Genomic DNA, 72,089 nt, shown 5'->3' on the forward strand with positions numbered 1-72,089 from the left:
CTATGTTTTCTAGGTAATGTACCTGTACACAAGCCTCGTCCATCGATTTGGGATTGAACAATGTTATCTCCATCTCGCCCAAAAGTTCCTTCTGAGGATAAAGATAATATGGAAGACCTATAAGGTGGTGAAAGAAACATGTTCCCCAATGCTTAATCTCAAAATACTATATATCGGATCCAGAGGAAAGGAGGCTTTGCAATGAAATTAAAATATTTAAAACTATTTTGGCTAAGGTTCGAAAGGTTCGATTCATGCTTATAAACTGTGCATTGAAATGTCAGTGCTCATCCAACAAACGCGATCCATTCTGGATCCTAACGAAGAGTGCGTTTGATCCACAGTGTAGCTTGCCATAATGGGGCGGGGACCACTTGATAGGCAGTCTCCTCCCATTGGCTCGGCGATGCTGAAGGTATCAGGTAAAAGGTAAAAGGTGATTGGTAAGGTCATGGATATCTCTTCCCTCTGCTGAGCCCATCCTCTGTCACCCCAGACAAATCCCCGATCGTCACGTGTCTCCCCTCGCCTGAGTTCATCCTCTGCCACTTGGGAAATTATCCTTGTCCTTTGCATAAATCCCCTAAACCCTAAAACTACTGCCAGACAACGATCTTTCAGTCCAGTCAAAGAACCTCTTGCCTCAACCGCAACGTAGGATTCATCTCTCTGCACACTCCCAAAGGTCAAGGACACCTTCCAAAGTCATTTTCAGTCCTCCCTGCGGGATCTAGGTAACCCAACACCCTAACCTCGTTGTTTGTTACTTTTTTTTTATTCAAAGGAATGAAGCATGCAACACCTACAACTCCCAACACTCATGTGGTCAAAAGCACTAGTGCCAGGCATTTAACGGACACTGAGACCCAAATAGCGGACCCTATTTGTCCCTTCCCACTCGCAGACCTCCGCTATGAATTTTTTTCCGACCATGTAAGGAATGAGGACCCTTTTAGGGTTGTTAATTCTGGACTGTATTACCAAATTTCTCCTCCAGTTCATCACCTCCCTGAGTTTGTAACTTGGCTAGCTGACTCCTATCAAAAGGATAAGAACCGCTTTGTTTCTACTTCAAGGGTTGTAATCCTCGAGATAACTCCTCTCTTAATCCAAAGAGATCTGAATTTCCCAGAATCCTCTGCCATGTATACATTCACTGATGCTTCCCTAGCCGGCCATTTCACAGTGCTCCCAGCCAGAGAGCAGTAATCATTCTTGGGGAAAATCCTCACTCCAAAGGTCAAAACCATGCCCTCAGATATCTGATTTCCATTGACTCTCTTTTGGGCATCGGTCCAACCTATTTTACCCACAATTTCTTGTCTAATGGGCGAAGACACCGCCCTGAAAATAAACAGGGCCGCTTTGGGATGTTTACATAAAATGAAGCAATCTGGGTGTCGACTTAACATCCAAGGATATCTTTCAGCTACCATTTGCTTCCAATTCATCTATTTCAGGGTCTCCTCTTATTTCCACTACTACTCGTTGTTGTTCTACTTGTTCCTATATGCTCACATTGAAGAGTTTCAATGCCTTCACCTGGATGTGTTTGCCCCTAACAAAGAGCGAAATTCAGTCTTTGACTAGAATATCTCAGTGAGAAAGAGACTTGGTTTGGGTAGGTACTCTCATTTCATTTCGTCTTTCATGACCATTGCTTACCAAATCATCCATGGGGTCCCACCTCCTAGAATCTTCTCAGAGCGAAAAAGAGAAGGAGGCCTTAATGCAGGCGCTGACCGAGAGCAGGAACAGAGTTACTTCCTTGGAGCTGAGAGTGATTGATTTACAAAATAGAATCGCTTCTCATGTCTACACGATAGTAGTGCTTGAAGACCCTCAAAACCCCACCAATCGCCTCATTCAGGCATTGACTGAGCTGCGACTATATGAAGGGGATTTATTGAAGGCTCAAAGTGATTTAGATGCTGCTAGAGTTCAAGTAGCTCAGAAAGAGAAGATGCTCCAAGCTTCGATTGCAAATACAAACAAGCTCACTAGAGATCTACAAAATACCACTCAAGAAAACAAAGAACTAAGGACTCGGCTCAAAGGAAACCTAACTTTCATTGAGACTAGGCAGTTGATCTCGGACAAGATCATTTACGAGATCAACCAAAGTTGGGAACAAATAGCCTTGATACAAGACCAAAAGAATCTTAGTGCAGAATATGCCCCTTCTCTCCTCAATGGAAAATAGGCAAGAATTACCAACTCTTAGTATGCTAAGAAATACATTCATTTCCTAACTGAGAGGTTAATTGAGGAGCTAAGGCCACTAGATATAGCTAATAGAATGGATGCGGTGGCAAATATTTCAAAAGAAGAAGCCAGAGCTAGAGTGGAACAGAGCCTTACAAGGCTACAAACAGAGGTGGCATTTTTCGATGACAATTTCAACAAGCTTCTTCAAGTTGGGTTACCTAATTTGTGGGGGCCAACTGGAGAGCTATTCACACAAGAGCTATATAACCAAAAAATGATCGAGACAAAAGTAGGACTGGAGTAGCCCCCAAGAAGACGTCGATCCTCAAAGGAATAACCATAATGAATTTCCTTGAGAAATAATTCCATATTCTTGAGCTGGTTAAAAGTACCTTTCAGCTTAAATTGGACTATTTAATGGTGATCCATCTCCGACTCCAGTATAGACAGTTCAAGTCTATCCCTCCGCCTCCTCCATCAATGTAGCAATGATGTGAACAATTTTCCAATCCCCCACTACTTCAGATGGTTCATCCTTGTGTTCCTACTACTTCTCACCAAGCATCAACATCATCTCATCGTTCCTGAAATATTACTCTTATTGTGCCAGCTATGGCCTTTTATTTCACTTTTCAGTTACTTTTACTCTATGCTTTACTATGTTTTTGTCAAAGCATTTTACTATGGTTGGAATGGCTGTGCTCTCGCGCATGCTATAATTTTGATGTGTGATTTTTGCAATGATGGCAAAGATCAAGAAATAATATTTCTTTAACGACCTATGTTTAAAAGGTCTTGTATATATATGATCTCCGTGAATGAAGACAAGTTCAAAATTTTGGAAAGAAAACTCTAAGTTATTTTTGGGAACGTTTTTGCTTCTTTGAAGGATGATTGCCCAGATTATTAATGAAAAATCGATGGTGATTCCTTCGTTCCAGGATTACATTATGTCTTATCTCTATTCTAATTTCATAATGTTCATGTTCCTCTCAAATTCCACGTTATGAAGCTACCATATATGTTCCTTGCTTTCTTACAGATTCATTTGAGTTAAGATGTTGGCACAAATGCCTGTATAATTACTTGGAAACTAAATCTTTAATTGCGCTCCGTGAATCTTTTCATCCATTCCTTTTGCATATTCATCATGTCTTTCTGAACCAAATAAGTGTGGAATTCTTGACACTTCGAGCTCTACATGATGGGTTACTTCCTCTCTCTCCTTCCGCTTTCATATTCATACTAAAGTAATTGATATGTAATTCCTTGACCGGTTTGGCCTCCTTTGATTTATCATTTATGCTTTTGTGTATCCTTTATATATGAATGTATAAAGAAATATGGATTATGTCTTTCTTTGTTGATTGAACCAACTAAATTCTCTTGGTAAGAAAAGTTATAAGTGATGTCTCTATTCTTTGAAGAATTATGAGAGACACACCAAATCTATATGTTCTAAGCACTGGTCTCTCAACAATTAGAGACTGTCTCTACAATTGACAACAAACAACATGGCGACGCAGACCCCCCAAATACTTGAGGAGCACATCTGGGTTCTTTGTAGAGATACCCAACATTATAACCATCTTTCTAAATTCTGTGGTGTACTCTTGCACACTTTGACCCGACTTTTTCCTGAAGTAATGCCACCGGATCCACTGGTCCTCCATGTACCCAATGGGATAAAACTATGACTTAATGAGAGTTTTTAAATCTTCCCACTTAGTCACTAGAGGTTCTCCCTCAAACCTTAGGGTTTCCATGTGGCTTTCCCACCAAGTTAGTGCGTGGCTCTCTAATTTCAGCCACGTGAATGAGATATCCTGTCCTTACTTAATTTGATGGATGTTGAAATAAAAGTGCAGTTGCTGCAACCAATGATTCAGCTTCAGAGTGTCGATCTTGCTGTGATATGGCTTGATATCGATTTTTTCTTCCATTTTAAACTGATATTGATTCACGACACTCGATCCGGGTTGATCTTTTCTAAATTCTTTCTTTGACTGGTTCTCCATTTCTCCCTGATCTTCTGATCTCTGTTCAAATTTTTCCTCTGCATTCGAACCCCCATCTTCTCCAAATATCCCCAGCTTTCTATTCAAGGCCTCCATGAGGAGTCTTACATTGTGGTTTATATCTGCGACTTGTTGTTCCATCTCCGTAAACCTCACCTCTGCAGGATCATAAGGCTCGTTTACAAATTCATCAGCCATTATTAGGGTTTTACGATTTTCGACCCCATCGATCTAGATCCCTGCAATATCCACAAATACCCAAAGAAGCCCACTTTGATACCAAATGATCTATAAACTTCCATGGATATTCCACTGGAGAGTTTGTCACAACAGAGATGATAATAGAATATTAAAATGCAGAATTTCTACACTATTACAGTTTTATTAAACTTTAAGATTTGTAGAATTAACTGTAATTAGTGCATGCATGTGAATGGAAATTATGCATAAAAGCAGAGAACAAAAAAATAAGCTCACACACATACATAAGACAAAAAATATGTTATGGGAAACCCTTTTAGGAGAAAACCCAACTAGAAGGTGAGGCTGCATCGCTCTCTTTCTTGTTTGGAAAATAAGGTTGCAGGTACAAAGAAGTAATGTCTGTGGCCCATGGGATACTACAATACATAGATCCTTTCTGTGTTCTCTACCTCCTATATATCCTATATATATATTTGCTTAACTATAGAGCAAAATGCTCTCGAAAGAATGGAATGCCTCTTCCTCCTAGTGGTTCGGTTATAACACAACCCGATAGCTTACTAGTGGTTAAGTTTGACTACATCAAGTTTTAACTAGAGTTACAATATAGACTCTTCTAGAGTATTTTACATCAAAAACACGTGGCTAACCCATTTTCCATGAATAATGGGGGCTGATGCGACATCCTCCCAAACTATAGGTGTGAAAACAGGAAGGTCAACTTTTGAGTGGCATAAATTTTTCATATGGACTCCCATTGACATGCTTCTTGCATCGTTGGAAATATATCTATATTTAAAAAAACATGAAAAGGTTATGCACTAAAGCAACAAAGTTTTACCCCAAATTTTTTTTATTTGATGCCTCAAAATGCTCTTATAAGGTTTCAGATCCCATTTTGCCAAAAAGGGTCCCGCCGGTAAAAACGGTCCCATGAGCCAATTCCTCCACCTTTTCCACTCCGAATGAATCGATATGGATGAAAAACAATATAATGATCCAAACTGGATCATCCCATGTGGCCTCATATTCTCCAAAGTGCTTCCACTGCACCTTGAATTTCACAATGAATTGGTTCTGAGTAGTGTCTCCCTCTTGTCTTGTATGCATTGAGGTTCTGGTCGAAGTTCTCTTTTAGGTTCCACCTAAAACAAAACCCAATCAATGATATGATTAGATTCATACACATGTTTTTTAAGCAAAGATGGATAAAATGCATTATGCACTTTCACAATAGGAGGTAAGGCAAGCCCATATGCCATAGGTCCCACTCTCTCTAAGATCTCAAAAGGTACATAATAGTGGGGTTCTAGCTTGGAATAGGTTCCCATTCTTAGGTAACTACTTTTTGGCTTACTCCTAAGATATATATTGTATCATTTTAACTCCTCGTGGGTTCTAATCTTGTTAGCATAGGTATTTTGTTGATCTCATACCACTATCAGGTTTTGTTTGATATTTGCCACTTTTTAATTTAATTATTGCAACATAGTTTTTCCAAGTTTAATATGATCCACTAGATTATCCAAACTAATTGGAATGTTACATTTCTTTCCATATAGAGACTCAAAGTGGATCTTTTTTAGTGATTCTTGATAACTATTATTATAGGCAAATTCTACCAAGAGTAAGAAATTTTCCCATTTATTGTGTTGATGCATAACATACATTCTTAACATATTTTCCAATTCTCTATTTACTCTCTCCATTCATCCATCTGTTTGAGGATGGTAGGTAGTATTGAAATAAAATTGTGTTCCCAAGCCTACGGATAAAACTTTCCAAATATTTGAAGTAACTTCACATTCTAAGATATGGTCATCTTGGGTAGGTTATGCAATCTAAAAATTTCTTTCATGAAAATATTTGCAATGTCAATGGATTTGTAGGTGGATTTCACAAGAACTAAGCGAGTTTTCTTGCCCAAATTATCCACCATAGCCATGATTGCCTCATGCTTCTTGGTTATACTTTACAATCTAGTGATGAAGTCCATAGGTACGACTTCCCACTCCCATTACAAATTACTTTCTAGTCGCTACAACAACCCTGTTGAGTGCCTATACTCAATTTTAACTTGTTGACATTCTAGAAATTTAGCAATGTATTAAAAAATTTCCCTCTTCATCCTAGGATAATAATATAACCTTCTTGCTATTGTTATCATATTCTAATAACCTAGGTGGGTTGATTAAGGTTTCTTATGGAGTTCATCCATTATGAGCCTCTTCATTTCTACTGAATTTAACATGTACAATATGCTTTTATATATCAATAAGCCATCTTTGATTAACTGATACCCTTCACACTTTGGCCCCTTGGGATCTTGTTCCAATAATTCCTTTACATGGTTGAAGTGTTCATCACTTTGTAAGGCATATTTCTTTCTTTATTTTATATTTAACTTATACACTAACTACTGCCATATGTATTATTCACACACTTTAACTAAGTGCATTTTCCACTCAATTTTCTTTCCCTTTAATATGACATTTCAAAATAAAACTCACTAATGAGATCCATCCATTTATTTTTCCCAACATTCAAATAGGTCAGATCAAATAAGTATCTAAACCCACTATGATCTATCATCAATACAAATCCTTTTCCAAGTGTCTCCACATCTTCATTGCTAGTGCACAATAGATGTAAGCCCTAAATCATGATTGACATAATGTTTTACATGTTCATTTAATTTTCTATATTTGTAATTTATTACATACCCATATTGCAATAAAACTTCATTGAGTCCTCCTTTGAAAGGATTTGTCTAAGCCAAGAAACCATTATCTAGATTCACAATCTTTAAGATGGGTGCATTAGTCAAAATATGTTTCAACAGTTGAAAGCTTGCTTCACATTTTGTCAACCATACAAACCTTACTTCCTTTTATTGTAGTGATTGGATGGCCAATATTCAAGAATATTTGAATGAACCTATTGTAGTATCCCCCCAATCACATGAATGACTTTATTTCTGATACATTTCGAGGTGCATGCCAATCCATTATTGCTTTGATCTTCTGAGGGTCCATTGTAACTCCTTCCTCTAAAATCACATGGTCAAATTAATGAATTTTTCTATGGAAGGATTCATACTTAGAATACTATTGGTGCTCTCTTAAAATTTGTAATACTATCCTAAGGTTCTCTTGATGTTCTTCCTTAGTATTAGAATAAATTAAGATATCATAAATGAAAACCAACACAAATTTATCCAGGTACTTTTTGAGAATATTTTTCATTAGGTGCATAAATGTAGTTGGTGCATTGGTTAGCCTAAATGAAACTACCACAAAAATCATAGTGCCCATACATTTTCTTGAATGTAGTTTTATGGATATCTTCATCCTTTATCTTGACTTGATGATAATAGGACCTCAAATCTATCTTTCAAATCACTATGGCCCCTCTCAATTGATCAAAGAGCTAATTGATCTTGGGAAGTGGATACTTATTCTTGATGGTCATATTTTTCAATAGTCTATAATAAATGCATAACCTATGGGTACCATATTTTTATTTGATGAACAATGCAAGTACTCCCAATAGAAACACACTAGGCTTTAAGCACCCTTTGTACAACATTTCCTTCAATTGTATTTTAAGCTCCACCAACATTAGTGTGCTCTTGTAAAGTACTTAGACATATATACTATTCTTGACATAATATTTATTGAGAAATCAATATTCATTTTAGGAGGATAGGGTATTATTTAAGGATTCAAGTATTATGCATACAAATAGTATTACAGACAACTATTTTGGTTAGAAAAATCATACATATAGCATGTAGGAAAATATTCAATAAAAAAACATGTAATTTACTATTTAAAATTGGCGTTTTTTTTATTTTTTATTTTTTTATTATTTTTATTTTTAATTTTTTAATTAATTAATTTGTTTGTTTTTTTTACGAATACTAGCAATTTAATCATATATATGTAAAAAATAGGTGAACTTTTAACCAAATGGACAAATATTTTTTTAAAGAAAATGTCAGAAAAATAACCAATTGGTGAAATTTCTCCTTTAAAGAATTCCATGTTCGAGGCAATCTTGGTATTCCCTTTGGAAACATGTAACATCCCTAGTTTTGACCCCTGGATTTTTTTGTAATGTTAAATGTAGTTGCAACACCAGTGTGGAGAACCATCACAGGCTAAAGCTAAACCTTTGATTAAACAATTGCTAATTATTATCTAAAATTAAATAAAAACAACTGAATAAGGGACAACCTTATGGATCCTTAGGTTGAGGGAAACTACATGCTTGCTTACATATTTTGAAAACCATGCTTAACCAAATTTAATGCCTGAAGCCGATTACTTTCTCTTCTATTTTGAAAATCCATGACCCATACCCAATCAAATTAAATGTTGAAGTTATTTATAGTTGAGGGAAGTCATTTTCTGACAGAATTTTAATATGATGCGATTGGAGCCAAATTGGAGTTGGATGAGTTCACAGAAAATTAATTTATGATAGCAAATATTGGATGAGGGTGGTGGAAGGGAATGTAGTGCCCATTCCATGTTCCCCTTCACAATAGAAAACCAAGGAATGAACTTCCAAAAGTAGAGGAAACACATTTTGAAGTGACAACTAGAGGACCCCTTGAGGAAAAAGGAACCAAAGAGCTAAGGCGGTGCTCTCTCAGCTGTACCATCGGATGCGGGAGAAATTGTACTTATACACAATATAACTGGATTTGGGTTTGATTATTTGATTGGAATTTAGTTGCTCAACATTTCACTGTTTAAGTTTTTAGCGGAACTGAACCTTCTTTCTCCTTCTGAGTTTTGGTGCGTGGGAATTCGTATCTCCTCGACGATTAAAGAATTCAAGGCTGGTTTGAGACAATGTGGATTAATGAAGTGTGATAGAGATGTCCTAGCAATGTTGGAGCTGACTTAGAGACTAGTGCTTTGTGACCTTGAACCTGTACCTTGTGACTCTTGGTGTCAACTACTTTGACTGTGTTTGAGACCACTTAAATCCTTGTGTGAACCTGTGTTGCCAATGTGTAGTTCAGTGATTTAATTCAACCACTAAGTGCTTTCCTTTGGATAATGAACCACTTAGAGATTATAGTTTGGATGATGAAACACTTAGTGCTTGCTAGTTGGCTTATGAATCAATAAGTGTTTGCAGAATAATTAATTATACTAATGGGTGCTTACTGTTGGCTGATGAACCACTTAATGCTTTCCTGCTGGCTCATGAATCATTAAGTGCTTTCCAATTGGCTATCAAACCACTTACACAGTGGATTCAATCCTTAGTGGATTCAATCCTTAGTAACTGAACAACACACCCCCCCACCCCCCCACCCCCCCCTGGAATTTAGGTGAATCCCCATGTTTTTAAACTTTGAAAGTAAGCATGTCAGTGGTGTGCTTACTGCCAGAGACTAGTTGATGAACCACCTAGACAATGGACTCCATCCCTTGAGTGTTTGAACAAAACCTTTGTGTGAAATTTCCCCTATGCAATAATTCCCTTAGATTATGGATCCATCCTGGGGGTGGTCAACTGCAAGAGAGATTTCAGTGTAGCTAGCCTAAGTTTGGGTAGAGAGTGGATGCCCCTCCAATTGCAAACTAATATAACTCATATAAATACAATGATCTATGCATATTTGATTTATGAATGATTTCTATGCTTGTTATGCTATCGGTTGATATATGATTCTACATGATTCATGAAAGAATGCCTGATTAATTGTATCTTCATGGTTGATAAACTATCTTAATTTTGCCATGCTGGTAAGGAATGCTTGAATGAGGTGATTGTTTCCATATTCATGAATTGCAGGCACTACTAAATATTGACAAAATTTTCACTGACACTTTGTAGCTCTTGCGACGATGATTTGTAACTATAATGATAAAAGCCTAGATTTAACGAAACACCATTTCCAGTGCAATCATACTTTTGGTGTCTTTCTGTTTGTCGAAATTCTGATAATAGGTGTTGTCTAAGCACTGACACTTATTCGTCGCAAACACTTGCCGAAATTTCCCACAATTGTGATGTTTATTCCATCGTAAGTCGCTTCACTATACCGACGAGATTGACATTTTTTTTAAAGAGATATTGCGAAAAACCCGTCATAATTGCGACGTTGCAGCCATCGGAAGAGGCATCACAAGCCCAACATGATCTATAATTTTTTAAAATATGTTTCGATGAAATCACCATGGTTGCAACATTGTAAGATGTGTCATAAGACCGATGAGAACATCAAATCGTCTGATCAATTAAGAAGTAAGACAACCACTTTTTCCCTCAAGAAAGATATCAAGTCCACGCCCTAAATAGAATAAGTATTACTAGACATGTCATCCAAAAATTGATCATTCAAGGTAGGTAAAAAACCAAGACAACCCCATGGTCGTGACATTTCTACCATAAGAAGAGGATTCACAAACCTGGCAGTCCCGCCAATTTTGTTAAAAATATTGCGACGAACTTTCCATGGTTGTGACATTGCTGCTATGGGAAGAGGTGTCGCCAAACCGACGAGATTGCAATTTTTTTTGGAAGATATTGCGAAGAACTCACCATGGTTGTGAAGAGGTGTCGCCAGACTAACAAGCTCACAATTTTTAGAATATATTGCGACGAACCCACCAAGATTCCGACATTGCTGTTGTTGGAAGAGGTGTCACAAGACTCAGACAAACTCGCTCTTTTTTTAAAAATTGTGAAAAACCAACCATAGTTACAACAACATTTAGATTAATGAGTGTGCATGTCTGGATCAGATCGTGGTTCATTTCACAAGGCAATTGATCTGTTGGTTTTTTGATGGGTCAATATGATTAGATGATAAATGATGGGGACCTGTTGGAATGAGATAGATTACGAAACAAACCATTTTCAGATATATGATCCTCATATGTTCCAATGGGTCCTATCAATTTTTATAAACCAATAAAGGAACATGTCAAAAGTGGTAAACGGTTTTGGAAAAACCGGGTTCTTAAAAATGGTGCGATGGAAATATAAATACTGTGAAAGCGAATCGAGAAAGAAAGCATGACAAGCGATCATGTACTTCATGTCATCACTCCCTTACACCTCATCCCTCCAAGTCACCTCCTTCCATGTTTAAAGTTTGTTTGTTTGTTTATCTATTACTATAATAGAGTGTTACATGAGATATTTCACTGTACTATTGGTATGCCCGCTAGAAAACCAACCAAAGAGTATAGGTAGAGAGTCTTAAGGTTACATATATCCCTTTTCATTAGTTTGGATGGAAAATAGAATACATTAACCTTGATTACATACATAGAGTTGAGAGACAAATTTTGGAGGCTCTACTTGACAGAGTAATTGTAACTAATCTGATACAAAATAGAGCTAACCATTCCAGTTATGACAAAAAGAGAAACTTGGAAAGGAATAGGAATTGTTGCATGACAAGGCCTTGCTGAAAAGAACCATTGCAAGTTAGACTGAGCTGCAATGAGGGCCATTTGGGCCACGCCGTCCTCAAATGAAACCGCACCACTTCCGTGTTGTGAATAGCCAAAAGGAAGAGACAAAAGAAGGTGTAATTGATGCAATTTAAGAACTATGATGAGGGCATACCCTCCAAATTGAATGTTGAACGAAACCAATTAGGAACCTTGTAGAAGAAAACCTGTAACCGAAGAGCAGAGGTTGGGGTTTGTCAGCTATTCTCCACCATCAGTCCACCACATCAATTCCTCCCCCAAAGAGGCATAGAATGAGAGATACTTGCAACAAGAAGAATTTTTTCCTGGAGCTGATAATTTTTAGAAGTACTAGAAATAGATTTGTAGATTCTTGAATTGGTTGAGACATTCATCATTTTGGGATGCAACGACTCGAGAGGATGGTGCCTTTTCCTAGAACCATAATTTTTGCGAGAAATCAGAAGGAGACATTTCATGGTCTTCATATTCAGAGCCAATATTTCCAAATGAGAATTTAACGTCCGCTAATGTTAGATCCCAATATTAAGGGTGGTGACCATGCCCGACCTTCACTACAGGTTCCAACTGTTAACCTCTGGAGAGTGTTAGGGTCTTATAAATTTTATAGGATGAGTTGTTGTTCTACCTGATTATTTGGGTTTGAGAGATGTAAATAATATTTCATCCTCCAAATTATTTCCAAGAACAAAATATAAATATAAAAATAAAAATAAAACCTTTGAAAAAATCATAAAGTATGCTTGCAAGTCAAAATGCAGCATTAAAGGTTAATTAAAGTATGCTTAGATTAATTAATCACATCATTTAATTGTGATTAGCATAAGTTGTAATAAATTTATGGTTGGATGTGACACTTTTTTCATTTGTAATAACTGGTGTGCAAGAAGCAACGACCATGATTCAACCTGCCTGGATCAACGACAAGTGATCAAATTCGGACCCCTCCCAACCCCTTCAATAGTTAACCACAAGGGGGGGTTCGAAAAGTTGTTTCCCATTTCCCTAATGTTTTTCGCACCCCCACCTAAAACCATTTACCACTCCTACCCCCTCCGAAAACCGTCCATCTCCCACAAACGTCTATTTACCCCCGTCACGTCATTTCCCCGCCACATCTCTACTCTCGCACCACTCACTGCCTGCCACTTGGACTGTTGTCCCCACTCACCTCCACATCATTTCTCCATATCACCATTTCAAAACCCACTTCCTTTCCACCAACCATGTGCCTCCACATCATCCCCCACCTCCATGTCACCTCCCACCTCCATGTCATATGTATGTTTCATGGTCAGTTAAAACTATGTTTTTTCTTATACAACATAGTAATTTAAAACATGGTTTACAAACAACTGAGAATGAATTTTCAAAAACTGAAAGAAAATTTTGTTTCTAACATCCTCATGTACAACAACCTCTCTCAGTTTTCTAAGATCTATTATGGTTGTGATATTCGGATGAAACTTTGCAGGGATATTTTCCCGAATTTTCCTGTTTTTAGTCAGTGTTTTCAAATGAGGTTTCCACACAGGTGGAAATGAATTTTCAAAAATAGAAAGAGGTTTTTGTTTCCAACATCATCATTTACAAATACCTCTCTCAGTTTTCTAGAAACTATTAGTTTTTGGGATATAAAAAGGTATCATTGGACCCTATTTTTCAGAATTTCAAGAGGAAAAAGCTCATGGACAGTTAGTGACTTGGATGCCACCTCATCAAATAAGAGTTGCAATCAAATTCAAATTTCTCTTCTTTATCACCAGAAATCCTCAAGGATAGTGCCAGAACTCTTCAAATAGTTTTAGTTGCCTTTATTTGTGTTCTATTTTTACAATCAGTTTAGGATATTTTGAAATGAATCTTGATATTTTAAATCAAGATATTTTGTAATAATTTTTTATAAATACTTCATCATTTGAAGTAAGAGATGTTGATTTTTGCATTCCAGAAAAATTATTGTACTATTTCCATATGATGGGCTGATCAATAATAAAAAAGACATTCTTCACATGATTCATGTGTTGGACTATTTGGTGAAGTGCTTCTTTCACTGTCTATGTGTTTATTTCTTTGTTTCCATACTTATGTGTTCTTGAATATGAATTATTTTACAGAAAGTTGATGAAAAAAATTTGTTGAAAGATAAACTCTGATTCTGGTTGTGGATAATTTAAATGTTTTCTTCTGATATCAAGTTAAAGAATTCTTAATTGCTCTTTAGCTTCAATTGAACCTATATATTTTCTTCTATTACATTTCATTTAAATCTAAAAGATCCAGTTAGTTTAACTACCTTTCCCTATGAAACTCCTTTGAAAATCCGAGACAGATCCCTGTTACGTTTGTAGACTCCATAGCCCAATGGATGTTTCAAGCATTTAATCAACCAAATCAATTTTAAAATCAAACTCTGAACTCTCATAACTAGCTTAATATCTAAATACAACAAAGTTAAATTTGATAGGGAGATCCCTCTCTGAGTTTAGGAAGGCTAGATCCTAAGATCCAAAGTGGTTTTGTGGTTACCTTTGTGTTTTCTTTCACATCCTCGGAAATTACAGAGATAAAATTTTGGCGACCATATTGGGGATGAACATTTCATGTTCCATAAGAAAGAGTATCGAGTTCCAGATCTAATTACTGATGGTGGACAATGATTAGACACAAAAATGTTGAATCTTTCACCTAACGACTCCATGTTCAAGAATCCAGAGCTCAAAGCTTTCATGGTGACTCCATTGTCAAAAAATCCAGATTGTAGAACACTCATGGTGACTCCACTATGTGAAGGTCTGTAATTTCATCAATTATTGTTGATTGTTTTCAAGATGAGTTCAAGAATAGAACATAGGTATGCTCCTATGGACAGATCTAGTATCCTTGGATTTCCACATCACATGCCTTGCATAGATTGGAAATCATATTTGCTAGAGTTCAAAGATGAGAAAGGTAATAATGCTGCTTTACATCTTATCAAATTCCATATGCATTTATGGAGGCTACAGGTTGAATGGCATGAAGATTGTCTTATGAAGATGTTCATGCTTACTTTGGAAGGAAATGCCAGGTCTTGGTATGAAAATTTACCAGCTGCTAGTATATGTTCTTTAAAGCATTTTCATACTATATTTTTTGAGAAATACAAAGAAGATTATCCATCTTTGTTGTTGGTTCAAAACTGTTGTGATCATTTTGAAAGTTTTATACAATACCTGGTAGGTTACTATGAAGATGATCAGTTTATGGATGATGAGATTATAGAGGCTATTCATGAGAGACCTTTCAACCATGAAGAAGTTGAAGAAGCTGGCTGCTATGACACTCAAGAAAATTTTCAGCAAGTAGTTATTTCTCCCATGATTGAAAATGAAGCAAATCTGCATTTCAATGATTTAATTTCACATGAACTTGTTGATGACATTTCACAACCTCTATACATCTCAGAAGAACAAGAAAATAATAAGTTTTGTTGTAATGAAGAAACAAAGCTTACCGATGATAGTTTGCAACAATCTTCTCAGATTTTCACAAATACAAATGATCATTCTAGTTTCCTTGCATTCCCTTCTTCTCCTGAGTTTTTAATCCAGGAAAAAATTTCTAAAAATCAGAATTCTGAGTTTGCTAGCATAAAAACTCAAGAAATCCATGATCCATCCATTATTTTCAGCAATAATATGCAGCAAGTTTGTTCCTTTAAACTTAATGCAGAAATTTTTGAAGAGAAAATTGTTTTAGACCTCGTGGGTGTAGACCTTTTTGTTATTCAAGATGTGGCTACCTTAATTGAAAATCCACCTCCAGTTTTAGATAATGAAGATTTTACTGAAGAAGAACAGGTTGTCCCAAAACCTGTGGATGTTATTGTTGTGGATGAATTGGTTGTTTCAAATGAAGATAGTAAGATTGATGAACAAATTACTCCCTTTCCCTTAGAAGGCAGTCCTTTTGCAGATCATCAAAATGTAACTTTTCATGTTTTTCAAGATCCTCTAGCCAATCTATTGCGGTCATCAAGGAAAATGGTTGTTCTTATGTTTGTAAATTATGGTCAATAGTTTTAGTGGAAGTTTGGGTTGCCAGTATCATATATTTTTTGCCTTCTCATGAGAAGTATGAGCATAATTCAATTAAGTATCCATTTTCTCGACTGGTTGCATTGGAAAGTTGTTATTACTTGATATTGTAGTCATTTCAACATATTAGAGTGAGTAGGTGTGTGCCAATAAGCTCAGTACTCTGAGCATTTTTGCAGTATTTTCAGTTTCAATTTTAGATAGCAGTACAACTTTCAGTTCAGTGTATGTTTCAGATTTCAGTTTGTAGAATGGTTTTGATTTCAGTTTGAGAGTTTTTCAGTAGCATAGATTTTTATGGTAGAACAAGTTGTAGATTTGGGATCAGCCCAATGGATCAGGCTACTAGTCTACGATGTTCTTGGCACCTCACATGGAGGATGTCATCCCCATTGGAGCCACTATTAGGGTCCTATAAATTTTATAGGATGAGTTATTGTTTTACCTGATTATTTGGGTTTGAGAGATGTAAATAATATTTCATCCTGCAAATTATTTCCAAGAACAAAATAGAAAAATAAAAATAAAACCTTTTGAAAAAATCACAAAGTATGCTTGCAAGTCAAAATGCAACATTAAAGGTTAATTAAAGTATGCTTAGATTAATTAATCACATCATTTAATTGCGATTAGAATAAGCTGTAATAAATTTATGGTTGGATGTGACACTTTTGTCGTTTGTAATAAATGGTGTGCAAGAAGCCACAACCATGACTCAGCCCACACGGATCAACGACAAGTGTTCAAATTTAGACCTCCCTAGCCCCTTCGACAGTTAACCACAAGGGGGGTCTGAAAAGTTGTTTCTCCTTTTCCCTCTTATGCGACGTGGCCGCCCCTCATGTTTTTCACACACCCCTACCTAAAACCGTTTACCACTCCTACTCCCTCCGAAAACCATCCATCTCCCACAAATGTCTAATTACCCCCGTCATGTCATTTCCCCGCCACATCTCTACTCCCGCACCACTCACTGCCTGCCATTTGGACTGCTATCCCCACTCACCTCCACGTCATTTCTCCATATCACCCTTTCGAAGCCCACTTCCTTTCCACCAACCATGTGCCTCCACATCATTCCCCACCTCCATGTCACCTCCCACCTCCACGTCATATGTATGTTTCATGGAAAGTTAAAACTATGTTTTGTCTTATACAACATAGTAATTTAAAACATGGCTACAAAAAACTAAGAGTGAATTTCAAAAAATGAAAGAGGCTTGTGTTTCTAACATCTTCATGTACAAAAAAATCTCTCCATTTGATAACAGCTATTATGGTTTGGGAGATTTGGGTGAAGCTTTGTAGACATATTTTCCTGCATTTTCTTATTTTTAGTTAGTGTTTTGAAATGCGGTTTCTGCAAAGGTGGAAATAAATTTTCAAAAACTGAAAGTGGTTTTTGTTACCAACATCATCATTTACAATAACCTCTCTCAGTTTTATAATAACTATTATGGTTTTGGATATAAAAATAGATCACTGGACCGTAGTTTTCAGAATTTTGGGATGAAAAAGCTCATGGACAGTTAGTGACTTGGATGCCACCTCATCAAATAAGAGTTGCAATCAAATTTGAATTTATGTTCTTTATCACAAGAAATCCTCAAATATAGTGCCAAAACTCTTCAAATAGTTTTATTTTCCTTTATTTGTGTTCTATTTTTACAATCAGTTTAGGATATTTGAAATGAATCTTGATATTTAAATCAAGATATTTTGTGATAATTTTTTATAAATACTTCATCATTTGAAGTAAAAGATGTTGTTTTTTGCATTCCATAAAGCTATTGTACTATTTCCATAAGATGGGATGATCAGTAATAGAAATAACATTCTTCATAGGATTCATGTGTTGGACTATTTGGTGAAGTGCTTCTCTCAATGTCTATGTGTTTATTTCTTTGTTTCCATACTTATGTGTTCTTAAATCTGAATTATTTTACAAAAAGTTGATGAACAAAATTTGTTGAAAGATACACTCTGATTCTGGCTGTGGATAATTTAAATGTTTTCTTCTGATATCAAGTTAAAGAATTATTAACTGCTCTTTAGCTTCAATTGAACCTATATATTTTCTTCTATTACATTTCATTTAAATCTAAAAGATCCAGTTAGTTCAACTACCTTGCCCTGTGAAACTCCTTTGAAAATCTGAGACAGATCCCTGTTAAGTTTGTAGACTCCATAGCCCAATGGAAGTTTCAGGCATTTAATCAACCAAATCAATTTTAAAATCAAACTCCGAACTCTCATAACTAGCCTAATATCTAAATACAACAAAGTTAAATCTGATAGAGAGATCCCTCTTTGATTTTAGGAAGGCTAGATCCTAAGATCCAAAGTGGTTTTGTGGTTACCTTGGTGTTTTCTTTCACAACCTCGAAAATTACAAATTGATAACAGAGAGATTCCTATGAGAGGGATAAAATTCAGAATTGTCGAATCACAGAGATGAAGTAGAGCATTCTCTGTGAGAGGCACATTGTTACGATGAAGCAAAGAGGCCAAGACAGAGTCCACAAACTCCATGCTTGCAAAGGAGGAGGAAAGGTGAAAAATACCATGACTACGATGATTCTCCACCATTGTGTGAACCAGTGTAGACTAACGAAGTGAGTCGTTAGTGATTGAAGTGAAATTAAAAGGAATGTGTGCATGGTGAATGGAGGACTTAGACATTGCAGAGCAGGGAAGTGTTCTTGACTATGAACATTCTCGGCTCATAAATAGAATGAGGGAGGTGGGTGGGCTAGCCATGACATATCTCACAAACCACCATATTGAATTCTCATTTTGAAGTACCATTATTTTAGTGTATGTTATGAGGGATTAATCATATGAAGGACTGATATAAAGGAGTACAACCATATGGTTATGTTGAATTCATATGTGCTAGCGGCTATGGGAATCACACGAGCCAAATGCCATCCAATCCATGACATATACTCATTGTATTCCCAAGTGGAATTTACTATCACCCACCGTGGAGGAGGATTAAAGTAAGGTTACAAAAGAGTGGAAAAGGGTAAAATTCAAGGGAAAGCTTATGAAAAGACAATGAAAAGGATGTGAACTAGAGAATAATTTTCATGAATCAACATTCCTACTTTATCATTATACGAAGGACATCCCCTATCCATGTATGCCCACTCTTCGTCACCTTTCCCCTTTATAATGCACTGATTTCTTTTCATCCAGGATTTACTTTCTGAGTTAACTTGATGTAGCCATCAGTGCCCAATTACTTCCCATTAGAACACAATGGATCCCATTACATGTCGGCCTAGAGCTTAGTCAACCTGGGGATTCCCAACAATGCTTATCCTGTTCCTCCTAGGATTTAACCACCGGGATATGAAAGTGTCGGGATAAATCATACCATTGAGCCCCACTTTTAATTTTATTCCTACTTTGTCATTAGAAGAAGGACATCCCCTATCCACATATTCCCACTCTTCATAACCCCACCCCTTTATAATGCGTAAACTTATTTTTGTCCGGATTTACCTTTCAAGCTGACTCGATGCACCCTTTCAATGCTCAAATGACTTCCCATTGGAACATGATAGCTCCCATTACACGTTGGCCTAGAGCCTAGCGTTGTAACCAAGACCATTACCAATTACATTAATTACAATTTCTCTATATTCTTGAAGTCCCCTCGCTGAGGATCATTTCTTCTTCTTTAATTACAATTAATAAAATCAAAAAGTGGTTTATCAAACACCCTTTCTAACCTTTGAGGTTTTAAAATAACAATGTTTCAGGAAAAATTGTGCATGTATTACCAACTATACCTCTTCCTCTTGAAAGTAATCAACAAAACCAAAAACTCACATCCAACGATTCTTATTGATTCGGGTGGAAAATTGCCTATGATTTAAACCAGACTGCTACACCCGAAACAATCGCATGATCCTCATGCATTTGATATGAAAGCATCGGGATAACTCATACCATTGAGCACTAGTTTTCCTTTTATTCCTACTTTATCATTAGATGAAGGAAATCCCCTATCCACATATTCCCACTCTTCATAACCCCACCCCTTTATAATGCATGAACTTATTTTTGTCTGGGATTTACCTTTCAGGATGACTTGACGCACCCATTCAATGCTTAAATGACTTCCCATTGGAACATGATGGCTCCCATTACACGTTGGCTTAGAGCCTAGTGTTATAACCAGGACCATTACCAATTACATTAATTACCATTTCTCTATATTCTCGGAGTCCCCTAGCTAAGTCTCATTTCTTCTTCTTTAATTACAATTAATAAAATCAAAAAGTGGGTTATCAAACGCCCTTTCTAACCTTTGAGGTTTTAAAATAACAACGTTTCGGGAAAAATTGTGCATGTATTACCAACCATACCTCTTCCTATTGAAAGTAATCAATGGAACCAAAAACTCACATCCAACGGTTCTTATTGATTCAGGTGTAAACTTTCCTATGATTTAAACCAGATTGCCGCACCTGAAACAATTGCATGATCCTCATGCATTTGATATGAAAGAGTTGGGATAAATCATACCATTGAGCCCCACTTTTCCTTTTATTTCTACTTTGTCATTAGACGAACGACATCCCCTATCCACATATTCCCACTCTTCATAACCCAATCCCTTTATAATGCACAAACATATTTTTGTCCGAGATTTACTTTTTGGGCTAAATCGATGCACCCATTCAATGCTCAAATGAATTCCCATTGGAACATTATGGCTCCCATTACACGTTGGCCTAGAGCCTAGTGTTTTAACCAGGACCATTACCGATTACATTAATTACCATTTCTCTATATTCTCGGAGTCCCCTCACTGAGTCTCATTTCTTCTTCTTTAATTACAATTAATAAAATAAAAAAGTGGGTTATCAAACACCCTTTCTAACCTTTTAGGTTTTAAAATAACAACGCTTCGGAAAAAATTGTGCATGTATTACCAACCATACATCTTCCTCTTGAAAGTAATCAATGAAACCAAAAACTCACATCCAATGATTCTTATTGATTCAGGTGGAAACTTGCCTATGATTTAAACCAGATTGCCGCACCCAAAACAATCGCATGATCCTCATGTATTTGATCCAACGACCCTCAATATTTTCAGGTGTAGGCTTGAATTGGCATTAATGATTCATTTTCCACCTAAAAGTGATTTTAAAACGAGGCTTGGTTGATCAAACAATTGAAAATCCTTCGAACTGCATGCACTCATGTGAACTTCCATTGATTCGTATCATTATAAGACATTCACCACCAGATCCAATCCCCAATACATTTATGCACTGACATAGAATTTATGATTTAGCAGGGGGCATACATTCCCCATTTAATTTTATAATACACTCAAATTTAAAGGTTTCCCATGACCCAATTTTCATTATTTTCACGGTAGTTTGAAGTAGACCTGGTCTAGAACCTGTTCAAAACCTGCCAACTAGTGAGCAGAGCATTACATTTCTAGGTAATTACTTACACTCGAATTTCATAATGTTACAAAGTTGTAGATAAATTTTTTATAAGTACTTAATGGATGAGAGTTTGATTCAAGATAATTTTCTCGAACCATGGTCTCATGTTATAGATAAACTAGTAATGAACACAAATATTTATGCCCCGAGGAGAGAATTGGAGAAAGGGGATGAAATTTAGGAAGACCAATGTTTAATTCAAACTGGAATCCTGCAAGTTGCCTTACCCATAGTACATTATGAACCTAACTCCATCATGATACTCATAAGTTCACAACGTAATGCCGAAAAGATTCTCTACCTAGGAACTCATAACCTTTTTCTTGAGGCATCCCAAAGCCCTTTAACTAAAATGCTCAATCTACTCGACATGGACAAAGTATTTTTGGATAGAGGCCTAACTTAGAAGTTCAAGAGCTAGGATGATGAGGGGAAACTTAGCTTCTTGCAGATTTTAGTGAAAAATCCCTAGGAGCTTACAACCATCTCCCTGCCTATCCCGACTCTATAGTTGAAACCCATCTATCAAACCTGGTCTCATTCTTGGATGTCATTCAAGGATATTCCAATGACCTAAAATTAGATGAGAAATGTTCATGTTCATGAAAGAGGCACTCACAAATCCCAACGATGTTTCCATAAATTTTCCTGCATATTTGGCCAAAGTCATATTTGTGGACCTTAATGCAACATCTCAATGGTTCATTTTTAGGCACTGTACTTATTTAGTCAACTTGGTTTTGTTTAATTATCCTAGTTTCTTTTCCTTCACAAAATTAATTAAGGATTACAAAGATAGTTCGGGAAAGGAAAAGCCGGTTGAATCCTAGTATTTAGTCTTATATACAGGAAGATCACCTGAGGTTTATGTGAATTTTATTGATCGATTTTCTTTTTATTAGTCCCTACCATCTGACAATCGGCAGGGACTATAGTAATCGTTAGTCTTCGACTTAGCATTAGTTTACAGTTTTTTTAGTGTGTTATACGATGCTTAGTATAAAGTTCGGAAATGCGCTGTGCGGTGTTCTCCCCAGATAGCCAAAGTCTGATTCCCCGCTGAAGCTTTCCCATCTTATTTGGCCTCTTCCCGAGGCGGAAGAGGCCCGAACATAGGTTAAATTGCTATTTAGGCCCAGTTCATTATGGCTGACCGTCAACGGTCTCGTGTTAATGCTAGCATTAATTCGTTAATTCGTATTATCTGCAAACAGGTATATGCTAAGGTTGCAGGGTATGCTACGGTTTGATCTTAACAGGTGTTGTGCAGGTGTCCGTGCCTGGCACTAGCTGACTGCAACTCAGTGTCTGTCGCATGATCCTCATCAACAGGTGCATCGTATGTAACATAGCATCAATGCGAAGTAGGAACTAAGGTTCTGTAGGGTAAGCCCCGTCCCGGGGGACTATGGGTAATATATCCTATCAGGCAGGAAGGGAGAAGGCAAGCAGCAAGATAGGTTTGATCGAAGGCATTCAGTCAGGGGGGAAAGGTCGAAGCGTGTCTTCCGGGTGATGGACATCAATCTTATTTTAGACCTGAACACGCTACACCCGCTCAGCAGAGTCCGGCCCTCGGCTTCTTGTGGGTGGCATGGGGGTATAGATAGGCTACGGCTGGTAGGGATCCCCAATATCAACGCCTCTGACCAATGTGCATATGGAGCAGCAAAACCCCCACAGGGAAGGCAATGGCAGGCCTGTTCTGATACTCACAAGCTGCATACACTGTTTTGATGGATGAATACAGATTTGCCGATTTAACAAGTACAGAGCTCATTTTGTTCATACAGCGTGAACCTGGGTGGGCGGCGGCCCGGGGCATACCGATGCGTACGCAGGGAAGGAAAGAGGAGAAGGTAGAGCCTGACGCTAGGGTTTCTTGGCCTTCGTAGGCGGCACTCCAGGCTTTATGCTCCAGGATGACATACACAGAAATCCAGATTCAGAGCTACGGATGTTTACCTGAAGTTTGGAGAGCTTTGCAACAAGCTCTTACAGCAGGACGGATGGAAGAAACAGTTCGGGAGCAACACTGAGACAGAGGGTTCTGAGCAGGCCTTTGCGGCCAATTTCAAAGGCAAAGGAAAAGGGGCCAAGAAGAAAGGGCAGCACAGCGGGGAGGATGGCTCCCAGGGACAGAAGACCATTTGTCATTATTGTGGCAACACAGGCCATATGAAGAAGCACTGCAGAAAACAGTTCGCTGACCAGAAAACCAACCAGGGAGGGCCTTAGCAGAAGGCTCATGTCATAGAGCACACAGAGGAGGAGTCAGTCTTGTAAACAACCACTATTCTGCGAAAAGATGAAAAAAACAGGGCTTAATGTGTTCTGCTCATCTGGGAGTGTTGGCAGCTGGATGAGACAAACCTAGAAGGCCATGAAATTGAAAAACTGGTGCATGTGCAGTGGACAGTTGGATTATCCTTCTGCCTCCTGTATTGACATATGACCATGATACAATGTTAAGTGGCATGGTTTAGTGCCTCCATGCTATCCCACGGAGAAGGAGGTGAGCCATGTGGCCCTGCTATCCCACTGAGAAGGAGGTGAGCAGGGCCCACATGGACGTGTTTTAATTTTTAGTTTTCCAAGAGCTTCGTTCCCTTTTAATGTTAAATTACATCACTAATATACCCTCTTTGGTCATTTCAGGTTATACTTCTTTTACTCGTGTACAACTACCTGGTCTGAGCTGAGAGGGAATCATACTGTAAAAATATATGGTGAGCCATTCTCCTTCCTTTTCTTTTAAGGCACAAAAAGTGACTTTAATCAGCCGACCATACCTAACCACCTTTGCTTAAGAATATATACACAGTAAAAGACGGTAATCAATCTATCAGGAAGTAACGAATTGTCCTCATGTCCATGAAAACCAGTCCAGTCAAGTCAGTCTCAAGCATAAAAATCTGCAGAGCAAGGGAATTCCTTCAATTTCGCTTCCAGCTCGTCAATGGCGATCGAGGAGGGTTTGAAAAATTTCCCGGCAGTAGAATTTGATTGCTGCGTTGTGACGGGAGGACGAGGATTTGTGGCTCGTCATCTTGTTCGGAAACTTCTGGAATCCGGTCGATGGATCGTAAGAATTGCCGATTTTGCTCGTACAATGACTTTGGATGAAAACGAAGAGCAGAGTTCGATTCTTGCTGAGGCTCTCAAGTCTGGACGGGCTGTATACTATGGCGTCGATGTCAGAAACAAGTCGGAGCTGGTTGAAGGTTAGGCATATACTTCCAGTTATTAAATCTTAATTACCGGTATTGATTTTTTCCGCGCTGGATCATAGCTTGCTTTTTCTTCGGGTTCTTCGGGCCGGTTTTGGCTTTCAATGCCTCTGCTGCGCAATTTGCTGTAAAAGTTCAATGGATTTTGTGGCAATTATCTGTCGTTTTGCCGTTTCTGCGATTTTTTTCTTGTTTGAACGTTTCTTCATTGGAAAGAGATTAAAAGTGATAGATATTGTGGATATTTTCATTTCAATTTTCTTTGCTGCAGTTTTCTATTTACAATTGCATTTAGTTTTGTGGATTTTGTGCGGATGGTAGGGTATTGTGTTTCCATGGATTATTTCATGGTTTAATTTTGATCATGAGATGAAGCATGTTGCTGCTTTAGCATGGAGATTTTCGAGTGAGATGTTTTGAAGGTACTATTAACAATTTAAATGAATTTGCCGATAAAAATTTAGAGTCCATTGCCAATTATTTTACTTTTCTATGAAGTATTTAGTTTTCTTGATGTTCAGAGTGCTGGGATTTCATTGTAAATAGATCAAATGCAGAAACTTACTGCGAGTTTTCTATCGATGTTTAGCTTGCCGATTTGTGTTCGCTATAATACGATGCAAAGGTAGTCCTGCAGCACTTTTAATGGAGGGTTCTTGCTTTCCATGTTTGATTGAGGCTTTGAGCCCTTCTTTAAAAGGGATGGGATGCAAGAACCACTGTTAACAAGTTTTCTGTTAAGAACCGGTGTTAATAAGTTCTTTTTGGAAGAATTCTCTTGTAAAGGTGTGCTTATTGCATTATCCACATTGAAGTATCAGACTCTCTTGTTAATAAAGGTTCATGGCCGATAAACAATTTCCATCCATTAACTAAATGCTAGTAATCGATCCATAGGTTTCTCTTTTCCATAGATCCATAGGTTTCTATTTTCCATGGGGTTTTTGTAGTTCATGGATTTGGTTTCCTTATGGAAAGACGATATTTTTTGGCCATGAAACATAGAATTATAGGAGCACAGATTTCCATATCTCGAGCTACATTTTGGCCGGCTGTGTTAATTTTCTGATATGTTTTGATGAGGGAGATTGAGGTCAACATATGGGCTGCATTCACGTTTTTAAAACTCGAACCTTTGGCATCGCTGTTTGAGTTTTCTGCTCATTCTGAGTTTAATGTTTATGGAAAGAGAACCCGTAGATAAGAGTGGTTAACAAAAGGTGAAATCCAGTTAGAGGAGGAACACAAGCAACCAGATCACAGTATTGCATTTTTCTCTTTGGCTAACCCTGAGTGAAAGGATGTTGATAGGTAGCACATGCAGATGCTATCTGAAAATATTTAGTAGATACTGATATTTATTCTACAACTTAGAGTATATAGCCTATTGCATTAGAGAACAACAACCTGATCAGAAATAATGGAGACAAGGTACGATTGCTATACTTATAGTCTCTGTTATCATTTATTTTCCTGCAACATTGCATTCTGATGTTTCTATTATAGCTTATCTTTACTCAATAAATGCCTGTTATTTTATGAGGCCAGCTTTTATTTAATTCTTTGTCTTTTGATTTGAAGAACATGTTTCCACAATATTTGCATCTTCTTGTGGATATTCCTATCGAAATTACAATATTTGCAATAGGTTTGGAGTTAATTTAGTATTTTTGGTGCAAGTGCGAGTTCTCCATTATCCCTTAGAGTATTTATTGTTGGAATTGATTTGAATTTTATGTAGGCAATGGATCCGTAACTGGGCCTGCTCCTGGGTAGAGATAAATTTTTATGTGCTGATAATAATATGTGAGCAAAAGCGATCCAGGTAAGGAACTAACTGATTGAAGCTTCTTGGAAGCTAACTGATTGAAGCTTCTTGAACCTTCATTATTGTCTTTTTGCTGCAATGACATCTTCATGTTTATGCAATTTATGTGTAACTGTTTTAGTCATGTATCCTAAACTTCTCATGATATTGAATCTATACTAATGTGCAACTTGTATAGTATACCAACACCTTGAGGTAATGAACGGTGACATCTTCATGTTTATACAATTTATGTGTAACTGTTTTAGTCATGTATCCTAAACTTCTCATGACATTGAATCTATACTAATGTGCAACTTGTATAGTATACCAACACCTTGAGGTAATGAACTGTGTATATTCAATACTTTAATGTCATCTCAGGAGTGGACTACAAGCATTACCTCCCACACTTCTAATATCTTCGATTGACAAAAAGCATTGGTGGAATACGAATAGCTACCATTGCAAGTCTCCTTTACTGCCTGCAGCAACAAGTATGGAGAAGTTCTATATTCAACACCTGCTGAAATGCCAACTGATTTAAATTCTCTAAACATAACAGTAAACAACTCGTAAAATAATACCATATTAGACTAGTAGTCAAATGGCATCCTTAGAACTACCATCCTTGTATGAAGAATACAAAAATTGTGCCTATGATTCTATGGTATCTTATTTTGCTGTTGCAGGGTACACACCTGGTATAATTCATCTGAAATAAGTCCCTTTCCATGTGCAAAAGGCACCTGTGTGCTGTCAAATGCTTCATCTGTAATTCTATTTCTAACCAGATAACCCTGAAAAACTAGCCATGCAAGAAGTCAGACAATGAGAAAACGTAACCTAGTTTCTAGTCATCAACATATTTTGGAGAGGTCTGAATGAAGGCTATGAATTTCAATTAGATTAGCAAAGAGTTTTGACCTTAAGGTTCAAGGTTGGGTACTTAATACCAGCTGCATTTTCTGTCATATACCTCTTATGTATCCTTTAGTTCAATCATTGAAGTACAGTATCAAGTACTAATGGTTACACCCCTCTCTTATTCGTATTCAACGCCTATTTATTACATCTACTCAACACACATGAGAGGGACTATGTTGGTCAAGGGGGTCTGTTGATCAACCCGCTCATTACACAGTTTTGACCCAATCCAAACACTGGTTAATGCCTATCATGGGCAGCAGTATTGAACATAAAGGTATGCCATGAAAGCATTGGCCAATTAATTCTTGTCTTCTTGATACAAACAGCTCACATATTGTTGTAGTTCTTTTGCTCTATGTATTTTCTGGTACACTGTGTCAATAATTGTAACACTGTAGTGAGAAGAATGAATAATCCAATTCAATATACAGTAATTCATACAATCCAATCTTCAAAACCTGAGCTTGACAGAACAATGTATGTATAGATAACCAAAATTCAAGAGTGCAGATTTTAATCATAAAATGAATTCTGCAGAACTGAAATCAATCCAGAAGCCCTAACCAGAAGTTTGTAACCAAAGTTGCTACAGAAATTACTATAGATCTGGAACTATCCTTTAGCTCCTTCTTTGCTCAGGATCTGCTGACATAGGAGCCACAATTCCCTTCCTTTTCATCACTGTTCTGCCTCACGTCAGCTACAGAGGCCCGAACCTGTGAGGGCTTTTACAAGGTATCACCGGAGGGTTAATATGCTGATAACGCCTGCACTCTATGAAGCACATAATGTTTTTAAGGGATCAAAGGTTTTCAACTTATGGACCTTAGTACATGCTTAACCATTTACTATTAGTCAAGCAGTACGATACTTGTCAAAGATCTTTGTTTGTTGAATATAATAAATTAACCCAAATATGAGTTGCCTAGAACAAGACTTATTTAGACTTTAAACAGGAAGTCTTTGCATTTGTTCTCAAATCTTTCTCATTCTAGTATACTGCAACATATAAATAATGACATAAGACATTCCGGAAATCAAGATTGGCATGTAGTAGGGTAAGGACATATTGGTCAAAGACCAAAGCAGATCCATTGATTAATCAAGGTGAATAGGTGGTCAGTGGATTGATGGATGCTCCTTTCTGAAGTAGTTGGAAGACCTCTTTTGCATAGAAACTTTAAAACCTTGCTTTGATCATACCCAGCTATGATTACATTCATTGCAATCGTTGTTCCAACTGCCAGTCCTGCCAATTCTCCTATCTGTTCCATTGGAAACTCGCGGTTACTGTAATAAGAAATTTAATGGCATGTGCAGGCATATCTCATCCTTATTAAATGAATACAAATAGTTCAAGAAAAATCGAGGGTAGTCAGAAATAGATACCGCTTTGGTATCAGTAGAGACAGCAGAAACCACAAACATTAGGAAAAACGTGATAAGTATTTCTAACACGAAGGACTGCATGTCTGAGCCAGTAGGTACTGTGGCTGCTATGTGTGCCACTTCTCCAAACATCAAACGGAGGACAAATCCAGCAGATATTGCTGCAATAACTTGAGCTCCTATGTAGGCTGGAACCTGTGATTTTAATCCCATACAAAACCATATTTCAAACTTTTTTTTTCATTTTTTATATTTCTGGAATCTGTAATCAACATAACGATCCCGGAGTGTTAAACTTCTGTCCATTGCAGATTCCAAGAATATGTCAAGATTCAAAGAATCTGAAATCAACATATTCTGAGCATTGAATTTATGTAGATTGCAGATTCTTAAATTTTCTTAATCTGACCATTAAAAAAAGAGTTGATTAATTAATCTCCCTTTATCTCTCAAATTCTCAAATATTCCCCCATCTATAATCAACAAATTCTCAAATATTCCAGAATTTACAATCAACATAAGTTTAGCAATCTCCGTCCATATATTAATTTGCCTAAAACAATTGTATACATACTTGAGCCCAAGGAAATCTTCGCAGAAGTGCAGAGGCCAGAGTCACTGCAGGGTTGAGATGAGCTCCAGAAATATGACCTATGGCATAAATTATGATCATTACTGCCATTCCCCAAACAAGCGATACACCCAGATGAGTGATGGAATGATCGCTTTTCTGATCAATAACGACTGATCCACATCCTGAAAATATCAGGAAAAATGTCCCAATAATTTCTGCTAACACCTGCACTAAATATGTTCAAGTTCAAATATCATGAAAGTTAACAGAGTAGTGTTTATTGCGACAGTACCCACACCTCAGAAAATGCAATTTCCCTCTTCTTGTGTCTAAGAGAACAAGAATTCACCAACCCTACAAGAATTCGCGGTACAATACTGCAAACAGCTTAACTGAAAAGGAAAGTCTGAATCAGGGTTATAATGTTTTTAAGGGATCAAAGGTTTTCAACTTATGGACCTTAGTACATGCTTAACCATTTACTATTAGTCAAGCAGTACGATACTTGTCAAAGATCTTTGTTTGTTGAATATAATAACTTAACCCAAATACGAGTTGCCTAGAACAAGACTTATTTAGACTTTAAACAGGAAGTCTTTGCATTTGTTCTCAAATCTTTCTCATTCTAGTATACTGCAGCATATAAATAATGACATAAGACATTCCGGAAATCAAGATTGGCATGTAGTAGGGTAAGGACATATTGGTCAAAGACCAAAGCAGATCCATTGATTAATCAAGGTGAATAGGTGGTCAGTGGATTGATGGATGCTCCTTTCTGAAGTAGTTGGAAGACCAAGAAAATAGTGACCTACAATCTAACACTAAGATTCCATTTGAGATCTGCCCCTGATGTCAGATACATCACCTAATTTCCCATTTATTGCCGTCACATACATCATCTCATATGCCATCTGCTTCCGATGTCAGATAGATCGCTTAATTGCAAATTGTTTATTAGAATATCTTGGCCGCAATCTAACCCTAAGATTTCATTTGAGATCTGCCCCTGATGTCAGATACATCACCTAATCTCCCATTTACTTTTGCCGTCACATACATCATTTCATATGCCAATCGATTGCTCACTTAACGTAAGTTCTCCGTTTTATAGCGATCATTTAATACTGGCCTCCTCCAATCTGATCTTCAAGTATTTCAGATCCATTCCAAATCAATCCGTATACGTACTTACTTCTGCACGTGTCAGCAGTTTACCCCGCATTCAAGTCTTGTGATCTTGCATGGCTTTCCTTATTTGGTTGTACAGTAAAATATTCTCAAAAACCCAGTTCCATTCACACTTAAAACCAGTTTGCAAACACATTGAACTCTTTTATAAATTGGCAAAAGCAATGCCTAATTTCTCGCTTACAAAAGAAAACCACCTTCTCCACCTAGATATTGACATACATCTCTCTGCTTCACATTACATGGAATCCATTAGCATAAGCCAACTTACTCAACTAGCGGCATTGTTTCTCTTAGCACTTGTTCTCATGACTCTTCTGATTATCGACATCGTAAAAGTAGAAACACGAAGAAAAAAGAAACCAAGAAAACAATAACATCTTGAACGAAGAGCATATGATTATGGAGTATGTTTCAGTTGTATAGTCAAAATTCTGAATCTCACGCCTATTTTTGCATTACTTTACGCGTTGTCTTAATTCCCCGCTTCCTTGTCTGTTACAGGTCTACGACAGATGCTTCAAATATGCATTTGGATCTGCCATGGTGCTGAAACTCTCATTTTTATGCTTTTATCGTCTCTGCTGGCATGCCGATGATTACAAAACTAGCATATCAAGCTGACAAAGGAGAAGCACTGCAAACTGCCCTGATTGCAAATAACAACGTTCCTTGAATCTAAAGAATCTAACCAGTATTCCAGTTTCAGTCTGCTTCATAGGCATAATGTCATCCTTGCCTTGTATTCTTCACATGTTACAGTCTGTCATAAGAAATGCTTATTTTAACTTGATGCTATGCATTTGTATCTGCCATGGTGCTGAAACTCTCATTTTTATGCTTTTATCGTCTTTGCTGGGATGCCGATGGTTACAAAACAAGCATATCAAGCTGAAAAAGGAGAGGCACTGCAGACTGCCCTGATTAGAAATAACAACGCTCCTTGAATCTAAAGAATCAGTGTATCATTGATGCCAGTATTCTAGTTTCGTTTTTTCTATATATATGAAAACTGTCTGAAAAAAGTATCAATTTGCTTTATAGGCATAATCTGCTTCATAGGCATAATGTCGTGCTTGTCTTGTACTCTTCACATGTTACAATTTGTCATAAGAAATGATTATTTTAACTTGATGCTATGCATTTGGATCTGCCATGGTGCTAAAACTCTCATTTTTATGCTTTTATCGTCTCTGCTGAGATGCCGATGATTACGAAACTAGCATATCAAGCTCACAAACATCAAATAGGACCTACTTGGCTATGCCCTTAAGGCTACTCCTGGCTGTGATTGACTTGCTATGCAAAGACTAGAGGTTCTATGTCTAGAAGTGATTCTATGACTAGAGCTTCTAGACTAAGCAGAGGTTCTAGTAAAGACTGTGAGTATGGCGCATGACTGTGTACTTGACGATCTGGGATAGTCCGATGATATCCATTGCCCAAGCTCGAAATGGCCAAGGCTTGATAATCGGGTCTAAGTCGGAAGCCGGCTTGTGCTGCATTGGTCCATACCTCTGGCAGGCTGCTAAAACTCTCATTTTTATGCTTTTATCGTCTCTGCTGGGATGCCGATGATTACGAAACTAGCATATCAAGCTCACAAAGGAGAGGCAGTGTATCATTGATGCCACATCAAATAGGACCTACTTGGCTATGCCCTTAAGGCTACTCCTGGCTGTGATTGACTTGCTATGCAAAGACTAGAGGTTCTATGTCTAGAAGTGATTCTATGACTAGAGCTTCTAGACTAAGCAGAGGTCCTAGTAAAGACTGTGAGTATGGCGCATGACTGTGTACTTGACGATCTGGGATAGTCCGATGATATCCATTGCCCAAGCTCAAAATGGCCAAGGCTTGATAATCGGGTCTAAGTCGGAAGCCGACTTGTACTGCATTGGTCCATACCTCTGGCAGGCATCGCAGCTTTTAGCATGTGCTATGCAATCTGACAGGACCTTAGTTTGCCCGGGAGTCAGTCTTTTCGATGAGCTAACTAGAAGCTTAGAGGAGAATTCTATGACTAGAGCTTCTAGACTAAGCAGAGGTCCTAGTAAAGACTGTGAGTATGGCGCATGACTGTGTACTTGACGATCTGGGATAGTCCGATGATATCCATTGCCCAAGCTCGAAATGGCCAAGGCTTGATAATTGGGTCTAAGTCGGAAGCCGACTTGTACTCCATTGGTCCATACCTCTGGCAGGCATCGCAGCTTTTAGCATGTGCTATGCAATCTGACAAGACCTTAGTTTGCCCGGGAGTCAGTCTTTTCGATGAGCTAACTAGAAGCTTAGAGGAGAACGCTAGTGTGCACACTTCCGGCCGGACAAAGGTTAACTTGATGCAGGGACTCGCTGCCTCGCAGCTTCCCTTGTTTATAGATCAAACTACTTCAGATAATTCCTTTTCTACTGAATCTAGAAGGACTATTTACTTAACACAGGAAACTAGTATGGGACAATGATTTTTAATGCCTGATTTTGCTGTCATCCGTGCGTATGGCTTTGAGGGTGAACCTTATAAGTTACCTAGATTCATTCCAAATCAATTGTTTGCCTTGGAATTGGCCAGACAAAGGATACGCCTGAACGATTTCAATTTTGTATAAAAAAAAAAGGCATTAATTGTAACACCTTTTTATATTGGTGATTTGATAATTAAACATAAAAATGCATTGGCTATGATTTAAAAAAATTATCGACATTTTGATCCTTTTTAGATTATTTCATAAGAAAGAAAATCAACTAGTTTGCTTGCATATACTCACGTTTCAAAATTGAGATTGAGAAACTAGATAACGCTGAACGTGCTATTGTGAATAAGGAAAACATAGCTACTATGTAGGTATCTGAGGTAATCTTGATCCATTCCAGCCCTGTCAACTAGGAGACGAATGAACAATATTTATTTATATCCTCTCATACTAACACTGATAATGCAATCATAAGCCTACAAGAGAACCCTCTTAAAAGGAAATTTGCACAAATCAGTATAGAAGAAGTTCCTTTGACTCTGAAGGTTATAAAAAGTAGTGAGGAAAGTGACAAATAAGCCAGTACTTTTCATAAGGAAAATGATGAGTTGTTAAAGCAAATTGAACAAACACTAGAAGAGACTAAGAAAAAATATTTAGGGGCAAGTTTCATATGGGTAGAAAAATCTATTACAATAGAAAAGCTGATAGAAACTAAAGGGAAGGAGTTAATGCTAATCAATGAAAAAGACATGCATCAAATGGGCCCCATATTTTCGTCAACAATTGATTTTTATAATACAATGCTTAATTTGACAATGTTGCAACTAGGGTCAAGTGTAGGTGCATAAGTGCTTGGTTCAAGGGCCACTTCTATTGATTTTAACCTACCTAGGATAAATGATACAAATATAGTTTATTGGCATAGATAGAATGGGGAGGTAGTGGCAAGAAGGTTATTGGAGTCATCAACCAAAATAAGAAATATCAAACGATTATTGCCAAGGTACAAGGGCAGTTGAATTATGCTCGAATAACTGTGAGAACCAAGGTAAATCAAATTAAAGAAATGGAGGAGAAAATATTTAAATAATTAGGGATGCCCAAAGATGGTACTATCACCAAAGAGATATTGAAACTAAAGGACAAAGCAATTAAAAACTTGAAAGCATGTATAAAAATGCAAGACTATTAGATGACCAATTTGGTGGAAAATTTCCAACAGAAGGAAATACAAGAGAAGCAATTACAGGAGCTAAATAAGTCTATGGATATTAATGAATCCAAATGTAGAGAATTCGAAGAAAGACTTAATAAAGCAACTGAAGAACTAAAAATAAGGAAAAAATAAATTCTGATGAAGTCAACAAATTCAAGAGCACTCTAGACGAAGCCCTTGAGAAATATTCATTTTGGAAATGTAAACTTTGACAGAGTGAGTCTCCTTGAGGCCAAATTGGATGGATTAGAACAACAAAGAAAGGGTTAAAGGTATGAAATAGAGAAGATTATCGAAACCAAGAATAAAAGAATTAAAGACTTATAGGTTATGCTAACACAAAAGGATGAAGAGGTTAAATCCATGCAAAGACACCTATTAGAATCCACTTTGGAAAAAGAGACCTTATTGGATGTCAAAGACAAGATCTGGTTGATGATTGGCGAAAATATTCTTTTGCTGAAGCCTTATGCTCAAATATTAGATGACTATGAGAAGAATGTAATTCATAATTTGAAAAATGAGGTAAAAATGATGATTCCTTTAGCTAAGGAAATATTTAAGGATTTTAACTCCATTTCTGATCTTTTTGACTCCCTAACTAATGAACAACTAAATTTATGATTTTTCTCTATTAAGGAGGAAGGTATTGTAGCACTGAAATCTGTTAAAGAATATAGGAGGCTACTTGAGGAAACAAACAATGAAGTCAACAAATCTATGGAGAATATCATGAGATTTAAAACTAAATGGAATTACATTCAAAGATTTAGTTTTCTTCCTTATGGACTAATGAAGGTTAGATAATAGAACAAAATTTTCATGAAACACTAAACAAACTAAAGTTTGATCTTAAAACCTTCTCATATGATGAAGAAGGGGCTATTTCCAGTCAAGCCATATTAGATTCTTTCCTCTACGAATTCAACATTCTAAACACCAGGTATAGGATAAAATCATATTTGATATTAGTTAGAGAAAAAATGAAGGCGGTTCATTGGCTATCAGATTTTGAATGGGAAAGATTCCTGAAATTGAAAAAAGGCCTCAAAAGTTCAAATATATTGGTTTTGGCCATGCAAGCTACTACATTAGTGCCTTTACTACAGTCGAGAAGTGAGCAGGTAGAGGTTTCAGACACAAACACTTCGACCATTTTTCCTAATCCCAAAATAAGGATTGTGCTTATCCTAGAGATCTAGATTCCAGTCGCTGCTTCGACATAGACTCCGAAGAAGGTGAAGAAACCCGCAAAGAAGAAAAATACTAGTTAACCATATTTTCAATTATGTTTACTTTAGTTTAATTACATGTTGTTAAGAGATAGTTAAAATAATTCAATTACTTTAATTTTGTATTTAGGACCTTGTTTCTTAATTTGAGGGGGTCAACTACATGAGGATATAACTTTTTGTGAATAAACAATCTGAATGTACTTACTGCACAGTTTGATTGTTTGACTTTGATGATTCTCTTATGAAATTTTGGAATGAATGTTCAACTTCTTTTAATGTTTTGTGCTTATATACAAAATTATATATGTAGATTCAATACTTCTCATGAAATTTCCTAAATCACAAGACTCGAAGCTACTCTACTTATCTTTGGAAGTTAATTCACCATCTAAAATAAGAATCATAGACATGAAAAAGGAGACATCACACATGCACAAATATTTATCTAGGGGAAATAAATTGCTCAAAACCCCTTACTATTTGTATTGCATTAATCAGAGAATAGAGAAGAAATACAATGCTTGCTCAAGCCTGAGCACACCCTGCAAGTGTATAGTCTATCCCTTTGCCTGACTGACTGAACTTGGCCCAACACTTAGCCAATTTCAAGCCTTCCCAAGCTCCTATTTCCTTGCGTTGTTCCCTTAGGAAATTTCCCCTATTTTTTAGGAAATTCACACCAAGGAATTGCGCAATAGCCTTAGGTCGATCTCTGATTTCATGCACCACTTGTACACATGGGAATATGATACAACTGATGGCACACTGCCCTAGAATCTCCATCTCAACTGGGTAACTTGAACTCTATGCATGAAACAATTATTTTTGACCAATTGATTGGTTAACTAGTTGATCATCGAGTGTGGTTGAAGTTACACGCCCACAACTTGACCTACACCAGTTCTTCTGACAGTTAGAACTAGTTAAACTTACAATAACTCAAATTAACTGAAATAGATTGCTAAAAATTAGCAATAAATCATGTAGAACTGAAATCAAGTGCCTCCAACTCAAATTTACTGAGTTAACTAAGTGACAAGAGCCATGTCACCTCAGTTAACTACCTCCAAGTATTATTCTAAAATAGAAATTTAATTTTTAATCTAGTTTGACTAAGGAAAAGTCAAAACTATTTTTTTTTGCTTCATTTTCAACACTCCCTCTCAGCAAGAAAGGGATTATCAGATAGCCCAATCCTGCTTCTATGGAACTCAAATTTGCCTCTTGATAAAGCCTTTGTCAAAATATCTGCATCTTGTTCCTCTGTCAGAATGTACCGCAACAACATAATCCGCCTTTGCATACAATCTTGTAGATGGTGATACCAGATGTCAATATGCTTGGATTGATCATGAAATACAGGATCCACAAAGTTTTGATACAACTCTGATTATCACAGTAAATCACAATATGATGCTTCTTTTGACCAAATAACCCAACAATAATCTTTCTCGTCTAGATAACCTCACATGCTGCTTGACTTGCAACCATGTACTTTGCTTCTACTGAGCTGAGTGCCATAAATGTATGCTTCTTGGTGTACTAAGAAACCGTTGCTAACCCAACACTGAAAATTCCTCCTGATGTGCTCTTCCTATCTGATGGACTCCCAACCCAATCTGCATCTGTGAAGCCTTGCAGCTTCACGGCCTCTGTCTGTCTATACCAAATACCAAACTGAGTAGTGCCTCTCAGGTATCTCAACATATGCTTTACTACCTTCCAATACATTTTGGTTGGCTTAACCATTGCTTGACTAAGCTGGTTAACTGCATAATACATGTCTATTTGTGTGCTAACCAAATACATAAGTGAACCCACAAGCTGGCTGTAAATGGTAGCCTCGAATACTTCACCTGAAGTAGCATCCTCTTTCCTATAATTTCCTGCTAAAGGAGTCTCCATGGGTTTTCACCTGTCCATGTAGAAACTTTGAAGTATCACATTGGAATACTTCCCCTAAGAGACAAAAAATTACCCATCTCCTTTCCATACTTCAAAACCAAGGAAGTAGTGCATGAGGCCAATGTTCTTCATCTTGAACTCTCTTACAAGGTCCTCCTTGCAAGATCTGATCAACTGCTCATCACAAGTAAGGATCAAGTCATCAACATTTAACACAATAATCAATTATTTACCTTCTACACAATGTGATAAAGGTTTGCATTTGCTTCACTTTTGGTGAAGCCCAAACTAGTGAGATAGCTATCAATCCTGGTGTACCAAGGATGGGGTGCTTGCTTGAGTCCATACAATGCTCGTTTGAGTCTGCACACATGCAACTCTCTATCAAAGGTCTTAAACCCCTCTGGCTTCTTAATATACACCTTCTCAATAAATCCATTGAGGAATGTTGTCTTCACATCCATCTAGTGGATCTTCCACCCCATCTGCACTGAAAATGCTAGAATTGACCTAATGGACGAGTACCTTGCTACCGGAACAAATGTCTCCTCATAGTCAATTACCCCAACCCGAGAGAACCCCTTGGCCATATATCTGGCCTTGTGTTTCTATATGATTCCGTATTCTACATGATTTACCTTGTAAATCCATCTCGAACCAACCATTGATTTGTCTGTTGGTTTTGGGATCACTTCCCAAACATTGTTTCTAAAAATGGAATCATATTACTCTACCATAGCATCAATCCATACTAGTTTCTATACAACTTCCTTGAATGAGGATGGCTTAGTCTCTACAAGCTCACTCATCAGAGCCATGTAGCCAGTGTACTGATCCAATGACCTCCTCTTCCTGCGCTGTGACGTGGGCGCTCCCACATTCTATCTAGCATCCTACAATAATCTATCAACTTCCCTAGTTCGCTTCCTTCCTTCTATGGATGTCTCTGCTTGAGTGGATGTATTGACTCTCTTCTCCTTTGCTTGTGGTTTCTCCACAACTTCATGAGGTTCTTCCTTTGGATCCAAAATCTCCTGATCAGGCTACAACTAAATCTCCCTCTCAAGAGAGCACCTCATTTCCTTCTCCTCATCAAATTTCACATCCCTCCTAACCACTTTCACCCTAAGGGATTGCGAGTAAACACGATAATTGCATGGTGTGTCCATGTACCCCATAAATATGCCCAACTCTACTGTCGACTCTATATTTTTCCTTTCTTCCTTGGAAACATGGCAGTAAACTGATGATCCAAAGATCCTGAAGTGTGTCACATCTGGCTTCTTCTTTGAAAAAGATTCCTCTATTGTACTCATGCCAAGAATCCAATGAGGACTCTTGTTATGAAAATAGACCACTATGTTGCATGCTTCATCCCACAAGGACAGTGGTTGGTCTTGGTCATGCAACATCGCCCTTGCTGCTCCGACATTACTTCTGTTCTTCCTCTCATCCACCTCATTCTGTTGTGGGCTATGGGGTGCTATCAAATCTCGTCGAATGCCTTCCTTTGTAGAGAAACTTTTAAACTTATTCGACATATACTCACCTCCGTTATCGCACCTGAGAGCCTTCACTTTCTTGCTAGTTTCTTTCTCAACAAGTGATTTCAACTCAACAAATTTGGAGAATTTTTAGTCTTTCTTCTGCATGAAGTAGATCCAACATTTTCATGATAAATCATCTATAAATATGACATAATACCTGTGCTTGAATGTGGAGGTTGTCGAGAAAGGTCCACATACATCAGAGTGGATCCTTTCAAGGAATGCATGTGCCCTACTGTCCCGATCATTGAAGGTGGATTTTGTGTACTTCCCCAATGTACACCCTTTGCATGTATCCCGCTTCTCTAGTGCTCCTTTGGGGAGGCCTGTAGAAATATTGATCTAGGTGATATTGGTGGCCACCCACCTATTCCACTTGGACCCCCATCACTGTTTCTGTTAGTTTTCCAGTTTCCTTAATTGTAGCACAATTTACTATAATTTAGGTTTACCATCAAAAGAGCACACCTTATCACCCACAGGTTAATGGAACAGTAGAAGCATTTAATAAGATACTGGAGAATGCATTAACAAAGGTTTGCAATTCTCAAAGGAATGACTCGGATGTGCGCGTACCCACGGTACTATGGGCTTACAGAGCGACTTGCAAGAAGCTGACTAGACAAATGCCGTTAAGGCAGGTTTATGGCGTGGAAGTTGTGATGCCGATGGAGTACATTGTACCTAGTCTAAGCATAACTACATTCACAGGATTGCGGATCGCAGAGCCTTGGAGGAGAGGATTTGGATTCCATCAACAAGTTCAAAAGGAGCACGAAAAGGCATGGCACGATCGGCACATCAAACTGTGCACCTTCAAGGTAAATGTTTTAGTTCTATTATATGACAACAAGTTTGATAAATTTCCAGGAAAATTTCAGATGCATTGGCTGGGGCCATATGTCATCAAGGAGATTACTGATGGTGGAGCAGTTCAATTGGTAAAGTTGAATGGAGAACCATTCCCAGGGCGAGTGAATGGAAGTCGATTGAAGCCATACACCGATGATCTAGCTAGATGACTACATGATGGAAGCATAATCTTAGTGCTCTCGGTAGCTAAAAGGAGGCACATGATTATAAACTACACTGCCCGGGTTGGGGTGCTGTGCGATTGGGGAACTACACAAAATGAAGGAATGTCACAGTGTTAGCAGAAATGCGTGGGGAGCTACGCTATCCAAGAAGGGACTGCGCAGGGCAGCCAGAAAGTGACCGTTATGGTCACTGTTCATGACTTGACAATGGGAAAACGGCTAAATGGAGCGGGGGGGGGGGGGGGGGGGGGGGGCGGAATTTAAGTCGAAATTTAAGGGAAAGATCTATGAAAATCTGCTGCCAGTCTAGCATTTATGAATGAATTTTAGGGGGAATGGTTAGATTTGAATTCAAAAATGCCTATAAATTACAGGTGGCTTCCCAGCGAAAAACACTTGGCATTTTGAGAATTGAGGTGTTGAGCTCTCATGCACGTATGAACCATGAGTACTTTGAAGCTTTGATAGCGAGTTCAACATTTGAGAAGTTGCCAAAGGAAATGCGGGAGTTGTTGTCTAGTATCATGTCGGTGACTGCAGAAACTGTGATCACTGGAGAAGCAATGGCAGTTGAGGGAACTACCCCAAAAATAGCAATGGAAGCTGAGGGAGCTGACCTGGAGGTTTCGAGTGTCGAAGTACTAGAAGAAGTGCCTAAATCACTGAGGTCACCCAGGCTGAGGCCTATGCTAACCAAAGAGAGTCCAAAAACAAAGAAAGATAAGTAGAAAGCACCACAGCCATTGCACGCATCACCTAGAAAGCACCCATAGAAGGAAAAGCCCACAGTGATGGATAAGGGAAAGGTAGTTGACCTGGAGCCTAAAGAGGATGTTGAAAAAATCCATATGGGTGAGGAAGACATTGACATGGGGGTGGAGGACGTTGACGTTGAGGGGTCCGACCCTATCTCTAAACTTCCTGACTACATTCCTCCACGCAGAGTCAAGACAAAGGTTTCGAAGGACATTGATGAAAGCAAGGTCGCGCTGCATACACCCTTATTGCTGGACAAAATAATCTTTGAAGGAACGCACGTGGGGCACGTATCCCATTTAAAATTGGAGGATTGGGATTTTGATGATACTGAGTGCTTTCCCCACTTAGCGAAAAATCAACTCATGCATCGCGTCTTCTATAAAGACTTTGGTGTGACCACGTTGGAGCCAACAAAGTGGGTGAAAGGGGTGGATAAGGCTGGTTTGTTAAACATGCTGTGGGTACCACATTACAACCGCATGCCCATAACCACGATAGTGATCAAGCAACTGCTGTGCTTGGTGCACGATGGGTGCATGTAGCTAGACGAGTCGATACCGATCACTAACATGCTGATCCATAGGATCACTCAGCTGCCGCATGCTGGAGAAAATACGGCCATGGCATTTGGCGGAAAGACAGGTGAGCGCGACCTCACCGAAGCAATGAAGAATAAATTTAAGCTCGCTAAGAAGCTGTGTGGATACTCCATCACTAGCATAACCAACACCGCGGTCAAGGCAACAGCTCAGATCCTTGCAGGAAATATTATGGGGAAGTGTCGGGTAGATGAAGTGCCTACACTAGTAGTGTCATTAGTGGCCGAGTGCATGGAGGGCGTACAATTTAACTAGGCACGCTACCTCTGTAGTGAGTTCCTCGCGAACTGTAGAGAGGCACAGGATCAAAGCAAAATGTTTCACTATGCATGGCTGCTGCTGTCCATAGTGCTGGTTGCATGGGAGTTACCAGAGGATAGTCAGTTTCCTCTGGTCGCGTAGGACCTACTGGAAGCAACGAAGTTCGCTTCACTCTAGGCTACGAAGGACCCCCAAAGGGTCAAGGACAACAAGGTATTTTGGATCTTGATGGAGATGAGTATCCACATGGCCATCAACCGCAAGCCGTGGTTGTTGCCGACAGTTTTTGATCAGCTGACAGAGTATGTGGAGTTCAAGGCGGACTTCCACCATGTCTCCATGTGCATGCAAAAGGATCCTGAACAAAAGTGGTATGACCTTCCATACCAACCCACAGACGACACGATCGCAGTGGCCCTCGACCGCTGGCCGGCAGATTGGCGCACCGCTTCGGACTTGACAACTAGGTCTAGAAAGTCTACAGCGCAACAAAAAAAGGAAGAGGCTAGGCTGAAGATGGAACAATTGGTCGAGAAAAGGAAGAAGGAGGCTAAGGCTAAAACTAAGGCAGAGGGCGCTGCCATGAAGCAAATAGGAGGACATGAAGAAGAGGAGGAGTGCGGCTCTGACAGGAGTCAGAATTCACCCTCTCCAGAGACAGAGGAGGAAGAACAAAAATCAGAGTAGGGAGGAGCGGACCCAGAGACTACTCTGTTCTAGATTAAGTACAACAGGGAACAGGAGAAAGTAGGGCCACGGAAGAAGTCCAAGGCCAACAAGACTTCCCTCGACCTAATCACCTTGACTGAAGGTGATTTGAATGACATTGGTGATGTGGTAAGGGATGTGACTGTGGAACTGCTGTAGCAGTTCAAGCAGCAGTAGAAACAGGCCTTGGGCACCATTCAGATGGGTCTGCATGAGCTGTAGATCCAGGCATTGCAGGTACAGAACAGTGTGGGACAAAGCAACGTGACATCAACTAGTTTGGTGCCTGGCACCTTAGAAGCAGCAGGGATGGTGCGCACACTGGATCCCCATGCAATAGCGCTACCGGACGAAGCACTGACTACGAAAGCAAAAGCTGATAAGGCCACTGTTAGTGCCCTCAAGGGGGTTGGACTCAATTTTACTGTGCTTCAAAGTGAAGCCCTTCACACTTTGCAGGATGGTGTGATCGCGGAACTTCGGGCCCACGAACAATGCATAGTACATGTTATCAGTGAGTAGAGGGTGAAAAACACTCAGATGGCTGCACAAAAGAACTCCGCTATTGATCTCTTTAAGGCCATCATGGAAAAGAATGAGTGCATGACAAAGGTAGTGGCTAAGGCATGTAGGTCTGTCCTAGAACTAGACATTCCCAAAGATGAGCCAGTGGATGTGAGAATTCAGAAGCTCGTTGCCGGAGTGCACGAAGCGAGAATAGAGTTGGAAAAGGTTCAGTTTGAACTAAACCTTAATATTGTAGAACTTGAGTTGAAGGCCCAACCTTCGACTCCACCAGAAGTCAGAGAGCAGTGTGAGGCAACTGTTAAGGACGTTGTTGCAGCAATAGATAACGCAGTAAAGGATTGCACTGCATTCTTTGAGGAGTCGCTTGAAGTAGTCACCAGCTTATAGGAGGATCCCAATGTCCAGAGACTGCAAATAGAGGCGCGGGAGCTACAATAGTGATATGATGAGGTTAAAGCGATGACGTGCACCATCACCATTACCCAAAGGCTAGCGAAGTTGTAGGAAGCAAAGGCGCTGAAAGAGTAGATGGATGCATCATAACATAGGGAAGCATTATTGAAGGATCGATTGAAGACTTGGCTAGACAAAGCATATGTTCTCATGACCACCATTGAAGGCAAACTGGCTAGTATGCAAGAAACACAACAGAAGGTACATGTAGATGGCGCAGGGCCAACAACGAAGCAACTGGTTGAGCAGATGAAGCAGGCTACAACATAGTGCATCGCCGAAGTTGCAGTGGTACAAGTGGAGCTGGAGGTCTTCGCGACAAGATCTCCACGCCAGCAGAGTGACTCGAGGGTGAGTCACCAGATTTGTGTTGGGGGCCTATTGGGAATGGGTCCCCTGGGTCAATTTTGGGGTTAAAAGCCCAAGTTTTGGGGCAGAAAGCCCAAATTTTGTAGGAAAGAATGTAAAGTCTCCGCATTTTGTGGCCACAGAGTGTGAAGATGTAAAGAGTTACTAATGGTTTTCCACCCTTATTTTGTATAAGTCATGTCAGCTATAGAGATCTACCCATGGTCCTTGGACCATGGGATTGTATAAAAGGGGAGTCTTCGAAGAGTCTAAGGCAGTTCAGTAGTCAATAAGAGTTTAGTAGTAGATAAGTTGGAGTCATTGTTGGGTTTGTGAAGCTAAGAGCAAAGAGTATTAGCATAGGAAGAGGCTCTGCAGTTGAGTGCATAGAGGCCTAGGGTAGAAGTACGCAACTGAGTGCGCGGACCCCTGTAGCTGTGCGCGCAAGGTAGTCAGAGTCTGTACTAGAGATTTGAATCTGTTAGCCTCCTGTTGCAACAGGGGTTCATTTTTCATGATTGACATTTTTACATGCCAAATATGTCATACTTAGCAAGCTGCAGTGTTCCATATTTCCAGAAGATACCATGAGAGTGTGCTAGTCCAAATGCCACTGCTGAGATCCCATTTTGATCAGTTGTTCCAGTTTTGAAGAGTTTTCATTTAAGGGAGGTCCAAACAGTCTAATCTTGGTCTCCCTAGGTTTCAATTTCCTGTTGTAGAATATAGAGAATGCATCTGTCCAAACAGTTTAATCTTGGTCAGATTTGTAGATAGGTAGAGAACCAAAGGGACCCAACTGTTTAATCTAGGCCCTGGAAGAAATAAGTGCAGATTTAGATAGGAAACATTCAAAAGAAAAATTGTAATTTTGGGTCTGCAAGTCTAAGTGCACCCTAATCAGAAAAGAAGAAAAAATGTTAGGACAATAGGCTGGGTAGGTAGCTGTTTGGTGGCAAAATGATGACTGATGATAAATTTTGTGTCTCACAATGTCTTATCTTTTCAGATCACAGTTATCAGGCAGTTTTATTTCAAAGGAGGTACTCAAGCTGGAATTCACTAACCTCCCCTTCTTCTCATTTCCCCCAAGTCACTTACTAACATCCCCCAAGAGGTCAAGATCTGCTTGAGCCTCTCAGTTTCATCATTTCCATGACATTTGCCTTGGTGAGGATCTGCTTCACCCAAGGATTGCTCACTCATCTTCTGTGAGCCTTCTTTTCCCAACAAAGCCTAAGGTCTCATACCTTAGCGCCCTCTATACATCTCCATATTAACTACTAACTTTATTATATAACTCCCTATCAGTTTTTCCCTTCCCCTATTAAAATCATGTATATAAAACTCCCTTATGTAAATACTCCCTCCCGGGCATTATAGCCATAATTCTGCTGAGTCTGGGAAATCACAGTCCATCTGGGGCTGTCTTTAGCCCATCCGAGTCATTAAGGAGCTAGTTTGACATCTGGTCAGCTAGTAACCTCTCCCCTAGCCCAAAAACCCCTCAAAAACCTCAAAAAACCCATTTTTGCACCTGTTCCCTACGTTCTGTACATAAAATATTAACCCCGCTTGTCAAAAAACCCATATTCCACCCTTGTCCCTAAGTCCGAATGTAAATATATCAACCCGCGCCTTTTTAACACATAAAAACCCCATTCCTTAAGTTTAAACCCACCCGCGCAAAAATTAAAGGAATATTCCTGCGCATATGCCGCCCCTTATCCCTCCATCATATCACACTCCCCGCCAGCCGTTGGATCGCCCGCCCCACAGATCAACGGTGGGCGGGCCGTCCCATCCCCGACCTGCCCGACGTTTAGCGTCCGGGAGATGGGCGGTATTACCGCCGTACCTCCCGCCACGCGTCAAGCGTTGGGCTGTGGCGGAGCCCTCTCCCCCGAAACCACCGTTGTCCATAAGCGGTGCGCCACAAAACCGCTTACCGCCCGTGACGTCACATCCCACGTCACCCCCTGCACAATCGCCTCTTACGTCACCCCCCTTGTCCAGTCACCATGTCGAGTCACCTGCCTGCGTGGCCTCCTGCCACGTATCCCTGCCACCGTACCTGCCACGTCACCATCCGTACATGATGACATCATGCTGACATCATCCCCCACGTCGTCCTGCTGACGTCACCCGCCGTACAATGTCACATCATGCTGATGTCATCAGCACTTTTTGGGTGCAAAGGCGCGAAAATCGCACTTCGGAGCCCCGTAATCTGATTCTGTGGCAGTTTTTGATGACCGATTTGCGCAAATCACTCATCGCAGGATTTTTTGGGCCGAAATGGAGAATCTTCAAGGAATCTTTCGTTACGCAGTCCCCAGGAAGCCCAAAAGGCCCAAAAATGATCCATTTTCTTCACAGAGCATACCGAAAGGAGCAGAAAACAATTTCAGAGGATACAGAGGCCGAAACAGCGGCCATCAATGCGTGATTAGACCTACATCACATCAGAATAGCAGTCCAGATTTTGTCAAAGAGTATCAGAAGAAAGAAAAGACGCCAAAGAGTATCAGCAAATATTTTTTAGGGGCTCGAAGCACCTGTATATTAATGAAGCCCCCAGAAAGTCAAATCAGGCATCGTCAGCCCATCCTTACCCTCAAATCACCATTAAGGCATTCAAAGCACAGGACAACAAAGAAGCAGAAACCCATGCACATTTATTTCAAAAGACACTGCACCAAGGCACCAAGGACTACATAAGTTATTCAGTTTTTGATACGGCCGCCCCTAGCGCAGCCCGAGTTATTGCATGCATTTATTTCTGGTAGAGTTAGGTCAGTTAATTATGACCTGATTAGGTCAAGATGTAATAAAGAACTCTGTAGATAGTTTTGCCCTATATATACCACCCTCAGCATTGTTTTAAGGGTTGGTCAATTGAGAATTTTCACTAGAGACCCGCACTGTATACCTGACTGTTTCTATAATCAAAGATTGCAGAAAGCTTGGAGAGAAAACTGTTTGTTGTAAATGAATGTTTTGGAGACTGAAGATGGAATTCTTGTGCTGCAGCCTGAAACAATAAGTGCATCTTACCTCTGTTTTATTGTTATCACTATCTAAATGGCAGAAAGAAAGAATAGCTTAGAATTAGTTTAAATACTCTCTATGCTCAATTTCTGCTGTTTCTTTATGTTTTCCTCTGAATGAATTGGTTATGAATATGAATTCCTTCTGGCTCATGTTTACCCTGATTCACCTGTGTTTGCCAATTATCTAGGGATTCTTAACTGCCCCTAGGTAGCACTCTGTTACTTCCCACTACTAAGTTGATTGAGAGATTCTTAACTGGCCCTCATCGCTTAGCATTTCTTTCCATCACTTAGACCTGAAACATTGTTTCCTGCGCAGCTGTCTTGCTCCATTTTCCCTCTGTTGTGACCAAGTGAAAGCACTAACAGTCACACTCCTCGACTCCACGCCCAATGGTTTGAAACTTCCAGACTATGCCTTGCCTCTCTGTCTGAAAACATCAATTTTCCCACCAAAAAACAAAACAAAAACCCTCTGAACTCGAGACCTAGCCTAACCTTTTCAACAAAGTTAAATCCTTAAAGAGAGAGCCCTCTTTGATTGCAGGTTGGCTAGAACCTGCAGTCCAAAGTTGGTCTGTGGTTACCTCGGCCGTATCCTTTTTTAGAGCTTAAGGACAACCTGAGTGATAACATAATGGCGACTCCACTGGGGAACTTCCTCAGATAGTTTCACAAAGAAGGTAAGAAAGCTCTACCGAGACCATAAATCAAACCTTCCAACTGCTGTTTATCTCTTAAAACTACAGATGAAGCCTGAATGTCAGCCAGGAAGCCTTTGAGACTGTTTCTTGCTTTGCATTAACAGGAGTAAATGAATGCTGCTTCAGTCAATCTTCATGCTAGTTTTAAGTTACAAACAAGCTGTCCCATATTTTAATTAGTCCCTTGTCGATTACAAAAACATTCCTAGGAAAAATACCCAAAAAACAACTCGGAAGCTGGCTCCCAAGAAGAATCCACGATATACAAGGTCAAATCCAGACCCCAACCCTCCAGCTGTTTTTGAAAACCCTAACATAATCCCCAAAATCATTAGGAAGCAAGAAAAACAGGAAAATTCTGCTGATTTGAGCCCTGAAACAACGTACCCTAGCTGTTTTCCGACTCCTGTCAAGGTTTTGTTCCGTTCATCCCCTATTTCCATCAGTTCATCATCTACATCCCGTAGTACCCCTTCCACACCTTCATCCACTGCACATCCTAACACTACTGTTGTTTCTAGCGTCCCAGTTACTCCTGTTATCCCTGTTACTCCAGTTGTTCCACTTATCCCCGTTGTTCCACTTATACCTGCCAATATGGCTAATAGATATGCACCCCTGCAATTACCTGCCAATGCTGGGGCTTTACCTCAAGAGTACCAATCTAAAATCACATATTTTGACAGCACCGGTCCTTTCACAGCCATTCAGCATACCAAAAAGATGCAAGATTATTTTGAAAACTATGAAATAGATGATGATAGTGTAAGAATGAGAATTTTTGTTCAGAGTCTGACAGGTGATGTTAGAACTTGGTTCCGATCACTTGCCGCAAATTCCATAACCACCCCAGATGAGCTCTATCAATCCTTTACCAACAGATGGGAGAAAAAGAAAGACCCCTTGCACGTACTGGCCGAATACGATACAATCAAAAGAGGCCCTCAAGAGACTGTTTTGGAGTACTGTGCAAGATTCAATAACGTATATAACGCAATACCACAGAACTTAAGACCTCCACCTGACCTTGCTTTGTATAAATTTCTGGATGGTTTTGACCCTGATATGGCATATCAGTTGAAAGAAAGAGCCCCTGCAACTCTTGAAGATGCGCAAAAGGTTGCTGTTACCGTAGAGGCTAACTTAATTGCCAAGAGAAACAGAGCGAGAATGGAAAGAAGAACCACCTTTAAAGAAGAACCCTCAGCCTTTGACCAGAAGCTTGATGCTATTATCAATGGCCTGCAAAGACTAGGAGAAAGAGTAGAAAATGTTGAGAGAAAAGCATCATGGGAAGGACAGCAGTCCAACACTATAAAAAACCCAAATTTCAGGAAGACACAGAACACAAATGCTGGTAGGCCTAACCAAGACCATGATATAAGACCCCCGTTTCAAGACAACTATGTTGAAGGTTCCACTTCAAGTGAACCTACAGATGACTCTCACATGAACTTAATGGATCTAAAGGGTGAGCATCAAACTTTCCTGACACAAGAAGACCAAAACGAACATGACTATAATCAATTTCAGACTAAATCTGGTGAGTCTTTTGATTTCAAACAAGGTTATGATACTGCTGTGTATGAAGTACACAAATAGTATAAGCTCAGAACTAGGACCATTGACATCTCTGAGCCTAGCAAGACAAAGGAAGGCAAACAACCCAATAAGGCTAAAAACGAAGCTGTGGTAACAGAACCAGCGGATATAACTGTCCCAAACCCACATCAAGTGACTGTAGAAGATATAACTGACACTCAACCTTCTGTTGAGCAGCCTCTGCCACCTCCCTCTTCAAAAGAAAATTCAAATAGCGTCCCACAAAGCACTCCTGAGAATGTAAAACCGCAAGCAGAAATTTCCCGTAACACTGATAAGCGAGACCAGATTGTCGAGAATGCAAATGAAAAAGAAAAAACTGCCATTATCAATAGCAAAACTCCACTAGAAAAGCCCTTTAACTTAGAGGCAGAAATAGGAAAACTCAAGATAGCCATCCCTCTATCTGAACTTGCAAAACACGATGTATATAGGCAACGAATTCAAAGGTCACTTCAAATCCCAGAAAATAAGGATGATGTAAATGTTTTAGACGACACCCCAGAGCTGCTATTTGGCCCAGAAGTTAATGGAAAATCAACCCATGGACCTGTCCCACCCTTTTATGTCAGCTTGCACATACATGATAAAGTTTTACACAATGCTATGTTTGACTCAGGGGCATCGCATAATCTTATGCCCAAAGCAGTTATGGAAAAACTGAATCTTGACATTACAAGACCTTACAAAGATCTGTACTCATTTGACTCAAGTCAAGTGAAATGTTTAGGCCTCATCAAAGACTTGTGTGTCTCCTTAGTCCAATATCCCAACAAGACCATCCTCATGGATGTAGTGGTTGCTGACATTCCACCAAAGTACGGTATGCTCCTGTCAAGATCATGGGGAGCAAATCTCCAAGGATCCCTTCAACTAGACCTTTCCTACGCTACTATTTCAGTCTTTGGGCAACCAAAGAGACTGTACAGAGAAACGCTCATGAAGTATGTAGTGAGTAGTGAAAGTAAGCCTGAAAATTTTCCCATTTACTCAATCCACTCTGATATGGATTCATTTATTTTGTTTAATGATGATACAAATGTTTTAATTGGTAATGAGTCCTTCACTCTAGAGCAACAAGCACACATCAACGAAGAGTTGGTTTCACATACCCACGAAACTGTCACAGCAGCTGATGCAATCAGCCTACCAAAAGAAGTTCCCCAAACAGAAATTTTAAATCTGCCCAATCCTGAAACAACTCAAACTCTTGATACTGACCACAAACAAGAAATCACATGGTACCTAGAGTTTGATGGCTTCGTTAACAAGTTAGGAGCAGGGGCAGGTGTTTGGATTCACAACACTTATAACAATCATGCAGAAGGACATGCCTATAGACTGAACTTCAAATGCACAAACAACATGGCAGAGTATGAGGCTTTGCTTTTAGGCCTTAAACTGCTAAAAACTCTAGGAGCTGTAAAAGTTTCTATCTTAGGTGACTCTGACCTAGTTATACAACAGATGAAAGGTAATTTTTTTACCAATGACAATAGAATGAGAGCCTATAGGACTGCTGCTACTAACATACTCTAGACATTCACTGAATTCAAGCTTGACAAGATTTCTAGAAATCGCAACATTCATGCACACAGCCTAGCCACCTTTGCTAGTACATGCAAGCTTCCCTCTGACCCAAACCATCACTTCACAGCTGAAATAAAACATAGGCCCGCAGTCCCAAATAATGTTAAAGACTGGCAAGTATTCGAAAATGATGCCCAAATTAATAATTTCCTCACCCTAGAGCATGAGTTTTCGAGTATCGACATTGACATGGATGCCATGACAGACCCAGAACAACAAACAAATCAAAATCAGCAGGCTGTAACAATTGCAACAGCCAAACAGATCTTGAAACCAACTATTTTTGACAATGAAAACATAGAACAACTGAAACAAACACAAGTAGAAGAAATAGACAAAACAGAGGCAGAAATCATTGAGCTAAAAGACAATTTTTTGCCTGCTGGTCTAACCCCGCTAGAAGACATGTTTGATTCTAATGACGTTCCCAGAAAACCAAAATTGCAGCCCATAAACACTGAGATAGAAGAACACAACATCCAGACACGAGAGAATACGAAAATGATCAAATTGTCCAGAAATCTACCACCTGATCAAAAACCCAAGTACATTGATTTATTCAAAGAATTCCAAGATGTATTTGCTTGGAGCTATGAGGATTTAAAATCCTATGATACATCAGTGATTCAGCACACCATTCCTTTAAAACCAAACCAGAAACCCTTCAAGCAGAAACTTAGAAGAATTAACCCCATGCTTCTTCCCCCGATTGAGAAAGAAGTGAAGAGGATGTTTGAAGCAGGCATTATAGCACCCATCAGATTTTCTGAATGGGTATCCAATCTTGTCCCTACAAGAAAAAAGACAGGTGAAATCAGACTTTGTGTAGACCTTAGAAACTTAAACCAAGTCTCCTTAAAAGACCACTATCCTTTGCCCAAAATGGACCACATATTGCAGAGAGTAGTGGGATCATCTAGAATCTCTTTACTAGATGGTTTTTCAGGTTTCAACCAAATACTTGTTCACCTAGATGACCAAGACAAAACAGCTTTTACCACACCCTGGGGAACATTTAAGTATGTAAAGATGCCATTCGGACTTAAAAACGCTGGTGCTACCTTTCAACGTGCAATGGATATTGCTTTCGCCAAAGAAATACATGACTTCCTAGTTGTCTACCTTGATGACTTAACCCCATTTTCCAAATCTGATGAAGAACACCTCAAGCATCTCAGGCAAATTTTCATGACATGTAGGAAATATGGCATTTCCTTGAACCCCAAGAAGTCTCTGTTTGGCCTTGAAGAAGGCAAATTACTTGGCCACATTATATCAAAGGATGGGATCAGAATTGATCCTGAGAGAATACAGGCCATCCTCCAAATTCCATACCCCAGAAACATAAAAGAGCTACAAGCATTCCTTGGGAAAATCAACTTTTTGAGAAGATTCATTCCAAATCTGGCTGAATTAATAAGACTGTTAAGCAACATGTTAAAGAAGGATGCCAAGGTAAGATGGTCCCTGGAAGCCAAGCAAGCATTTGAGAGTATCAAATCCGCCTTAACCCAAACCCCTGTCCTAACTAGTCCACAATTTGACAAAGATTTTATCATATTTTCGTTTGCATCAGAGCATACAATAGCCACTGTCCTTTTGCAAAAGGATGAACAGGGAGCTGAAAAACCAATCACTTTTTTCAGCAGAGCTTTAAGAGACGCCCCGTTGAAATACCCAATCATGGAAAAACAAGCCTACGCACTTGTTAAGGCCATCAAGGATTTCAGAGTGTACATTTTATATTCACACGTGATTGCCTATGTCCCACACGCTGCTGTAAAAGACATATTGACCCAAGATGGACTAGAAGGCAAAAGAGGTAAGTGGATTGCAAACATCCTTGAATATGACATAGAAATAAAACCAACCAAGCTGATAAAGGGACAAGGTTTAGCTAAACTGATGTCCGAAACAAACTTTCAGGCCTTAGACATAAACCAGCTGGACAATGAACCGGAGCTGGCGACTCCACAGATCAGTGAAATATTTTTACAATCCCCATGGTACGCTGATATATGCTTTGTATTGTCAAACCTGTGTGCTCCCCCAGGATTGTCCAGAACCAAGAAAAGATTTTTGAAAATGAAGGCTTTAAAGTTTTGTGTTATAGATGGTGCTTTATTTTGGAAAAATCATGAAGGTATATTGCTTAATTATTTGACCATGAATGAAACTAACAATGTCATGAAAGAATTCCATGCAGGTGATTATGGAGGACATCTCTACTGGAAGTCCACTGCTGATAAAATTCTAAGGGCTGGTTTCTATTGGCCCACTGTAAAAAAGTTTTCTATATCATGTCACAAATGCCAAATTTTTGAAGGCAAGAGAAAATTGTTGCCCCTGCCCCTTAAACCAATCTCCACCGAAAAACCTTTTCAACAATGGGGTCTTGACTTCATTGGAGAAATCCATCCCTCTTCCTCAGGCCAGCACAAATGGATCCTAACAGCCACCGACTATTTCACTAAGTGGGTTGAAGCCATTCCCTGTAGACAAGCCAATGACACCATCATTATCCAATTCCTTGAGTGCAATATCCTTTCCAGATTTCGCTGCCCTGAGAAAATCATCACTGACAATGCCGCTGCCTTTAAATCCAAAAATATGATCAATTTTTGCCACAGATTTCGTATTACCTTGGGCCACTCCACAACTTATTACCCTCAAGGTAATGGATTGGCAGAATCTTCAAACAAGAGCCTCATTAACATCATAAAGAAGGTGCTAGAACAAAACAAGAAGAACTGGCACAAAAAGCTGGTAAATGCCCTATGGGCAGACATAATTTCAAGCAAAATATCCATTGGGATGAGCCCTTATGAGCTAGTATATGGCATGGAGGCTAGATTTCCTTCATCCCTGGGCATTCCTACTATCAAGTTGTTACAAGAGATTCAGGCTGAACCAAATGACATTCAAAGAAGGATTAATCAGACAATTCACCTTCAGCAAACCCGAGAACAAGTTTATGACAGAGCTCAAATTCTGCAAGAAAAGCTCAAAAGGATGTTTGATAAGAGGGCTAAAGCTGAAGATTTCAGTATTGGTGACAAAGTTCTGAAGTGGGACTCAAGAAGAGAAGACAAGGGCAAGCATGCCAAGTTTGATTTTCTATGGAAAGGTCCATTTGTAATTTCCGCTGTTCAGGGAAACAACACTTATTTTCTCAGATCTATGGAGGACAACACTGTTGAAGAAGGCCCTGTGAATGGCAGGATGTTGAAACATTATCATGATCCTTGTTGTTGAAACAATGCAAATTCTGTAAATATCTTTGTACAATATTATTTGTAAATACCAGCACTCAGTTTTTATTTTGTATAAACCGGCCGATTGTTTGAGGAATAACAGTAAATTCGGTGAGGACACAGCCAATGCAAATTTTCCAGTCTCAAGAGTATCAAAACAGAGCAAAATTTTCAGTTCATACCAGCACCTTGCTCTAAGAAAAAGCAAGGCAAACACAACAGTTTGATCCGTGTCCCTAAACTGTTTTAAAAGGCATGTTCCAACAGCATTATACATAAGAGATCAAGCACGCAGAAGAAAGCAGGCGATGCTGTACAATTCACAGTAACTCAGTTGGGGAGGAGGTTGTCTATAGTTCAAAGTTTTACGTTTTTTTTCAACAGCCAGAACAAAGAAGAATTTCCCAGTCCACAGCAACAAACAGAAGATCAAGGTAGTCTGACCTGCTGTTCTTGACTTTTCACAAGGAAAATCCATCCCCAAGTGGAGCCACTGTTAGCCTCCTATTGCAACAGGGGTTCATTTTTCATGATTGACATTTTTACATGCCAAATATGTCATACTTGGCAAGCTGCAGTGTTCCATATTTCCAGAAGATACCATGAGAGTGTGCTAGTCCAAATGCCACTGCTGAGATCCCATTTTGATGAGTTGTTCCAGTTTTGAAGAGTTTTCATTTAAGGGAGTTCCAAACAGTCTAATCTTGGTCTCCCTAGGTTTCAATTTCCTGTTGTAGAATATAGAGAATGCATCTGTCCAAACAGTTTAATCTTGGTCAGATTTGTAGATAGGTAGAGAACCAAAGGGACCCAACTGTTTAATCTGGGCCCTGGCAGAAATAAGTGCAGATTTAGATAGGAAACATTCAAAAGAAAAATTGTAATTCTGGGTCTGCAAGTCTAAGTGCACCCTAATCAGAAAAGAAGAAAAAATGTTAGGACAATAGGCTGGGTAGGTAGCTGTTTGGTGGCAGAATGATGACTGATGATAAATTTTGTGTCTCACAATGTCTTATCTTTTCAGATCACAGTTATCAGGCAGTTTTATTTCAAAGGAGGTACTCAAGCTGGAATTCACTAACCTCCCCTTCTTCTCATTTCCCCCAAGTCACTTACTAACATCCCCCAAGAGGTCAAGATCTGCTTGAGCCTCTCAGTTTCATCATTTCCATGACATTTGCCTTGGTGAGGATCTGCTTCACCCAAGGATTGCTCACTCATCTTCTGTGAGCCTTCTTTTCCCAACAAAGCCTAAGGTCTCATACCTTAGCGCCCTCTATACATCTCCATATTAACTACTAACTTTATTATATAACTCCCTATCAGTTTTTCCCTTCCCCTATTAAAATCATGTATATAAAACTCCCTTATGTAAATACTCCCTCCTGGGCATTATAGCCATAATTCTGCTGACTTCGGGAAATCACAGTCCATCTGGGGCTGTCTTTAGCCCATCCGAGTCATTAAGGAGCTAGTTTGACATCTGGTCAGCTGGTAACCTCTCCCCTAGCCCAAAAACCCCTCAAAAACCTCAAAAAACCCATTTTTGCACCTGTTCCCTACGTTCTGTACATAAAATATTAACCCCGCTTGTCAAAAAACCCATATTCCACCCTTGTCCCTAAGTCCGAATGTAAATATATCAACCCGCGCCTTTTTAACACATAAAAACCCCATTCCTTAAGTTTAAACCCACCCGCGCAAAAATTAAAGGAATATTCCTGCGCATATGCCGCCCCTTATCCCTCCGTCATATCACACTCCCCGCCAGCCGTTGGATCGCCCGCCCCACAGATCAACGGTGGGCGGGCCATCCCATCCCCGACCTGCCCGACGTTTAGCGTCCGGGAGATGGGCGGTATTACCGCCGTACCTCCCGCCACGCGTCAAGCGTTGGGCTGTGGCGGAGCCCTCTCCCCCGAAACCACCATTGTCCATAAGCGGTGCGCCACAAAACCGCTTACCGCCCGTGACGTCACATCCCACGTCACCCCCTGCACAATCGCCTCTTACGTCACCCCCCTTTTCCAGTCACCATGTCGAGTCACCTGCCTGCGTGGCCTCCTGCCACGTATCCCTGCCACCGTACCTGCCACGTCACCATCTGTACATGATGACGTCATGTTGACATCATCCCCCCACGTTGTCCTGCTGACATCATGCTGACATCACACGCCGTACAATGTCACATCATGCTGACGTCATCAACACTTTTTGGGCACAAAGGCGCGAAAATCACACTTCGGAGCCCCGGAATCCGATTCTGAGGCAGTTTTTGATGAGCGATTTGCACCGCTCATCGCAGGATTTTTTGGGCCGAAATGGAGAATCTTCAGGGAATATTTCGTTACGCAGTCCCCAGGAAGCCCGAAAGGCCCAAAAATGATCCATTTTCTTCACAGAGCATACCGAAAGGAGCAGAAAACATTTTCAGAGGATACAGAGGCCGAACAGCGGCCATCAATGCGTGATTAGACCCGCAGCACATCAGAACAGTAGTCCAGATTTTTTCAAAGAGTATCAGAAGAAAGAAAAGACACGAAAGAGTATCAACAAAGATTTTTTAGGGGCTCGAAGCACCTGTGTATTAATGAAGCCCCCAGAAAGTCAAATCAGGCATCGTCAGCCCATCCTTACCCTCAAATCACCATTAAGGCATTCAAAGCACAGGACAACAAAGAAACAGAAACCCATGCACATTTATTTCAAAAGACACTGCACCAAGGCACCAAGGACTACATAAGTTATTTAGTTTTTGATACGGCCGTCCCTAGCGCAGCCCGAGTTATTGCATACATTTATTTCTGGTAGAGTTAGGTCAGTTAATTATGACCTGATTAGGTCAAGATGTAATAAAGAACTCTGTAGATAATTTTGCCCTATATATACCACCCTCAACATTGTTTTAAGGGTTGGTCAATTGAGAATTTTCACTAGAGACCCGCACTGTATACTTGACTGTTTCTATAATCAAATATTGCAGAAGGCTTGGAGAGAAAACTGTTTGTTGTAAATGAATGTTTTGGAGACTGAAGATGGAATTCTTGTGCTGCAGCCTGAAATAATAAGTGCATCTTACCTCTGTTTTAATGTTATCACTATCTAAATGGCAGAAAGAAAGAATAGCTTAGAATTAGTTTAAATACTCTCTATGCTCAATTTCTACTGTTTCTTTATGTTTTCCTCTGAATGAATTGGTTATGAATATGAATTCCTTCTGGCTCATGTTTACCTTGATTCACCTGTGTTTGCCAATTATCTAGGGATTCTTAACTGCCCCTAGGTAGCGCTCTGTTACTTCCCACTGCTAAGTTGATTGAGAGATTCTTAACTGCCCCTCATCGCTTAGCATTTCTTTCCATCACTTAGACCTGAAACATTGTTTCCTGCGCAGCTGTCTTGCTCCATTTTCCCTCTGTTGTGACCAAGTGAAAGCACTAACAGTCACACTCCTCGACTCCACGCCCAATGGTTTGAAACTTCCAGACTATGCCTTGCCTCTCTGTCTGAAAACATCAATTTTCCCACCAAAAAACAAAACAAAAACCCTCTGAACTCGAGACCTAGCCTAAAATCCTTTTCAACAAAGCTAAATCCTTAAAGAGAGAGCCCTCTCTGATTGCAGGTTGGCTAGAACCTGCAGTCCAAAGTTGGTCTGTGGTTACCTCGGCCGTATCCTTTTTTAGAGCTTAAGGACAACCTGAGTGATAATAGAATCAATAATAAAGAGGAGTATTCTAGAATCATGTGTATTTTACTTATGTTAATTGAATGCGATTATGTTATGTTGAACACTAGGTTTATGTTTTATTGTTAATCTGATGCGCGAATCTATATATTTCCCTATGTTATATGAAAGCAAGTAGAGATATACATTTAGGCAAATATAATCATAAATGAATGTTAAATTTAACTGATACTTAAGCGAATTTGAGTTAAATAGAAGTAAGGGTAATTATAGAGGCACATAAGTGTTTGATCTATCTATCTAGGGTCTGCAAAGGATGACCGGAGACTTTTGCGTAGGCTTCAAGGATGAATAAGAGATGTACTTTGATAAGCCCTAAAGGGCTTATCGGTCTGTGTGAAGGAAGGTTAGGGCATATAACCGACATCACAACCATATTAGGGTGTGGAAACTTGGTTCCTGCATCCCCCCATTCTACTTCAGGTGAGATTTCAGTCCGCGCTCCGTGGATTGATTTCTAAAGGGCCAATAGTGTAGGGATTTGCTTGGCTACTTAATGTTGAACCTGGGTCAGGGCCCATCAAACCAACACTCCAAATCATCTTGGATGTATTTTTGCAGACAACTACGATACTTGAGTACCATATGTTGCTTAGAATCCTTGATACCCAACTTCGTGCGAAGGGTATGGAAAATATTTGTGAACTCTGGAATGCCTTGATCCCTTCCTTGTTGTAGTTTGGTCCACTTTATGTACTTATCTTCATAGATCCCAGCAGGGTAATACTGCTCCTTGATGGAATCTTGGAAATAGTTCCAAGTGGGTGCATCTAAAAATAGTGAGGGTTCCCTCTTGTCCTTCTGCTCACAGTAGGTTTCCCACCAGTCCTTGACATGGGGGGAAGCTTTGAGGAGTGCAAAAGTAATCTTTTCCTTATTCGAAAAATCATGAACCAAAAAATACCCTTCCAACATATTTAACCATCTATCTACGACGTCTGCATGTTCTGGCCTTTAAATATGGGAATATAAAAGTTGACTGGTACCTTGAAGGGAGCGGTGCCTCAAAGCGGTTGTCAAATGAAGATGCGTCGCTTGTGGGCATCTGCCGAAGGATCTGGGCAAAGTTGTCTATCATCGCGTTTCTCTGTCACTCGAGGGATTCTTCGAGCAATATTTTGAAGGGATATCCTGCTCCCTCATATTTCTTTTCTTCCACCGTGGGAGGTTGTCGGGTTTTGCAAGGCTGGTCTTGCAAAGGTTCAACCAGTTCAAGCCCTAACTCCTTATACCTTGACCTTGTTGGGGACATGTAAAGAAAAATAGAGAGAGAACATACCTACTCTGATACCATTGATCTGGACTTATGCAGGAACAAAAAAATATAGATATAACCATATACACTGAAATGCAATAGAAATAAAACTTCATTTCATTAATATCACATAACTAAAATATGCTTACATACAGAATGGGAATAAACTAGCTCGGGCGATGGTAGCTTATCTCTGAGAAGAGATGTGGCATCTACATGCCTCTGAACTATGTTACAATGAGGCTCAAAGGCATATTTATTATTGAGAAACAATGGAAAACCCTAAACATCCAAAAATCTAACCTTAGGAGATGAAGCGCCAAAACTATGGGCCCCGTTTGGGTAAATTAGTACATCAACTTCCAGGGGTCATAAGTTTGGCATACGATCTTCGTTCGACACACACAATACCTCAGTAGAAATATCTTTCTGAGGAATACAAATTTTGAATGCAAACATCAGTCAAAGATTGATGTTTGCCTTTTTTTCTAAAAAAACGTTGTTTAGGGCCTTAAAACGGCTCCAAAAGTTCAGGACCTGAAAAACTGCCAAAAATAGTAAATTGTGCTACAATTAAGGAAAATGAAAAACTGACAGAAACAATGATGGGGGTCCAAGTGGAATAGGTGGGTGGCTACCAATATCAACCTGGATCAATATTTCTACAGGCCTCCCCAAAGGAGCACTAGAGAAGCGGGATACATGCAAAGGGTGTACGTTGGGGAAGTACACAAAATCCACCTTCAATGATCAGGACAACAAGGCACATGCAATCCTTGAAAGGATCTACTCTGATGTATGTGGACCTTTCTCGATAGCCTCCAATATCAAGTATAGGTATTATGTCATGTTTATAGATGATTTCTCATGAAAATGTTGGATCTACTTCATGCAGAAGTAAGACTAAACATTCTCCAAATTTTTGAGTTTAAAGCACTTGTTGAGAAAGAAACTAGCAAGAAAGTGAAGGCTCTTAACTGCGATAATAGATGCGAGTATATGTCGAATGAGTTTAAAAATTTATCTGGAAAGGAAGGCATTTGAATAGATTTGACATCGCCCCATAGCCCACAACAGAATGAGGTGGATGAGAGGAAGAACAAAAGTAACGTGGGAGAAGCAAGGGCGATGTTGCATGACCAAGGCCTACCACTACCTTTGTGCACTGAAGCATGCAACATAGTGGTCTATTTTCATAACAGGACTCCTCATTGGATTCTTGGCATGACAATAGAGGAATATTTTTCGGGGAAGAAGCCACATGTGACACACTTCAAGATCTTTGGATCATCAGTTTACTGTCATGTTTCCAAGGAAGAAAGGAAAAGTCTAGAGTCGACAGTAGAGTTGGGCATATTTATGGGGTACACAAACACACCACACAACTATCGTGTGTACTCGCCATCCCTCAGGATGACAGTGGTCAGAAGGGATGTGAAATTTGATGAGGAGAAGGAAATGAGGTGCTTTCTTGAGAGGGATATTCAGTTGCAACGTGATCATGAGATTTTGGATCCAAAGGAAGAATCTCATGAAGCTGTGGAGAAACCACAAGCAGAGGTGTTGGCTTGATGGGCCCTGACCCAGGTTCAGTGTTAGTCAACCAAGAAAATCCGTACACTACTGGCCCTTTTGGCATCAATCAGCGGAGCGCGGACGTAAGTCTCACGCGAAGTAGTATGGGGGGATGCAGGAACCAAGTTTCCGCACCCTGAGATTGTTGTGATGTCAATTTTACACTTTAAATCTACCTTCGCACAGATCGATAAGCCTTTAGGGATTATCGATGTACTTATTTATTAGTCTTTCAAAACCTTCGTGAAGGTCTGTGATCATCCTTCGCGTAACCCTAACAAGCAATCTCGACACTTGCGCGCCTTTGTAACTACTTTCTTATATAGTTTCCTGAATTATCTTAAGTGTTCACCAATTATATTATGCAATTAAGATTGTCTTCGTGTAAACATATATCTCTACTTACATTCATATAATCGAGGAAAACATATATATTCGCGCATCAAATTAGAAATAAAACATAAATCCAATGCTTAACATAACATAATCGCATGTAATTGACAAAAGTAAAATGCACCATAATTTTAGAATACTTCTCTTTATTGATGGTTTAGATTTTCCAGTACAGACTCTAACTGCCATGTGCACACAACTGCAGGGGTCCATGCACTCAGCTGCAGACTTCTACCCTAGGCCTCTGCGCACTCAGCTACAGAGCCTCTTTCCTATGCTGAGACTATCTCTCTTAGCTTTTCACAGACTCATCAATGACTCTATATTTGAACTAAACTACCTTATACTCCACTAAGACCTCCTTTTTATACAAACCCATGGTTCGTGGACCAAGGGAGGATCTCCTCAAGCCGACACAACCTATCTAAACTAAGGGCGGGAACCCTTTTTGACTCTTGATATCTTCGCATTCCGTGACCACAAAATGTGGAGACTTTACATTTATTTATACAAAATTTGGGCTTTTTGACCCAAAAATTGGGCTTTTAACCCCAATATTGACTCGAAGGGACGTGTTCCAAACAGGCCCCCAACAAAAACATGGTGACTCGCCCTCGAGTCACTTGGTGGGCACGAAGATCTTGTTGCGAAGACCTCCCAACTCCACTTGGACTACTGCAACTTTGGTCATGCACTGTGTTGCTGCCTGCTTCATCTCCTCAACCAGCTACTCTGTCGCTTGTCCTGTACTCTCTGACTGTATCTTTTTCTGAGTCTCCTGCAGGCTAGCCAACTTTCCTTCGATGGTGGTGATGAGCGCATAGGCTTCATCAAGAAGTTTAGAAATGGGGTCAGACCCCTTCACATCAATGTCCTCCGCCCCCTCCATATCAATGTCGTCCACACCCACATGGAGTTCTTCAACATCAACTTCAAGCTCTAGGTCAGTCACCTTGCCCTTCTCCTGTGTGTTGGGCTTTCCCATCTATGGGTGCTTTCTAGGTGACGTGCGCACCAGCTGTGGCGCTTTCTGCTTATCCTTCTTTGATTTTGGACGATCCTTGGTCGATGTAGGTCTTGGCCTAGGTGTCCTCAGGGATTTAGGCATTTCTACCGGTACTTCAACACTTTCAACCTCCGGGGCAACTCCATCAGCTGCCATTAATACCTCCGGGGTAGTTCCTTTAGCTGTCATTGCCTCTCCTGCACTCACGGTTTCTGTGGGCGCTGACATAATTCTAGACAACAACACCTGTGTCTCTGTTGGAAAATTCAGAAACACTGAACTTGCTACCAGGGCTTCAAATATCTCAGGGTTCATATGCACCTGAGAGCTTAATACCTCAATTCTCAAAATGCCAAGTGTTTTTCGCTGGACAACCACCTGTAATTTATAGGTATTTTCAAATTCAAATCCGACCGTTCCCCCTATAACTCGTTCATAAATGCTAGATTGGAGGCATATTTTCACATATTTTGCTCTTAAATTCTGATTTAAATGTCTCCCCCCTGCTCCAATTTGTCATTTTCCCACTATCAAGTCATGAACAATGACCATAACAATCACTTTCTGGCTGCCCTACACGGTCCATTCTTGGATAGCACAGCTCCCTACACGTTTCTGCTGACACTGTGACATTCCTTCATTCCGCGCAGTCCCCCCATCGCACAACTCTCCAACCCGGGTAGTATAGTTTATAGTGCCACGCCTCCTTTTAGTTGCCTAGAACACTAAGAATGTGCTATCATCATGTAGTCATCTAGCTGGATCACCAATGTATGGCTGCAATCGGCTATCATTCACCCATCCTGGGAATGGTTCTCCATTCAATTTTACCAACTGAACTGCTCCACCATCGGTAATCTCCTTGATGACATAGGGCCCTAGCCAACGCATCCTAAATTTTCTTGGAAATTTATCAAACTTGATGTCATATAACAAAACCAGATCATTTACCTTGAAGGTGTGCATTTTGATGTGTCGATTGTGCCATGCCTTTTCGCACTCCTTTTGAACCTATTGATGGAAATCAGTTAGAAATCTATCTTCTTCAAGCTCTGTTAGCTGCGCAAGCCTCTCCTCCAGGGCTTCGCGATCCACCATTCCTGTGAATTCCACTATTTGCAAACTAGGTACAATGTACTCCATCAGCATCACAACTTCCATGCCATAAACCAGTCTGAACGGTGTTTGTCCAGTCAACTTCCTACAAGTTGTTCTATAAGCCCATAGAACTGTGGGTACGCGGACATCCCAGTCATTTATTTTAGCATTGCAAACCTTCATGAGAACACTCTCTAATATTTTATTAAATGCTTCCACCATCCCATTAGCCCGCGGATGATAGGGTGTGCTCTTCTGATGGTAAACCTGAAACTCCTCTGTCATCTCATTGATCGTTTGATTGAGAAAGTGTGTACCATGGTTGCTCATTAGGATTTTTGGACAACCAAACCTTTTTAGCACGTACTCAAAGATAAATTTTGCTGCTATCGCGCTCATTCAGTCCTTCACATTCTACGCCTCTACCCATCTGGTTAAATATTTAGTCTCGTTGATGATGTACTACACACCCGTCTTCTTCCCTTGAGGCTGAATTGGTCCTACAAAGTTAATCGCCCACTTCTCGAAGGGCTGTAGTGATATCTGTGGATTCAATGGCAACTCATCCCTGTGTGAGGGTCTGCTCATCCTTTGGCATGCGTCACATGCCCTACAATACGCTTTTGAATCCTTATGCAAGGTCGACCACCATAACCCAACGTGTAGAATCTTCTGCGCTATTGCTTTTCCTGCATAATGATCTCCCACGGCTCCGTCATGAGCCTCAACAAGGATGCTGTTTCATTCAAACTCTAGCACATAACGTCACAATATTTCATCTGATCTCATTTTGTACAAGTTCCCTTTAATGACAAAAAAATCTGCCGCGTGCACTACGAGTTCCTTCTTCTGTTGACTTGTATAACCATTCGGAGCCGTTCCCATCATCAGGAAGTGGATAATATATTCAAAGTGACTGTCTGCGACATGCACTGCAAAGAGTTGCACATCAGGTAGCCCTTGCGTGTGAGGTAGCCCCTCCTCCAAATTAGTAGGTTCCTCTCCCGTTTCGATGCGTGACAGATGATTCGGTCCAACATTCAAGCGTCCTGGTTTCACAATAACTTCAAAATCATACTCCTAGAACAACAACAACCACTTGCATATCTTCCCCCCCAACACAGGCTTGTTGACCAAGTATTTCAACGTAGAATGGTCCGTATACATCTTAAAGTGTCCGCCCAACAAATAATGCCTAAACTTCTGGAGTGCATACACCATAGCTAATCCTTCGCTCTTTGTTGTGGAATAATTTTTCTCCACTTTGGACAACTTCCTACTTGCAAATGCTATATGATGATCCAAGTCCCCTTCACCAGCCTGTGTCAGTACTACTCCCAACGCAATACATGATGCGTCCGCATGCACATGAAATTCTTTCTTCCAATCCTGGAAGAATAGGATCGATGTGCTGACCATCTTCTCTTTCAGCACATCCAAGCTCTTCTGGCATTGTTCATTCCAACAGAATGTAACATCCCTTTTAAACAAATTTTCCATCGACGCAGTAATCTAGGCATAGCTCTTGATGAATATCCCATATGCCCCAGTGTTGTGCGTAACTGTTTCACACTCCTTGGCACCTCCAAATTGATTATGACTATGATCTTAGCTAGGTTTACCATCAAGCCTTGTTTGCATACCACATGGCCCAGCAAGATCCAAAAAGGGACACAAAACAAACATTTCTTTATATTGAGTGCGATTTGGTACCTCTGGCATGTATCTAGCATCACATGCAGACTTGCCACATGGCGCTTCACCAGTCCGAACACTGTCCAATCATCAAAGTATACTTCCAGAAATTTATGAATAAAATCCTTGAACGCTACGATGACTACGTGCGAAAAGATCATCGACATGTTCTTCAACCCAAAAGGCATCACCATATACTGGAAGCATCCCCATTCAGTCGCGAAGGTCATCTTACTTCTATCCTCTAGCGCGATCTTGATTTGATGGTACCTAGAGAACCCATCAGTGAACGAATACGCTTCTTGGCCACCAACATTATCCAGGACCTCATCGGTGAACAGGGTTGGGAAGGGATCATGCACACAGGCATCATTCAACTTCCTGAGATCTATGCATATCCTTATTTCTTCCTTTTGCTTCTTTTCCTGAACCACTATTGGGCTTACCCAATCAGATTCTTCCACTGGTTCAATAATACCCACCGTGAGCATCTTATCTAACTCAACGCGGACCCTTTCCTTATACTTTAGATTGAGGCGGTAAGGTATTTGTTTCACAGGTTTCGCGTCTGGTTTTAGGGTGATCTTCATGACACCTAGGTCTCCTATTATTCCTTTCAGATCGAAAAACTTCGTGGGGAACAAGTCTTGATATTCACGGAGTAGTTCGACGACCTTATCTACTGTCATGTCATCCTAATAGTCCCCAATCTTTTCAAACTTCGGCTCTGCCTCCGTGCCAATGTTCACCTATCTAGTTCTGAGCGGCTCTATTATGTCAGGGTTCTCTAGTTGTGGTCCTTCAACTCCTTGGTGATCTTCAGTGTCCGAGATATTAATCGTTCTCGGGTCTTCGTCTTCTTCTTCCACCGTTACATTATAACAGTCCAGTGTGTGGCTTAGCTGGGTAGTCCAATCAAGTTGAATTAGGTCTAGAGGATCCCGCAATATCCTAAAGATGGCTATCTTAACCTCTTGAAACGCTTCATCGATAGATTCAAATCCATCCTCAAAACTGAACGTCATAAGAAATCCTTGGTGTAAAACATCCCATTCTTCGGTGCCATGATGAAGTTCTGTCTCCAAGTACCAATTCATTGGTATAACATCCAAGGTATGAAAAAATATATGGACCCACTCCGGCTGAGGCTTCGCTCCATATACTTCAGTCCATTTGGCCAAATGATCACGCGGATCATTCCTCCCGTCATACTTTTCTATTAGTCATACCTTCGGGTGGCCAAAGTGTATCCTCATCATCCTTCTATATTCGTGCCAATCCTCAAAACTGTCCTTGTGTGTACCCCACCATCTTGCGGGTGTAGTGCGCAACGCCCAATCTAATGCCTAGAAGCGATGCTTCTCAGGCACTTCCCTTTCGAACGCATCCAAAAAGTGATCAAAATCAGTTAGCTCGTCATAGTGAGGCAAATTTCTTACCTCTAATGATACACAATGCAACGACTTGGTCATCATATTACAATGCAACATAGATACTTCATGTAGTTGGTTCTACCAGTGCTCCAGTTCTTCATCCGAATCTGATGTGTAGGAGCTCTCGTGGTCCCATGCAATACGTCCGTCTGCTATCAGATTCACCCAATCCTGGTCTCACACTGTTATCTTGTAAATTTGGTCCAAATCGTCATCACTTTCATAATCGCGGACCGATTTTGTATAGCGCGGTCCTTCTGCAAGATCCAGTGGCACCACTACGCGGAGCGATTTCTTCTCAAATATCATCTTTTGCTTCTTCAGGTTGATTACCCCATTCATGTCAGTGGCCCAGTTGATCCTAAGGAGTGAGGTGTATGGATTGCTATCATCCACAATCTCTATTACTTCAAAATCCTCCAGTGTGCTCGCGCCTTCGATGTCAACTGTTACCCCCTGCAACCTCCCCATTGGGATGATTTTTTGTTGATTTTCCATCCTTAACTGGATCAGAGACCACTGTAGCGCAGGTCTCCCCATTATTTCCCATGTTTGTTTCGGCAAAACATTCACGTCAGACCCCATGTCCAAGATAACTTGGTGCATTTCGTATTCTCCTATCTGCCCTATGAGTCTCATGTCACATCCAGTCCTTGCCTTATGCCTACTGAGATTTCTGACTACACATGGTTCGTTAGCAACATTGTCTTTTCTAGTGCACTGATTGATCAGTTACTGCAGTCCCTTCACAGCCTTACTATCACAGAGCAGTTTCATGCAGGTCTCCAAGAACGTGGTAATCATGGATGGGTCCATTTCTTCAACCGGTTTCTCCTGACTTCTTGAGGTAGAGGCCTTAACGAAACTTTTCTTCGCTTCCATAAATGTTTCTTTTGCGCGTTCCAGATCAAATCTAATCTCCTTTTCTGGTGCTTTGCAGACCCACTCACCTTCCGTAGGCTGCTTCCCTTATCCTCACCAATCGTCGTTCCACTTCGTAGCATAATGTTTACCTTAGGGTCTTCCTCGCGAGGCTCAGCCCTCATCATCTATACGTTCCGAGTCGGCTCCAAAGGTTGCACCCCCTTTTCGCAAATCTTAGCCAACAATATAGGGTAATCCTCATTCGCATGGTCAAACTGAGTACAATAGCGGCATGACAGTCACGTCAGATTCGGGCAGTCTCTCGCGTAGTGTCTTGGTCCTCCACAATTGTAACAGATAAGCTACCCTCGACCTTAGTCGCACTCTTGATACTCACCTCGCGCTCCTCCAGCGCCTTGGTCCGGAGGCCGCGTTTCTTCTTGCACCCTGTATGCAGGTGTCCTGTCCATTATTAATTCGTAACTATGACAATTATGCTCGTCATGACCCACTGATTGACAGAAATTGCAGAAGAGCTGTTGTTGCGTTTGTATTAATTTCTGCAGCAAATGGCAATTGTCAGTCACATGTTTCCCAGCTACCTGGCAGATAACACACCATAGCGTAAGCCCTGTACTTGGCCTACTGCAGCCTCCGGGCTCAGAGGCATCGTTTCCCCTGTTGTAACATAATTCACAAATACTGGATAGTAATCCTTGTCATGCCCCTGACTTTTGCATTTCATGCACTAGACTTCTTCGCATGCCTTTGGACGAGTTGTTCTGTCTTTCTTTAGGCTTTTCATTTCAAGGCAAAAGTTTTGCAACTGCGCGTGAATCTGCTCAACCCCCAAATTAGCATCCTACATTGGTGTCTCATGCAATCTCATCGCGATTTCTAGAGCTTCCGCCCGGGTCCCAATATTCTGTTGTGATAGTGCAACCCTTAGATGAGGTAGGAGTGAGGCCACAAACCATCCATGCTAATTCCCATTAGTCAGATTCATGTTAGCTTCATAGATCGTACACTTCAATATTTGATCCAAATCCTAGGGCGTCTCTCCAGGATTCATCATGATCTCCTTGAATCCCATAATGGATTGCGCTTGGACTTAGGTCTACTGTGTTGGGTGTGGAGCTTGATTATCTTTTGTATTCAAAGATATCACCGCATTGGACCCTATTTCGTAATGTGGCGGCAACGCTGCTCGTAAAATATTCGCTTCAGGGGGGGTCCAGGGGGGGCGACTGTGACCTTTGGGAGCCCCCTCTTTGAGGGGAGATCGGGGGCAGTGCCCTTGAAGCTAAAAATAGATGTAAAATTGCCTTGTAAGATGTTGTAATTTCATAGTCAATCTGGGCCATTCATTAGGCGGAGATTTGATGGTAGAAGTTATGTTTAATTTAGGGTTTTTTTCCCTAGAAGGCAACCCCTCGCTATATATGAGGGAATTGTATTGCATCTATGTAGATCTGTATTCTGAGTGATGAAGAGAGAGGAGATTGAGAGTGAAGAGGGAATTACAGTGGATATGATGTAGGTTGTATCTCTTCAGTTTGCTGGATAATATAAAAGGAAGGATTGGCTATTTCTCTGTGGACATAGCCCAAATTGGATGAACCATGTATATCTATGTCTCTCCTGTTTTATGCGTTTTTTGTATTTATATTTCTACAATATTTTATGTATTCCATGGCTCTGTAATATATAATTTTCTAACAACTGGTATTAGAGCCAAAGGTCTATTTGGCTGATAAACTCGCAGGAGAGAAGGGTTCCTGGTTCGAGTGTGAGCAATGGCGGAAGATGGTAGGTTTAGGGTCAAAAATTTTAACGGGCAAAACTACCAGCTGTGGAAGATGTAGATGGAAGATTATCTATATTAGATAGATCTGTACCAACCATTGAGTGGAAAGGCAAAGAAGCTAACAATTATGACAAACACAGAATGGGATATTCTCGATAGAAAGGCACTTGGAACAATACAGCTGTGCCTAGCGGCGTCGGTAGCGTTTAATATTTCAAAGGAAATGACAACAGAGAGTTTAATGTCGACATTGGCCAAACTATATGGAAAACCCTCGGCCTCAAATAAGGTATTTCTTATGAAGCATTTATTTAATATGAAAATTTTAGAAGGTGGATCTGTTGCTGATCATTTAAATGAATTTAATACAGTTACTAGTCAGTTAAGTTCTGTAGGGATAACTTTTGATGATGAAGTTAGGGCTCTATTATTTCTATGCTCATTGCTAGAAAGTTGGAATGTTTTAATTATGGCCATTAGTAACTCTGTCTCTAGATCTAGTCGTTTAAAGTTTTATGATGTTGTTGGTGCAATCCTTAGCAAGGAAATGTGACGGAAAAACTCTGGTGAGACATCAGGTAATGCTTTGACTGCAGAGACTAGGGGAAGAAAAATGGAAAGAGGAAAGAGCCTTGGATATCACAGTAAGTCAAGAAAAGGTAGATCCAAGTCCATATCGGGGATAGTGTGCTGGAAATGTGGGAAGAAAAGACACCTGAAGAAAGACTGAAAGTCCAGAAGGGAAAAGAAGGAGACACACAACAAGAAAATAATCATGAAGCGAATGTAATAGGTGATGTGTTTCAAGATGCTTTGATTCTTTCTTTAGAAATTATTATTGATGTCTGGGTGGTAGATTCAGGGGCCTCATTCCATGTCACACCTAATAGGAAACGTTTTCATGATTATGTTCAAGGAGATTTTGGACAACTTCAATTGGGAGATGATAAGCCCTGTAAAATCATTGGAATGGGTACAGTTTCATAAAACAACAAAATGGAAATCAATAGCTATTGAAGCAGGTAAGGCATGTTCCAGATCTGAAGAAAAATCTTATTTCAACAGGTCAGTTGGGAGGTGAAGGCCGTGTGACTACTTTTACAGATAAAACCTGGAAGGTCACTAAAGGATCCCTGGTAATAGAAAAAGGAGAAAAGGTTGGTACATTGTATTTATGCAATGGTATTTCTAATTTTGTTAATGCTTTAACCTCTACAGGAGAAGATACGACATTGTGGCATCATAGGATCAGGCACATGAGTGAGAAGGGGTGTTATAGACATTTTTGTGCCTTACAACTATAAGCATGAAATGTCCATAATCCAAGGGATCTAAAGTCCCTAAGGATGTTGTTACAGCTCCTGAAGGAACAAGGTCAACCAATGACAGCTTCTCCCAGAAGTTCTCCACCAAAAACCACTCAGAAACAGTCAATTCAGGATCAATTCAAGTGCTCCACTAGCTGCCTGCTTTGCAAAGCACCCCAGTACACTGTCTAGGTGCGTTGCAACGCACTTGAATGCACTACCCAGGTGCGTTGAGCGGGAAAGGACAAGTGGCAGAGTCATTCAACGAGGTGGAAAGACCATGGAAGCTTCCAGAATCTTCTCCAATGACACTTGCCTCACTGAATTCGACCAAGTGATGAGTAAAAGGCTCTCAGTCTCCAAGTGGAAGCAAGAACTGACAGAGAGAAGCCACAAGTCAAAACATAAGCTGAATCATCCTCTCTGCTTACATCTATATATGGATCCCTCATCCCAGAGATCCGTGGGCGGGAATTTTGTACTTTGCAGAGAATTGCTGTTGGTTTGAGATTGAGATTAGTACATTGGGTGATTTATGCTTTGTTGGAGGAGAGGAAGGGATTCCTTTGCTGGGAGGTAGATGCTGGATCGGAACTCACTTGGTTGTATCTCCTCTTGGACTTTTTTATTCTATCAATAAACTATTTGAGTTTCTCCTACATGCTATGTATCAATGATGTTTTGTTATACTTACATGTTTAGCTTAATCTGATCTTGAGCTTTTTATGAATGTATATCTATATCTTCATGTAGTTTCTCTCTCTTGTGATCTTGCAGGAATTCGGTGAAGCTGGGCCGGTGAAGGAGCAAGGAGTTGGGAGCCACTGAAGAGAGGAGCGATTGGATCAAAAAACTAGCGAAAGACACAGGTTAGTTACATCCTTCCTCCTCATTTACATTTCATAAAGAAGAATACTCAATTAGTTTTCCTTGTTTGTTGCTAAGGCACTATCACACCTTAGAGTGAGATAGGGGCATTATGAATGGATACTTTTCCCAACAACAAATTGGCAACTCCACTGGGGATCGTATCTAGTTAGTTTATCTGTGTTTCTATTGTTGTTCTTCTCATAAACTTAGGAGTGGAGAATCGAACTGCATTTGCCATTTACAAATGCAAAGTAGAGATCTGCTACTCTAGTCCACTCACTGGGCCTGTTTATGATCTGAACAAGCTGATCCACAAATGCTCTAACTGCCCTTTGTGATAGCTCTTAGTCCTCCTTTAAATCATCCTTCTAATTGTACCTTATTGATAGCTTTTATTCGGCCAAAAACCTCAGATCAGACTGCAAACCGTGACTCAGAACCCAGAGACAATTCTCGTTTCTGCTTCAGCGCAGGCTCTGTGAAGAGACTCTGCATTTCAACGCACGTCCCGAGAGGGCTACCTGCGCTGTAATTCAGTTTCTCTGTGCTGCAGGTGCGCTGATCAGCCTTTGCCCTGTGCAGCTGTGGTTCTTTGCATCCTTGTGTTCAGTTTTATCTCTGTTTTTTGCAGCCTGTTATCAGTGTGTGTACCTATCTGAAAACCCCTTTTCTCTGCCTTAATTCCGCCTCAGTTGTATAAAGAAACTGTATTTGTTTTTGTGTATTTGTTACATCATTTGCAGTTTCCCATTACAAAAGTAAACTAGTCATACTGTCGCCCTTAGATCTAGACCTGTCGTAAGTGTCGTTTTGATCTTAGGAGTAGGTTTGTTTGCTGTTGACAGTTGATTGCGCTTTTACTTTTGTCTTTTGGTTTGAATTTATGAATTTCTAGTGTCGAAACAAGTGTTTACTTCAAAATCATAAAGTGTCGTAATCGTCTTTTTGTTTTCAAAAAGAAACTTGTTTATGTTTTCACTTGAAATCGAATTCAAATTTGTACAACAGCTTTCTTTTTAGGCATCAATATTAAGAAAGCGAAAACAAATACATGCATTTGTGCATTTGCATATTGATAGTTTGTATGGTTTGATTTAGGAAAAGTGCATTTATAGTGTGCTCTTTGCTCTTTGAGAAAAGTTTGTGTCTTCCTTTTCCCCTTGTAGCTAGGATTTTCATTGTT

General features: G+C 39.9%; 2 protein-coding genes across 4 annotated transcripts; one reads left to right on the top strand and one right to left on the bottom strand.

Annotated features, from left to right (window-relative positions):
* The first annotated feature begins 24,265 nt into the window (after positions 1–24,265).
* On the top strand, positions 24,266–31,235 carry LOC149208575 (3beta-hydroxysteroid-dehydrogenase/decarboxylase-like). Of its 3 annotated transcripts, XM_089394096.1 has the most exons (3): positions 24,266–24,682; positions 26,430–26,513; positions 31,084–31,235. In XM_089394096.1, the coding sequence occupies exons 1-2, from the start codon at positions 24,418–24,420 to the stop codon at positions 26,462–26,464; spliced, it is 300 nt and encodes a 99-aa protein (XP_089250222.1). In that variant the 5' UTR covers positions 24,266–24,417; the 3' UTR covers positions 26,465–26,513; positions 31,084–31,235. The 3 variants fall into 3 exon arrangements, with proteins under 3 accessions (XP_089250222.1, XP_089250220.1, XP_089250221.1); XM_089394094.1 differs by lacking the exon at positions 26,430–26,513; XM_089394095.1 differs by lacking the exon at positions 31,084–31,235 and having other exon boundaries at positions 26,430–26,640.
* On the bottom strand, positions 26,876–29,622 carry LOC149208576 (aquaporin NIP1-1-like; the record flags this gene model as incomplete). The annotated part of the gene is made up of 5 exons (XM_089396653.1): positions 26,876–26,980; positions 27,197–27,295; positions 28,613–28,690; positions 28,815–29,009; positions 29,389–29,622. Coding segments are annotated over 5 exons (711 nt in total), but the record flags the coding sequence as incomplete, so codon positions are not given.
* Positions 31,236–72,089: the final 40,854 nt, after the last annotated feature.

This window comes from Pinus tabuliformis, chromosome 1_2 (genome assembly GCF_031772625.1).
Source record: "Pinus tabuliformis cultivar Carrire ecotype Pingquan chromosome 1_2, CPIR1, whole genome shotgun sequence".
In the NCBI taxonomy this organism is placed as follows: domain Eukaryota; kingdom Viridiplantae; phylum Streptophyta; class Pinopsida; order Pinales; family Pinaceae; genus Pinus; species Pinus tabuliformis.

Coding starts and splice junctions, on each gene's coding strand:
- LOC149208575 (XM_089394094.1), top strand. CDS start 24,418: ATGGCGATCGAGGAGGGTTTGAAAAATTTCCCGGCAGTAGAATTTGAT. Junction 24,683..31,083: donor CAAGTCGGAGCTGGTTGAAG/GTTAGGCATATA, acceptor TGTCTGTTACAG/GTCTACGACAGATGCTTCAA.